General features: G+C 38.6%; 1 protein-coding gene across 1 annotated transcript; it reads right to left on the bottom strand.

The window, feature by feature from the left end:
* Nucleotides 1–811: 811 nt before the first annotated feature.
* On the bottom strand, nucleotides 812–39814 carry SACS (sacsin molecular chaperone; the record flags this gene model as incomplete). Its single annotated transcript, XM_084226965.1, has 9 exons — nucleotides 812–14187; nucleotides 18126–18217; nucleotides 21127–22609; nucleotides 23875–24021; nucleotides 25144–25255; nucleotides 27561–27646; nucleotides 30626–30713; nucleotides 33409–33559; nucleotides 39792–39814. The coding sequence occupies 9 exons, from the start codon at nucleotides 39812–39814 to the stop codon at nucleotides 2630–2632; spliced, it is 13740 nt and encodes a 4579-aa protein (XP_084083091.1). The 3' UTR covers nucleotides 812–2629.
* Between the last annotated feature and the right edge of the window lie 21134 nt (nucleotides 39815–60948).

Raw genomic sequence — 60948 nt, 5'->3', positions numbered from 1 at the left:
TTCTAAGCCTCCATAGCTGACTTAGACACATTGTCAAGTCTCCCAGCTGAGCCAAAAGGAAGAATCAATTAAGCATTTTATTTATTTGTTTTTCTTTTTAATCAGGAATTAAATGGCACTTACAAAATCATGGTCTGTCAGAATATGGTTTCCCGGTCTCACAAAGCCTCTTTATTTGTGTTAGCTGTTACAGTGAGTTAAGCAAATTAGAAACTATGAGACTTCCAACTGAGACACCTCTCTTGCCTGTCCCTCTGCAGCCATCTGTAAATTTTATTGTTAGTTTCAATTCAGGAATAACAGAATTAATTAGTTTTTCTGTGTCATTCCAGTTTTCTTTCTCAACTTGATTCAGAGTTTAAAATTGTTTCAGACCATGAGCTTCTTAAGAACTGGGACCATTTTCTCTGTCAGTGTGAGTGCTCAACAGAATATACAGACTAAACAAAATTAAAGTTAGAATAGTTTAGTGATTCTGCACAGCCATTTTAACAGTTCTTTATAATAATACTGGTAAGGCAACATAAGTTGCTTATAAAACACAATTATACACTTAGAAGATTTTCTTCCTCAAGAGCTCACATAATAGACACAGGAGAGTGTTCATGGTGCTCCTGTTACACTTTTGCATACTTCCATGAGACCTTATGTTTTAGCTCCATTTAAAATGAAAAGCATGAGAACTGTTTCCTTTTCAAGTATTTTGCTTACCCTGAAGACTATTCATCTGACTTAATGCACAAAGCAAGAACCACAAAGGAATCTATTTTAAGAACATAGGGAATTAACTAAACTGATTTATTTCATGGCACACCAAGATTTGTGTTTTACTTACATGCTATTTATTGCAAAAAAACCAGCAAAATGTACAATTTGTTTGAGAAAACTGCAAACATTTGTCATTGAAAAAAAAAAGCAAGTTTCCTTTTCAATAGTATTTTAATATTTGTACAATTATTTAGAATTAATCAAAAAAAGATTGTGTATTTACCTATAGAAAAGCTTCAAATAATAGGTAAGGTTTTAGCTTACATTATAAAACCAAAACACATTGGACTGAAATATGTGTGCATTTTTCTTTATTAAATTTATGGCACTTAATTTAATAGCAGAAATAATAATAATCAGGCTCCACAATCAGAAGCAGTATCATTTTCCAATGGTCACATTTCTTTGAGAACAAGGCCTTTATAATATACTCAAAACTGAGGCAGACCTCATTGAGATTTTTTGTTTTTGTATTACAACACTATCACAGCTATATCAGCTGTATCAGCAAGCTTGCTGTTATTTTCCTTTGTATTCTGTAAGTTAAATTGCAGTTTCACTGTGCTGTCAAGTAGACAAGTGTAACAGCATGCCACTGGAAAATGTTTGAATTTATGTTTAATGTGGCTGATCCAGCAAAAAAAAAACAAAACTTTCATTTAGCCTTATCCTTCCATTTTTTTTTTTTTTTTTTTTTTTTACAAAAAGCTAATGTTGAACATACTGCATGACATTACCAAAAGTATTACAAACTATGAAACAAAGAGTGTGAGCTAATAGTCAGATTTCTCAAGGGCTGTAGTGAATAACAAAATAAAACCAGCATTATATTGCAGCACCTTTAAACAAGTAACAAAAACCAGTGCTCTGTGTACACCAAAAATGAGTTACTGAATTGTACTATTACCAATGTTTGTGGAAAAATATATATATATGTACACACACAAAGGCACACACGCAGGGGAAAAAAAGGAACTCAAGCATTTAGGCATCTGAAAACTGAGTTTCGGTGTTCCAAAAAAAATCATAAAACACCATATAATAATGTTCACAGATTTTATATCATCCACATGCTGTTTCATCAAACAAAAGATGACAGGTTCTAAAAAAAAAAAGTAAATAATTATTTTATAACAAAGTAAATGCAAACAATGCATGACATGAAGTGCCATGTTAAATCAAGTATCATTATTCAGCATTAAAATAACTACCAATTTACATGTACTAAACTATCCTTTAAATGTTTACAGTGTGATGCTGCAGCAAATTTATAATCAGATCCAGCTGATAAGAGTATTACTATGAGTGACATGAATGTCCACAAAATGCAAAAGAATACAGATATGCTTTGGAGCAATATCTCCAAAGTTATTTTAACTTCCCCCCCATTTCCCATTTCATTGTATGTCCAGTCTTAAGATTAGTACATTGAAAACTGACATTATCCTTTCAGAAACATTACATTAAGTGAAATAAATCTAATAAGGAGTTATAATTACAGGCTTTATCTAACAGAAAGCTAAGCTTTGGTTATTTAAAGTGCAGTTCAATAATATGCCAATTAATCACAATGTTGTGCATACATCTAATTTTTGCAGCTCAATTTCCTTGCAAATTCTAAAAAATATTCAGGTTTTACAGTTTGCTTAACAGCAGGCTCAGTTAAGGAAAAAAAAAATCCCATTTAAGTAAATTTCAGTTCTAGGTACCTCGGTACAATCCACCTTTGTGCACAACACTTCTAAACTGCTTGGCACCATGCAACCTCTTGGACGTTCCATAATCTCCACAACTGCATTTGTGTGCCACCATTGAAACACCTAATTCTTGATAAAACAGTCCCCTAACCTCTTCGAATAATTTATACTTTTTGTTGTATGAAGTTTTCAAGTTTTATTATGATGCAAGCAGTACATTCCATCACTCTCATGGCAACTTCTGAAGTAAACCTATCATTGGGAATCTGTGGAAAAGGAAGTAAGTCAGGATACCTAGTTTTTAAGCTATCTACTCCATAAGCCTCCAAGGTCTGAACGTCATTTGAAAGTCCTTCAAGTTGCTGACTGTACTCCTCTATTTTTTGTGCAAGGGCTGCTGGTTTTATGTCTTTGTCTGACTTGCCCTTCACAGCATAGTCAGCTGCAATCAAGGCTAGTTTAGTAGAAAGGTAGCACTTAAAGCACACCCATTCATTGGCATTTTTATGAAGGTCATTTCGTGCGGCGGAAAAGTTGGCTCGGGCCTGCCTAAGCCATCGGCGTGCCTCCACGGGATTGCCAACGGACCTGAATGTAGGTGGGACGAAAAAGCGCTGGGAGTAAGAGGGCCCTGTGGAGGAGGGACACTTTTCTTTGTACTGTTGCCTTTCAGATTTGTGGCTCGTTGCTTCCTGATTCCATGAAGTGTAAAATCTCTGAAATGAAAATTTATCTGACTGAAATCGAGAAGCAGAAGATGAAAATGGTCTCCTTGACGCTCTGTCCATATTTTGATCCATAAAGGCCTGTTTTTCCATCCTGTTAATCTCATTCTGCAAATGTTTGAAAACCTCATTAGCTATATCAAGATTCTCTGCATTTTTATCTGGATGCCATTTAAGATACAGCCTCCTAATAATCTTTTTTCTTTCAGATTCTGGAAGCTTCCAAGCCTGTTCAATCACAGATGTCACTTCTCTTAATATTTCTGGCAACGAGTTTGACTTTATCTTTTTTGGAGAGTGGTGTTTTGAGGACATTGTTTTGTGGCTGTCTCTACCAGTGAAGATAGGTGGAATTGCCCTCGGTCCATGTGCTGGAAATTCTGTAGGACTGGTTGGGGTAGAAGGTGTGCTATCCCTGCCTTGAGAGCTTTCCTCTGGTCTGGAAAATTTGTACAAGTCAAGGGAGCTCACTATTTTATATTCACTATATCCAATATCAATCTGGTAAATCTTCCCTAGAAAACTGGGGCTTTCGTCATCTTCTCTTTCTACTTCTTGCACGATGATTGCATAGGTATAAGTAGGCTGATATGATCCATATATATCACCACCTTCAGAATCAACGAGGTAACCAACATATTCACCAGGATAAAATACATTCATTGGATCCATTAGAAGGGTATAGTGAATTTCAGCTGGTATGGGAGTGCCAGGTGTTGGTAGTTCAAGTTTTGATGGCTCAGAAGAGTCATACTTCACTCCTAAGCTGTCAAGCTTCTCGCTGATCCGATAAATATCGTTACAACCCAGCATGGCAATTAAATATGAGGTATCAGAAATCAGGTTGTCAGTTGCAGATTTTAAGGTCATGGCTAATGCTAAGAGGAAATTTATGTCCTTGCTGTCAGAATGCTGTATGTAAAGCAATATTACTGCATTTCCATATCTCTTCAAGAAAGCAAATGTTTCACTTTTGCTGTGGGGAATAGGAGCGAACCCTTTAACTCTTAATGTTGTTTGCAGCTTCTCAAAACAGGAAACTTTCAAACCTTCTCGCAAAGCTTTGCAAAGTCGTATTGCTTTTTCTTCGTTAGCCAGGAAAGCGTTGTCATTTTCATGCTTCATAATCCTAATGAGTCCTGTGATGAACTGCTCTGAAGACAACAGTAACTGTAACCTTCCCTGCAAAGAACATAACGCTCCAAACTGACAAATTTTGGGTGACTCCTCATCTAACTGTTCTTCAAGTATACTGCTAAGTAAGCGAGGCCTCAGCTTCTGAGGGAATAACATTATCAGTTTAGTGTGAAAGCCATGGTCTTTGCCTAAGTAACACTGGCTGAGATCAACAAGCATCTGCACACCAATGTTACCTTGGATTCTGCTTTTGTAGTGGGGTGCATCATCAAAAACTAAGATACTGGACTTTACCAACCTACCATCTTGACTGGGAAGGTAAAGGGCAAAATCTCTCATGTTCTCAAGGTCATTCCTAACCTTTACAGAATCATTCTGAAGACTTTTGAAGAGGCCTGAAACCACTCTTTTAACTGTGCGCATTTCATTGGGATCCAATTGCTTTCCTTCCGAGCTCTTATATATGCGACCTAGAACTTCAACATACTGCTTTGTTGAAATAATGTCTTCAGTGCCCAAATGTTTAAATAACTGATGGAAAGTACCAAGTTCTAAAGGAAGTTTGTAGAGATAAGGTTTAAAATCAGATTCATACTCAAGGTTTATTACCACCTCCTCAGGCTTAAGGAGCTTCCAACCTTCTTCCACCATTACAAAAGAAACTCCTCGAAGCTGAAAGCGGAATTCCCTCTTCTCTGTACTAAGAAACTCATAAATGCTTCTTAGGACCTTTGCCCTAGTTTTCACCATGTCCTCATCCAAAGTTGTTATGTTGCATATGTTCCTGCAGTTATTGATAACTTTGTCCAGAGGAGGGTCCAAATTAACATTCAGCATGGCTAAAACTTGCTCAAGCTGTTCTTGTGCACCAAGACTACTCCCCTCTTGCTCTTTGATGCTTAAAGGCGTTGCTTTCTCAGGAAGAATAGGACATGATGTCCACAGCAGCTGCAACACATCAGTCTGCTTGAATTTAGGGTTCACCTGTGCCCCATTGAATCGTATCAGAGGAAGAGTTCCATTAACTTCTTGATACTGAGGATGAAATCTCACAAATTCTGCTGGAGCTCGCTCAGGGCACAGAAAAGGAATTAAAGACAATTCTTTCAGAAAATTTCCTGAAAAAAGGTCAGCTCTTTCTTGAAATATATGATGGAGGAGAACGTCAACAGTATTCTGTAGCATTTCTTTAGACCAGTTTTCTGTATTTGCTCGCATGCTGATTTCCTTAGCAAACTGCAGTAACTGCTGCTGTGAAATGATGAATTTCAATCCTATATGTCGCAGAAAAGTTACCCATGATGGAAGGAACGCCGCTTGATTTTTTGGTTTTGTAAGTTGCTCTAGCTTCTTAAAAAAATCTTGAGGTATAAAGAATTTTTCAGGCAGCATAACTTCAAAGACTTTAACAGTCCTGTCATAAAAGTACTTTGCAGGTTTTAACCTATTGCTTGCATCATGAATGATCAAAATGCTTTCAAGCTTTTCAAACAGCTGCTCTTTCATTTCTGAAGCTTCTTCAATGCTAGTTAGCCTATTCTTTAAGTAGATCAAATGTTCTAATTTTGCATCGTAAGACAGGCTTTCAATTTTTGGCAAAAGATGTTTCAAGTACACTTCAAGATCATCCACAGAGACGCAGCCAAGCATAGTATACAAATCTTTCAAATGAACCTTCTCCTCAAGAAAAGCTGATGAAGTTGACTGTGTCCATCTGTCTACTTCTACTGATGGGATGCTTTTTGTGAGGACATAGCATGTCCCATATTTTGCAATGCTGATGTATCGGCCACTGATTGATTTGTAACATGGAAGAGACTTTAAAATTTTAATGTCATCCTGAGATGTCAAATGACATAAATTGCAATTGAAGTACATTAGGAGAGCCTCAAAGTCACTTTCTGCTAACTTTTCAGTCTTAAAAGTTGATGTCTGTACCATATATTGTATGGCTTTCAGAATGCTGGAAGGATTATCTATGTTTGCTGTACGTCCCGACAACAAAGGCACTAAAGCACTGTCTTTGGAGCAGATTTTGTTCAATGCCAGCTGAATGCAGCCCGTTTTCATTAAAGCATGGAAGACTTTATCACTCTGAGCATTTGGAAAGACGGCTATATGCATGATGCTGAGTGGCAGCAAGACATCACACTCTGGCACAACCAGATGATTGGCTGAGACAGTAAACTTTACACCTGGGAGCAAAGTCCAGTCCTTCAAAGTTTCAATAACACCATCAAATTTTGCTTGTGTATCTTCTTGCTCTTCCTTAATATTTAGAGACTCACTGATAAAATGCCAAGCACTCTTAAGCCAAGATTCACTGGCAAAGTTTTCCTTCCATTTCATACAATTTCTAGTTTTATACTCTCTAGGCAGCACAGATGATAACAATTCAGCAAAACTTTTGATATCAAAGACTTTTGCTACTTCACTGCTGAGCAGAATGTTGTTGTATCTCAAATACAATGTGTTCATAAAGAGATCCTTCCGTGACGGAATTAATTCATGGTATGTTGTCAAGAACTTTGGTCGCTTTGAATCAAAAACTTGCAAAACATTGTCAAGAGTAATGAGGAGTGGCAAACCCTCAATTTGGATTTCATTTTCTTCTGCATCTTTGAAACAGTAGTCAACCAGGAGTTTGAGGCTGTGGAACAGTTTCAAATTTGTCTGCTGAAGACGACAGGGTAACTTTCCAATGTGGCAGTTAGAGTCTGGAAAAGAAAATGTCATCAAAAACAATCGGACATCAGCAGGTGTCACATAGGTGACAGGAATATCTGCATCTACCAAACAGTGGTAGAGATTTGCAGTCTCATCACAGTTGTATACCAAATTAAATCCAATTTCTAAGAGTAAATGCTTTAGTCTGTAAACATTTTCGGCCACTGTCTTCCGTGTTGTGATGTTGTATTCTGTGTTTTTGAGGTGCTGCAATTCATCTTGTAGCAAATTGTCAAAAAATGGTCTGCCTTTGTTCACAGTAGACATGTTAACCCATGTGATGATAACAGCAGAATGCAAATCAGAACCATCAACATTTGGAGCTCTCATAACAGGTAAAAGACGCTTCAAATCTTCATAAATGCAACTGTAAACTGCTTTCACTAAGCAATACCAGTCTGGTTGAATATCTAGTCTATTGACTGGAAAAAAGGATAAAAACTTTTTTAAAGTGTCTTTCACAGCATGAATAGGTGTGTTTTGCAGCACTGATACTGTAGGGTCAGTGCCTGGAAAATACCTCTTCTTCAGCTGAATCAGCAGCTCAACATAGGCTGGTGCAATCAGCGCTGTCATTAGACTACTATTCCAGTCACTTCTTACTCCAACACCGTTATCATCACGCCACAGATTTCTTCTTGCAGAGTCCAGAGCAAAGTGTCCATTCACATGGAAAGGTAATCCAGTTTCTAATGATAAGGGTAAGAAACAGAATGCTCGGTGGGGTTTTTTGTAATTGTGAGTAATGCAAGCTGCTACTCCACCACGAGGGAAAAGAGTAATGTCCTCATTCTTGTGGGCTGAGACCACACTTTTGGATACCTTTTCCATGGCAGAAAAGCCTGACCTGTTACAAATTAACCAAGTGGTGAGATTTCCTTCAGAGTCTTCAGTATCCATTGTGTAAGTAATCTGCTGTACAGGTATTTCACTTAGCTGCTTCTTTTTAGTTACACTGTCAATCACAGATGCATGGAATTGTTTTCGTTTCAGTCTGTCTCCATCAGTGATTTTGCCTTGTACAGAATACAGGACATTCAGTGCTCCTGTTGTTTTTTCTATCTCACAAATAGAAATTTTTTCCATATGGTTCAAAAACATTAGGAGTTCTGCTCCATCTGTACGCAGCTTATCCAAAAGATTTTGGACCATTCTATCTGAGCACGGAACTGACGAAATTTCTGATACTTTCGCCATTTCTCCATTTCGAAGAGGAAACCTAAACATTGTGCAATTGTCCAGTTTAAAGTGATTTCCTAAGTAGAGATCCAGTACATCTGAGAACTGTGTTCTGAAATCTGCATCTAAATCTCTAAACATGCGGCCAGGACTTGTTGATGTTGAACCTGGTGCATATCTCGCATGAGGATCGAAGATGCAAAGTATATCATTGCCAGACAGGAAAGAAGGGCAATCCGTAATGTGATAAACAGAATTGAAACCTATACCATATTGTCCAGTTTTACAGGGATTTCCTACTTTTGTACCTTTTCCAAGGTTCTGGATTCCCCGAATATCATCTTCTGTAAAAGGCTGATTGTTGTAAACACACAGTGCTGGTCCTTGAAGTGGTGCCCATTTCTCATCAAATATTCTGTCGGCTGGATGCTGTCTAGGATCAAACACAAAACAGATCTCTGTAGCTTTTGCATCATCTGCATTCTGAAGGAGCTCTTTCAGCATTTCTTTTTCTGAAGGGTAAGCATTCAAAATGCTTTTAATTCTACTAGTCAGTTTTTCTTTCTGGCCAAATTCTGTTCCAAGGGTAGTAAAACAGATATTTGATGCATATCTTTCTAAAGCTTTGTGGCGTTTTGGTATTGCTCCAAGCTTCACTGCAACTTCTCTTGGAATATCGCCATGACAATATTTAACAGTCGTGTCTTTAACTTTTATCCATGGACAGTCATTGTAACACAAAGATTTTGCAGGCAGAAGTGCAAGACGAGTATCTGGCAACAATATCTCACCGTACTTTTTCTCACAAAATTCCTGCTTCTTCTCTCTAATGAGGCCCCATATTCCTTCGCTAATTATTCTCCTGCAGAGCTGAAAGCTGTCTTCTGTTAGTTGTTTGGTCCCTCTCTCCTGATTTATTAATTCCAGAACTACAGCAAAGTCTTCAACTGTGAAAGCCTGTCTTACACCCACACTTTCAAACAGCTCACGGAAACTATTTTTGTATTTGTTAGGCAATTGATAGAGATAGGGTGCTGCCTCAAAATTCAAATGAAAAGACACTTTGGATGGATCAGCATACACATTCTCAACCAAAATAAAACTACAGTTTGTTAGCTGTTCAATTATCATGGCTTTTGTTGATTCATTCTCTAACATTGCTTCATGCAGATATTTGTAACAAGCATTAGTGATGTTTTCTTGATACAACGTGATTCCATCAAATGACTTTGCAACTTCTTCTAACTGATTTATGACTAAATTAACAGCCGGTTTCTTAAGTAAACCCAAAAATTCTTTGACGGCTAATGACAAAGTACCGCAACCTTTAAAAGAGTGGGAATTTTCATTAAGAATTGGTTGTATGAGGCAAACTATATCTTGATGATCAGCAGTGAAAAGATCATTTGCCGAAAACATTGCTTCAGGCTGAAAATCACTGCCTTTCCAGTGCAGTGAGAAGCCTGCTGGTTTGCTAAGGAAAGGAAGGAAAGGAATGTTTTGACATTTTGCAGCAAATTCTTTAGCTCTAGGATCTCTAGATTTTAATTTTTCATCAATAAGACTCAATATAATGCTGCTCCTGAGACAAGCTGCAGCATGATCAGTCTTGTTAATCTCAGCTACTGACTCTGCACGTTCTATCAGATCTTCCCATAAAATATCATCTTTAGCCATTCCCAACTGCACAAGTTTAACCAAAATAACAGGGTTAAGATAATCCTGAGTGGTACCATAAGGAAATCTTCCGTCCTCAGCATCATACAACTTTGCAACTCTTCCTTCAGGATGGATCAGTCTTGATGGTGTAACTAATGAATGTCCGTCCAATGAACAGGGAATACATGGAGTAGCACGAAGAATTCCTGAGAACTCCTCAAGTTTTTCATTGAGAACATAACGCATCAGAGGATCACGTAGCTCTGGATCAATCTCCTGAATATTAGGGAAAAATACCTCAGAAAAGAACTGTTTCTCAGAGAAAGTGTTCTCCAGTAATATGTATTTGCATCCCGCTTCTTCAAATCCTGTCTTTACCCAGGATGGAAGATCTACAGCACACAGATTTTTGGAACCAGTTTTTTTAAGGTACTTCAGAAAGATCTTGAAGGCTGACGGCCCAACGTCTGGCCGTTTCAGTATGGAGTCATCTAAAAATCTTACATTCTTCATGGAAACCCAAGACGAACCATCAGAAAACACTTTGATCCCTTCTTTGCTTTTCATATGAGCTATGTCCTCATAAAACCCTTGACAAATAACAGAAAAATCATCGTGAACTGAATCAGGATCTGGCCACACTGCACAGTAACTGTAGTCAACGAGCTCACCATTGATTGCCATGTCACGTAAAACACAAAGGGCTTCTATGTAGGCTTTTACAATAACATGCCTCATGAATACTGTATTCCATCTTCCTTTTGTGTCTGTTTTCCAGATCTCTTTCCGATTTGAAGTAACTGCAAAGCAGCCATTTATGTGGAGAGGTAAGCCTGTTTTTATTCGCAGAGGTAAATAGCAGAATACTTCACCTATGTTGTTGCAATTAGGTTTCACAATCCATTTTTGATCCTGGGTTTCAGACAGCAACACTCCTACACCACCACAAGGAACTAGGCCTAGTCTTCGTCCACTTTCATGCAAAGAAAATTTCAAAGCATCTCCAACATCCATGCAAGAACATATAAGCCATGTTGTTGAATCTACTGTTTTCTGTGGCAATTCATCACCTGATCTTTTTGTCTGTCCTGATTTAGCCATTTCAAAGAAAGCAGCTGGATCATCTTCGGTACCTCTGAAAAGTGGAGACTGTAAATCAGCAATCCGCCTGAACACATGGTGAAATTCCTCTACCACTATCTGCAGGATACATGATGACTTTGGTGTTTCAGTGGGAAGCTTTTTAGTACTGCTGCTGCACACCTTCATGAGTTTAGCTGCTTCCTTTAAAACACTTACGTTTGGTGCACTCAAGGCTTTGGAAGAACACAGATTTTTTCTGATAGTGACAACATCTTGTGCCACGCCGGGATCCTCTGCTTCAATTTTCAAGTACTTCAAAACCATTGAATTTACACTCTGAGCAAATATTATCAGTCTGTGACCGCAAATGCTAAATTCATCCACAAGAGAGTAAATGTCTGCTGTATTGTAGGATGCACTGCTGACTTCACTCACTTTAGCTTCCTGCTGAGTCCTAAAGGACAGCCTGAAAAGTGTTCCTTTGTAGCTATACGGAGATTCTACTGACAGTGGTAGCTGGCAACCAAAAACTCCTATAAATGGCTTAAACTGATTTGGAAATTTTCGCAGTCTCTTCTGTTGCTTACTCCAGTTGATTTTGATGCCAGGGTTAGATTTATCTCTGATATGCTTACTTATGTGGTTGACATTTGGATCAAACATAATCATGAATTCCCGGCTCAAAATAATAGGAACATCAGTGATATGATAAACAGAATTGAATCCCAGTCCAAATTTTCCTACTTTGTCGACTTCACTCCTTTTTAGAGACTCTCCTAATCGAGTTATATTTAGGAAATCGGAGTCGGAAAACTCAGAATTATTGAATGACCACAAAGCTGGACCATGACATGCTGCCATTCCTGGATCCAGAAGGTTCTCTCTTATATCCATATTTCTTCTCATGTCAATCAGGAAATTACATTCCGTTGCATTAGCATCATCAGCGTTTTGAAGAAGCTCCTTAAAGATATCTGAAATGGAAGGGTATTCTTCCAATATGTTTTTAATTCTCACAGTCAGAGGCTCTCTTTGCCCAGATTGCTCAAACCCCATATTTTCTGGATTAATCAGTCTTGTGCTAAGGCATGGGACATTTAACCACTCAGCGGTTTTCATTGGTATGTCTTCGTGCACCAAAATTATGGGTTCAACAGAATCCTCAAGCAGATCATTTAAGTCATCAACTTTGATGTCACAGTAACAGCACTCATGAATTGGCTTCATTGCAAGTTTATAAGGAAGTTTGCCACTGTAGAGCGGCATGGGCGTATGCAGACTCGCGGGGATCTGATTGCTGTAGAGCCATCTTATGATGCTCAACATAATGTGAAGGCTTTGCTTACTCTCTTGTTCCGAGAGAGACTGCTCACTCTTCAGATAGATTTTCTGAATGACCATAGAAACGTGGTCTGGTGTTAACTCTTCAATTGAACCACAACATTTAAACAACTGGTGAAACTTCGCCATAGTTTTTGGAACATAATGTAGATAAGGCTGGAGATCAAGATCAGGAACTGATTTTATAACTGCTTGTGTGAGGGAACAAAATGTTTTACCTGTCCAAACCCAGGGAAATTTCAGGGCTTTAAAAGCTTCTTTCCCTTCTTCTAGATGATCATGCATAAATCCATAAATCTCAAGCAAGATATGCTGAAATTGATAGTAGTCCTCATCACTGAAGGTTTTAGAACTATGCCAGTCAACGACCACCTTGAAATGTTTCAAGACTGCCTTTATGCTGGGCTTGGTGGGGATGCCAAGTGCTTTCTCTATATCCAACAGTACATTTTCCACAAGAGGAACTGAGGAACCAACTAAAATTGCGTGTGATATATCACACATTTCTGGTGGTGAACACAGATTACAGTGATCTCCTTTCCAGACCAAGGATCCTGGATAATTTGGAGGCCTTTCCTTACTTGCAGGAATCCATTTTATCTTTTTCATTGCAGCTTTTGTTTCAGATGATTGAAGCAGCGTATGGTTTTTGTTCAATATTGTTAAGAGCGTTCTAGCTTTTAACAGCAAATCATGATTGGTGTCAGAGTCAGCATGTAAACTTTCAATTTTTTTTGCCACTCTCAAGATATCATTTTCATCAAGATTGGCTTCATTTTTTAAGCCTATTTGTCTCAGTGAATGAAGAATATCTGAGGATGTAAAAATAACAGGGGGGAAGCAACTTTCCTCCTCAGCATAAAACAAATGTTGCAGAAGTTCTACCTCAGGATCAAAGAGTTCGTTTGCTGACATTATCTTTTCCGGTGAGATCTGAATAAACTTTAGTGGTGTCAGCCAATCTATCACATCTGTATTCTCATTTTTCAGAAAAGTCAGATTTTCAAGAACCCATTGCATTATCTGTGCTGTTTCATCATATGAATAAAAATCACTTCTTATGTCTTCTATAACAAACTTCAAGCAGTCTGTGCTCTTTAGCTGTTCTATTTTCAACAAATTAGCTAAGCGAATAGTTGCTTCATCGCTGCTGTCAATTATTGGAACAGAAAACCTTACACCAGGAGGAATTTTGGCAGTGTGGTGTAAAACCTTACTACCTTTTAGCCCAGTAAAAACAGGGACGCTTTCATCAGATGATTTTTCAATTCTTTTAAATATTAGCAATTCCTGAATAATTCTCTTCTCTTTTTCATTTGCATCTGTTAAACTAGCTAAGAATGCCCTAAGAGCATCTTTATGTGTCGGTGGGAATGATGCAACCTGATTGCATAGTTTCTGTAAGGACATTTTTTCCATTATTTGTAAAACAGCACTTGGCAATGATGGATGCACATATTTTTTTATAAGTGGATGTTGGATAGAAATATCCAGTTTCTTAAGTACAACTCCACCAACTTTCTGAATAATATCAGCTAAATATTCTGGGAGCTGAGTCTCAGATTCGTCTTCCAGAATGATGGGGGATGGATTCCTAAATCTAACCAGTTCCATCGAGGTTTGATTTTCATCCAGCAGCGTCTTGGGGATAAGTGGCATTTCATCAAACACACTCAAATCATCAGAAAAATGTATGTATAGATTCTTCCAGACCATCTTCAGCCAGGAAACTGACGGGTGCTTTTTTTCTTCCAAGCCTGGATACCACTGTACAACCACATCTCTCCCAGGCCACACGCTGTTCATAATTTCTTTAATGAGCCGGGCAAACCTTTCTGGGTTCAGGAGCTGCAGCTGAGTGCATGGCCTCCCTGAAATTACAGCAAAGGGAAAAGCTGTGAAAATCACAGAGCAGAGTTACTTAGCAAATGGCTTCAGGGGACAAAGGAAAAAGAAAAGAAGCGGAAAAAAGTCTAATCTGTGCCCTGTCTTTTTGTAGAAAAAAAATGTTTGTTAACCAGGACTGCATATACCAGCATCCTTTACTTTCAGGAATTAATTAAAAGAAAACACATTCCATATTAGTATGAAAATATAAACAAACTGAAAATTATCAGTATGTTATTATATTTGTTAGTTTAACACGAAAGTTCTCAGGCACACATAGCAACTAGAGATTTAGAATTGAACTTCAAACTTTTTTTTTTGCTTAGTTAATTCTTTACCCAACTTATTTGCCTAGCGGTAAATAAAAATCTAATCCTTTATTTGTCTATAATTGGAAATGTTCAAATAGATTTGAAAGATTATTTATTAGATATAGCAAAGTGGTTCAGGTACAGCTGCTCTTACAACTAAAACTGACAAATAACTAGACTCTGGTAGGAAGTGCTGAAACTAAGTCTATATGGTTTTATTCTTATTATTGAAGTTCTCACTAAAAGAAATATATCTTTACACTCATGTCTTAATTATCATTAGGGAAGTTTATACTTAAAAACTACAGAACTTCTCGGAGTAAAACAGCACAGAATAAAAAAATACCACTACCTCCCAACGCATCAGAAATGATGACAGAAGTGAAATAATGACAGAAGTGAAAGCAAGACATCTCTTTGAATTTCAGATCTTTCATCACACATCTAGATAACATTGCCATTTTCTTGAAGGCAACAGTCCAAATAAAGATTGAGACAGTTAAAGACATCCTTCAGAAAAAAAATCTCTCTTCTTTCACTTCATACCTACAGAGCTACAGACTCTGATAGCTCTACTGAACAGAAAAACAGGTAAACACATCAGCCTTGTAAAAGCGAGGAAAACTTGCAGAAAGGGCCCATGGAAGATAAGAATCTACTTAAAAGCTCAACTTAAACCCCATTTTTTAAATTTGAGAAGTTAAAAATACTGGTTTTAAAACAGTAAGATACAGGAAATCTTAAAGTACTAGAAATCTTCCTGCATGTAAAATTATTAAATATATATAAATAAACCAATGAAAATGTTGATTATTTCCATGTAACATAATTACAAGGTTTTCTTCATCAATATGCATTTTCCCCTCAGCTGTATTTAGAAATCTTTCTATAATTATGTTAGGTTGTTATCTCTTGACAGCACTATTTGGCAAGTTTTTTACAAGAAAGCTGTGGCAATGAGAAAAACTAATCACCAAATTCACACAAATATCAAGCTTCAGTCCAAACCAGTACATCTTCAATTAATAACCATACCTGAAAATCCCCAGAGAAGCTGTTGGGCTAGAATATAATCAAATTATTTTTAGAAAACATCCTGTGAACTACATATTAATACACTAAGTATAGAAACAGTTACTAACTAGACAAATACAGTTCACATTTTAGGAGAGTAAAAGATCTGTTTGTCTTTGAACAGCACAATAAAAACAATTGCATCCCGTCTCAAAGAAATAATATAAAAAATTTCTGTTTCTGCAATTGCAGCAGAAATCTCTCTGATGTAATTTCTACAGATATATAAAAAAAATCTTTGTCAGATTAAGATTTCTAAACCTGTCAAAACCCCCTCTAATACTTATTATTTATAGTAACATACAAATTTTATGATAGTGCAGTTGTACAATTACGCAGAATCATTGAGTGAAGAATAATTTAGGAAGAGGGAGAATGAAAAGTAGGACACCTGAATCTTGAAAAGGATTATCTAATAGTATTTAATAATTCTGAGAACATTTAGAAGAATATTTGCCATATTTATTTACAAAAATAAGTTCTTCTAATGAATGGGAGGTGTACTACCAAGAACAAGTCCCTAGAAAAATATCATCCAAATTGCCAGAATAAAAGAGAGACTTAAATGCAATAAAAAGCAAGACTTAAATGTGACCTAAAATTTCCCCAGTAACTAAAAGGAGTAGAAATACTTCATTGCAGTTCTGAGACTAAGCAAGGGAAGGAATGTCCTAGAACTCAGCAAGGGACTGGTTTAATAACACACAGGGGTTTTTCTGTTTCTGTCATCTCTGTGTTTTCTGTTTAAGATGCATTCAAGCATATCTGTATTTTGTTTTGGCTGTTTTGCTCTGGTTTTTAATTTAAGCCTGCTTTTAGACTGCTTTGTGACATTCACTCAGAGGAAATTGTCTGACAAAGTACATTTCAAAAATCAGCTCAAGGTTTCATCACACAGAAGAGGCATTTTTCAATACTAACATTGCTGTCTTGCATGAAACCTTCATCCCTCTAACCTCACTGTGGTTGTCTTGATACCTTTATATATCCATTTCTTAACAGGTACAATTAAATAGTAGCTCCTTTTGGTTCTATACTAGATCATGAATATTCCCTGTCTGGAAACACAATTTAAAGTAGTCATTACTTTCAACTTTACATCCTGTTTAAAAATAGTACAGAGGGAAATTAACAGTAGAGAAAAAAAAATTAAGTATATTCTAATGCATTCAAAGACACAGCATCCTTCATCTAATAATATGCTGATAGGACTTTGAAAATTCTGCTTTTTTAAATAAGGTTTTTCTTTGTAATAATTTCAGACTTGATGTCCTTCATATTTAATTAAAGTCACAGATTTAATATATTCAATACATTTAATATTAAATATTTACATGTTTTACTCTATGCAAAACGTTACTCAATTATTTTAATTTTTTCATAGGTTGCTATAGTTTAAAAATTTATCATCTTGCCTCAGGATTACCTTATTTTTCTTTTGTGTTTGATAAAGAAGAAATGATCAAAACATGGGAAAAGGAGGAGCTTTAGAACTCAGCAAAGGGATTAATAAAGAGGAAAGATTTAAATTATTGAAGGCGAAAGCATAGAAGAAACAGAGACTAAATGACTGAAGATCATAATAAAGGATATAAAGAAAAGCAAATCAAATCAAGACTGTGAATAACAATATTCTACATCTAGTTCTAACATCTTCAGTCTAAGAAAGAATTCTGATGAATCAAGTAACTAAAAAAAATATTTCCTGAAAAGTACATTTTCTAGACATTGAAGAACCGCTTACTTTTAAATAGTATTAGTATATGGTGAACTAACAAGTGGCTTGATTTGTGAATTGTGTTTACATGAAAATATTTCTGAGATTTAGGCTTCAAATTTATCAATCAAATGGTAAACACAGGGGTGGAAAGGTAAGTGCAGTGCAGACAAACTCTGAGAAGAATAGATACCAGAAAAAAAATTTATTGTGAGGACAGTTAAACATCGACATATCTTGTCTACAGATAAAACAAATTCCTTCACCATGTCTTTTGATCATGATTGGGAGTATTTCAGTAGGTCCACACTGACATAACCATAAACCATGAATTAAGAATCAGGAAACACATGATGAAATTATTTGATCTACAGTATGCTTGAGGCTAGATACTTAAACTGATTTAATCTGGATTAAAACAAATGTACTGATCACCTGCAGTTGTGAGTTAAAAGATGATCCACAGTACTAAAACCATGACACAGCTATTGCATATGCAAATACTATAAATATAAAACAGAATTAAGACTGTCTTAAGTGGAAGAATACTATTTGAATAGAATTCTTCACCCTTGAATACATTTCGCTAAATTTCATCAAAAATTTTCATCCTTCTTCCTTTGCCTTTTTGTTCATTTATTATTTTCATTTGTGTCATTTCAATTCAAAGAAGTCTATCATATCTTAATGGGGTTTTTTTTAGATGACTGTCTTATTTATGGAAACTCAACTTCAAGAGACATTACTTTAAACTTAGGTTTAGAGCTAGTTCTGTTTGAACCATTAAAAGTTCTGTAAGAAAATACAAAAGACACATTACCTCGGCTTTTGGCGGCTTCTTTCAAAGCAGCAAGGACCTCAGGCTTCAAGTCATCAGAGAGTAACCTTCCCTCCAGGCCAGGAAAGAGTGATCTAGCACACCATGATAAAAGAGAAAAATCATTTTAAAAAAGGCTCCACACTTAAGCAAAGCCTCATTTATTTGTGTTACTGTATAGACATCACCGGCATGGTAATCATCATGGTAGAACAGAGTAGCATGCAAAGCAATCATGTGCATATGCAGACTAGGGCTTTCAGTGGGTATCTTCTGACAAATTAAAAAGTTATACATTTAGAATCAGAGAGTAGTAAGAAAGCAATTTTTCCAACTATTTTTTAAAGCAGGTCTAAGGAATTTTTCTTTGATAGAAAAACTGGGACTAAAAAACTACTTTCACCTATTTGTACTCTAACCAAAAAAAGAGTTAAAACAGCAGCTACCATTCTATGTCTCTTAGAACTCTGCTTGAAAAGTTTACATAAAATACAACACATAACTCTGGAATGTTCACACGGACCTGTGGATTTGAAAAGATCTACAGATTTCAAGATCTGCTGTCAATACTTAAAATTATTGTGCCAAGGGTCAGTCTCATTCTCCCCTTTTCTTACTTTAGCATTAAAACTAAATCAGCTTTCACAGCTTTGGTCTTTGTGAAATCAAAAACAAATATCCAGTTTAATTCGAATTGTGGGTGTGTTCATTAGACACAAACAAACACAGAATCTTGTTCTTCCACAGTTAGTAGAAAGAAAATTTCAAAGAATTAATTTACCTTCTTAGCAGGCTCCAAATTTGAATAAGAACCAATCTCCTGAACTGAAAGGGTTCTGAAATATCTAACATACATAATTTATCATACTTTAAACATTAGAATTAGAGATACTTGATGTAGGCAAGAATAGAGGCAAAGAAAGCATTACTATTTGAAATTCCTGTTTCATCACCACTAGCAAGGAGATTTATGCCTGTTATAATATGCTTTTGTGTCAGTTTTACAAGACTAATCAAACCAGGTCTATTACCAATGGAGCATGAACTGAATAAGAAATACTGGTATCCTTAAGTTTCAAAAAAACTATCTTATGACTAGTCTGAAGCAGGGCTCTAATTTGTTATTCTCATCATGGGAATGTTTTCTGTATTAGTATACTGGCTGAACTTCTGGAAGGATTAACAAAATGAAAGAAGAACAAAAGATAAATCATCTCACAGTAGATGCTAAAAAACTTTTTTTTTAGAAAAAGACACTAGAATCATAGGCCCCAAGTAGCTTTAATCCCCTGATAAATAACTTGAATTGTTTAGAACAAGAAAATATTATGGGTCTTCGATTATGGGTTTAAATTTATGGAGCTCCTGGAGTGGGTCCAGCAGTGGGCTACAAAGATGATCAAGGCATTGGAGTATCTCTCCTATGAGGAAAGGCTGAGGGAGCTGGGCCTCATCAGCCTTGAGAGGAGACCTCATCCACATCCACATGTATCTGAAGGGAGGGTGTCATGAGGGTGGACCCAGGCTCTTCTTTGGGGTGCCAAGGATTCAGGCAACAGGACAAGAGGCAATGGGCAGAAACTGATACACAGGAAGTTCCAGCTGAGTATGAGGAAGAACTTCATGGTGCAATGACCTACAACTGGAATGAGTACTGATTGCCCAGAGAGGGTGTGGAGCCTTCCTCACTAGAGATACTCAAGAAAGATCTGGACACAACCCTGTGCCACGTGCTCTGGGATGGCTCTGCTTGAGCAGGGAGGTTGGACCAGATGACCCCCTGTGGTCCCATCCAACCTGACCCATTGTGTGATTCTTTTAGAATACAGCAAAAAAAGAACAGCAGCAGGCTTGAAGATATGCAAATAGTTTTCAAGAAATATGGGAAGAAAAGTTACTTTCATCCATCTGCTTTTCTTTAAGATTGGCTGTCTATATGTATAATCAAAACACAATTTACATAAGGACCTCACTTGAAGCACTTTTTACCTTAATAATACCTATATGGGCACACTCCAACCCACCTCTTCTTCCCTTTTAAACAGACCACAGAGCAGTAAAAGCAAAAAAACATATGCCAAGTGTCACATTCTCTCAAGTTGAGGGTCTGGAAATAAGTGGAATTCTGAGACAAAGGAGAAGGAGGGCTCATTGCAATCATGCATAGGGGGGGCACTTTGTAATAGGAAACACTGAGTGTGTCTGAGTGAACTTCAAGCCTTATGTCTTTAAGCATTGTGCGCAGAATGGTCCAGATTTAACAAGTATTTAATACATGCATAATCTAGTACAGACATAAAAAGCAGTAGTCATGCTCTCTCCCCAGTGACCCCAAGCTCATTCATTCCAGCTAGCCTGCCCTTTGCTATCCCCTCCCCACTGTCAGTGCAAGCTCTGTTGGCTGATGAAATGAGAACCCAACTGGAGCACTGATGCAGCTGGGAAATAAGCAAGGGAAAAAACTAATTGGAGAGGGACTGGAGAGAACAAAGGGAGAGCAGATGCAAAAGACAGCTCATTGTAGTATCTGCTTATTTCCTGAAACCCGTTTTTAGTACTGCCTCATTGAAATTAAGTGCTGTGATTAAAAATAAAAGCCAGACATAATCTCAAGGCTTAAGTTTAATAAATGCCCTTAGCATTACCTAATTTAACGAACTTCCTAGTATACATATTGCTAATTTCCTTGTATTTGTAATTCCAAAAAACATGAACTGGAAGTGTACCCTGAGGTCTTCTCTCAAAGCATAGCTCACACAATTCTTTTATAAAGGGTTAATGACAAATGGGTGTAAAACTTTTCAAATGAGGCATATGCACACAGGCATATACATATATACAGAAAATTGAGTTTTATCTATACCTTATCACAATACAGGCTGCTGCATACCTTGTTTGTTGACAAGCAAAGGAGTCTGAAGCTCCGTTTTAACATATAAATTTAAAAAAAAAAGAAAAAACATGACAAAACCCCTCCCCACATTATTACAAATATTAAGCATACCTGGGATATTCTTCTGAGGTTATGTAAACTACATCCTGTTCTGACACAGATGAGGAAAAAGGAATAAAATTCCCATTCTGTAAAGGCAAAAGCTCCAATCCAATCAGTTCACTGTAGACTCCATCAGAAAGCACAAATTCTAAAAGATGAAGCTTTTCTTCAGCAGGTCCACTGTGCCCAGATTTCCTTAGGACTTGCCGCACTACAGCAGGAGTCACTTTTTTCACAGCTTTAGCAGTAGAAAGAGTAAGATGTACTGCACTAGCAATATTTGCTGGTACCTTAGCAATCTGCTTCCCTGAATTCTGGAGGTAGTTGAGAACAGACTGTGTGTACTCCAAACTCTCATCCATTTCAGAAAAGTGCACCTGTTCCACCTTTATCCACTGATTACTCACTGAGTAAATAACTGTATGCTGGAGCAGGTCTTTAAAGAGAGGTACTACTATTGGTTTCCAGGGTACCCTGATTTTATTCTCATCAGGCCATAACCTATAAATTCTTTCAGGTGACAATGGAAAATCTGAATTCTTCTCAGTCTCCATTCGTTTGATAGCTTCCAAAATAAGGGTGGTATATGCCTTAGGCACTATATTTACCACAAGAAGGTCATTCCACAAAGCTGCTGGATCTCTCCACTGATCCAGCTCTCGCCATTTGATACTCCTCCTGTTGTCTGTGAGACCAAAGAAACCACTAACATGAACTGGAAGTCCAGTTTTGCTTTCTTCGCCGGGAGGCAAAGGCAGAAAACAAAATGCTCTTCCTGAAAAGTCTGCTACAGCTCCGTTTTCCTCCTCGTTAGTTGCTAAAGACATGGCTATTCCAATAGTAGGAACAAATTTCAAGTCATCAGCTAAACAATCCAGTTCTGTGCACATTCCTCGACCACCCACACAATTGCACACTAACCAAGATGTTTTCTGTGCGTCCTTAACACTCTCATCTTCTACAACTATATTTACATGGTATGTCACACATGTTATGCTATTGCTTGGAACTCCCTTACAATACTGATTTATTGCCGTTCCCAGGATTTTGATAGAATTGGGTCTTTCGTGTTTCAAGGCCTTGTTCTCACTGGCAGTTACTCTAAAAACCAGCCTCTCTGTTCCATCAGCTTCCCGTACGTGCAATGAAACATCCTGAACACTCTTCAGGAAAAGCAAAACTGTGTCTGCATCTGCTCTGAAGGATTCAAACAGCTCCAAGACCTTCTGTTTGTCATAAACATTGCTGCTCAGTTGGGAAGGCTGCAGACGAAGTGGGAAACGAAAAAATGTACCAGGAAAGTTTCCATTCTTGAAGGTTTCCTTAGTGCTGCCAAATACACCAATGAAAGGTGCAAATTGGTCTGTAAGTTCATTTATTTCCTTGCTATCTTCTTTTAGATTCCAGCACTGGCCTGATTCATGGGGTCCAAAGAGGGTTTGATGGGGATCAAGCATTCCAATCTGGTCACCACTGAAGATGCTAGGGACATCTGTATCCATAAAAAACAACAATCACTATTAATCCTAAAACAACATACTTTAAAAATACAGTGCTAAGGAACAACTTTTAAAAAGGCAAGAATACAATATTCTAAAACTGTGATAAACTGAGTACAATCCCCAGGGAAATGGCTGAGTCACCATCCCTGCAGGTATTTACAAGACATGAAGACATGACCCTTAGGGACATGGCTTAGTGGACTTGGTACCATTAGGCTTATGGTTGGATTCAATGTTTTAAAGGTCTTTTCCAACCTACATTATTCTGTGATTCTGATAACATAATTCAGTGCTTACTAACAGGGAAGAAACAAGCATACACCTATTCTGCAGCTGAATATATAAATACTCATCCAACCATTTGAATTCTAGCCGACAGGGAGAAACAGGAAGTTGCTTTCAACTTCCTTCAACTAGATACTTTTATATTTCCACTATTTTCAAGAAAAAAAACCCCAATTAATTAATTTACTACATGTGTATTCTACTAGATTCATACTTTGCAGATCTTGAAGACTGACAGACATTAATTCTATACATTTAAAAGCACAAATTCGCAGAATTATCAAACTACAGAATGTATTAATTTTATTCATACTCAGCTAGGTAAAACATTTTTTAAAATATCATGTGCCTTACAAATTCCCTTCAAGAGGTAAAAATTTTTACCTTTTTTTTCCCCTTGCACTGTTATAGCTGTGGAGATTGTGAGCATTATTTATACTTCTTCTGTACCACAATAAAATATTCTGGGAGAATAACAGATTTTGAAGACTGACTATTAAGAGCTTGCAAAACAGTATGTACTATCTCTTTCAAGGGTAAATGTGCATATACCTCGATTACATATCTTTTCTAGCAATAAATAAGAATCACTACTATCCAAAGAACCTGCAGAAGACTTTCAGTCTAGTGAAAAGAACTTTCACACTTCTACTTGGATACCTACCCTATATTATGAGCCTCTATAAAATGAGAAGTAGTGTATAATTGAAACAGCAATACAAAGGAATGTTCATTTCAATGTAAAGGACTAAGAACATAATGACGTTAATAGAAATATCTTCAAAAACCTTCAAAATCAAACAGATACCTATAGGATTAGAGAAAAACAGGAATGCTTCATAAGAAAATCTAGCCATGAAGTAATCTTAAAACACTCTATGGAGAAAATATTAAATGTTTATGAATATCTAAAGTAATTTAACTATTTAAAACTTCAACATTTTCTTTTTAAAATAACTACTAAGGTTACCTGTTATATGATAAACTGAATTAAAGCCAATTCCAAATCTTCCAACTTTCAGGGGATCATCCTTCTTCCTGCTTCTTGCTATTTCCTGTATACCATGCCAGTCCTCAGGGGTGAAAATTGCATCATTATATGCATAAAATGCCGGCCCTATAATAAAGAGGCAAGAGTTAAAAAGATGACAGAAGAAGAAAACTATTTAATGTTGAAAATTTCTAGGAAATTAACTCACAGACCTGAGAAAGCATTTCATTGAAGTATATGCATGTGCAAATTTAATGGGGAAGCTATGACTCTAAGCTGACATCAAATTATGCCTGGTAATAAAAAAAAATGCAAAATGCAAAAGCAAAAGCAATGAGATTAATTTACCTCTGTAAATGGTACTTAGATTTCTATTCTGATGTGTTATTTAATTCTTACATCCTCATTTTAAAAGAATGATTCTGAAAAACCGAACAAAAAGCAGAAAACAACAAAACTTTTGAAAGAAGTGTCATGGGGCACAAGGCTTAAACTCAATCTGTTCAGACTATCAAAAAGATGATTGAAAAATGTACTAGTCACAGTCTGAAGATACCTCCACTGGAAGGGAATATAAGGCAAGATAAAACAATAACCTGTGTCTAGAAAGTAAGACAAATAAATTCATATTAGAAGACATATTAAGGCTTATTAACAACTGAAAAAAAAGCCAGAAGAAAGAAGCAGTGGATCATTCCTCATTGAAACTTCAAATCATAACCGAATGCCTTTCAGGATGACTATGCAAACTAATTTTAAAAGTAATTTTAATAATAATTATTAAATACATAATAGATCTTTATCTCACAAAGCCATAGTAAATGATGTAAAAAACTAAAGTTTCTAGAAGCTGGATTTGCAGTATACATACAACATGGAGCAAAGCTGGTTGTACAGTCAAGGGAAAAATGGGACAGGGAAGAAAACTGAACTGTCTGGAGAATGCTGACATGTAAAGAGCACAGGTAATTTTTACTTTAAAAACTGGTGTGCTGGCTTGGGCTTCATGGTAGCTGGGTGCTGTGTTTTGGATTGGTGCTGGAGACAGTGACAATAACACAGAGCTGTTTTAGTTATCACTGAGCAGGGCTTATGCAGAGCCAAGGCCTTTTCTGCTTCTCATGTGGCCCAAACAGTGAGTGGGCTGGGGCTGCTAAGGAGCTCAGAGGGGACATAGCCAGGACAGCTGACCCCAAACAACATGCATATTGAAAAATAATGGCCAAATTTATTAAAACTTATACTTACCCTGATATTGTGCCATGTCCTTTGACCATAACGTTTCTGTTCCATACTGAGTTTCATCATATAGAAACCTAACCTCTGTGGCACCAGCATCTTCTGCATTCTGTATCAGTTCCTGAGGCAGAAAAAATAAATCAAAACAAAGTCTAATGCAGTAATACATATTCTAGCAATGGCTTTTGAACTTAAACAGTAGAAAATAACAAGCAAATTTCTCAAGTATAACTCTTTTTGTACATTTCAACTAAAACGGTTTTATCCAGTTTACCTGCATGAGAATAAACATCCTTATAAACAAATATACAAATACTATAAACATGACTTGAATTTGGAGCTCAAATACCATAAAAAGGCAGTCACAAAGTTGAGAAATTAGCTACTAAACTATTACTACTATATTATCCTAAGAATCAGAGCTGTAAAAGTCTCAAAACAAGGCAAATGTGAGAAGAGGAAAAAAGAATTTTATATTTATCAAAGTGTATTAGGTAAGTCCTTACAAACAGTTGTCCAACAACAGTGAGGCACAAAGGGGTAATGCACAGCACTCTTCTTTACACCAACAGAATTAGGTTCAAGTTTACATTTCACAGTATGAACCAACCATTCCTGGGCCATGGTGCTGAAGCTTCTAACACCCCTGCAGCAAAGGGCTGCAATACAGTTCTGACCAGTAGCTCCCTAAGTCATGAACCAACAGAGCAGCAAACCTGTTGAATGAAACCCACAGACTGGAAAGAGGCTTATATTAAGACTGAGTATTAGTTAAAAAGTGGTATCAGTGGTGAGAGCTACGGAAAACTCAAATGTCAGTAAAGCAGTTCTGTAAACATGATCATTAATAAAATACGCCTATCCAGTCCTGTTTTCATCAACAGTAGACACGTAAGCGTGATTATAAATACCTAGGGGATTACAGCCTCACACAATGGTCTATTTACACTGAATCATCACAGGGTATCAGGGCTCCAGACACATAAACACGTGTGTATGCTTATGTGGGTGTGTGCAAACTTGGCATAAGCAAGTATTGTAGCCGAATTGAAAAGCAATATAGATACATCACATGCAATGTATTCACATACTTTAATTTCATTCAGTTATACATAAAAGACTTGATAGCAAGATGAACTTTTTCTTTAAAAATGCATCAGCTAGCAGCAAGTATTTCAGATTAGGTTGCATTCAAGTATATTGTCAAGACTAAAATAAGTTCACTGTTACCTAATATCTGGTTCCAAAATTATATCCCTTTTGTTTTGCAGTTTTTGACAGTACGTTCAGTCTATAATGCATATTATATTGTCACTTCTACATAGTTTTAAAGTATTATGAGATAGCAAGAAATACACCTAGAGTTAAGCATAAATAACAAATGTTTAAAGAATCTTTACAAGATATTTATATGCAGTTCTTCTTCTAAAAGAACAATCATGACAGTCTTTCATGAAGACATAGTAAGACAGTATTTAATATTTCTGGAAACTGGGCTAAGTATGGCAATCACCATGAAGTAAACTTGCATTCATGCTGTGGCACAAGAAGGTAACTGCTACATTCAGCTGTAACAACATTGTATCTGAAGAATCAAAACACTGAAATAAATTTTAAGGTATCAGCAAAATGCCTGGTAGTAATCAGTTTCTAACAATCTGTTAACCCTAAATTGTAAACTACAAAAATAGCATAATTTCTACTTTTAGATTTACCTATCTGATTTCTAATGGCATTTCCTTATTTCTTCCTATTAGAATGAAGTTTGGGTTTAAAATATTGAGGAAATTTGAACTCTTCTTAATTCAAATGCATTTTACAGATGCAACTAGTACTGAGAAATAATAAAAATGTAAGCACCCCTACATACAGACACTGCTCAGAACATACCCAGGAGGCAATTTGCCAAAACAGTTGAAGATATGCTTATCTTGGGCATTCCCACTAAGCATAATCAGCTTCTAGTTCTATGGTTGCAAACAAGACAACAGACATAAGGAACTGTCATCATCTGTCAACATTTGTATTTGGGTGTTTTGTATGTATGCATGTATAGATAGATTAGATATATCTGTATCAAATCCCATTAGTTAGAACCTATTATTCCCATACACAAATGAAATTAAGCTCCTACCACCCATGTGATGAAGCATGCTGGATGAGAAGTTCAACATCCAACTAACCACCCCAGATGCCCTAAAAAAAAAAAACCACCAAAATGCCATCTTCAAAGAAAAAAAAAGAACAACTAAAAACCACACAAAGCACACAACTCGTTTTGCCTTGTCCACAGAAAAGGACATTTATATCTTCTGTAATACAGTGAATTTAAGATAAAACAACCACAAGATTTGCTGGGAAGTGTTAAACTTCGGCATTATGTCATGCACATTAAATAACTGTTAAAAATACTATTTATTGTCTACCTTAAGAATCTGTCCTCCCTCTGGATATCTTCTTAATATATCCTTTAGAAAATCAACAAGTGGCGGAGTTGTTTGTCCAAAACGACCTAAAACAAACAAGTAAATAAAAAAAAATAATTCTGCTGTGCACTTAATTTCAGATTTTAAAAAAATACTACACAATTACTGGAAACAATAATTTTTTTAAATTAACTCAGGGCCAGAATTAGCTGTGAAAGTCCTACATTATAAATCTTTTAATAAAAAAAGGTGAAATAGCAGTCTTGATATTGAAGTCAATGAGCTGTTTCATATCTAGATGAAATAAATTTGGGGGCTAAGTCTTTGCAACAGTTATGCCACAATTCCAACTACCTGATGTTCAAAAGTAGCATTTTCTAAAGGACTACTGCATTTTAAGTAGCAGGACAGTATTCCAGGGCAGCAGTGGCTCTAACTCATTTACAGCCAGTGATGATCCCTACTGACAGCTACTCACACAGGCACAGAAGTTTTTGGCTCTAGTGTACACTTCCTGTTCTGACATACTTTGGGCACGGACCTGGTGCCAGCCTTGGTGTTGCCAGGGCCTAATGCTGGAGGGAAAAGAGTCCTTCCAGCATTATGAACATCTGCTCCAAGAGAAAAAGTTTATCACAAAATGAAAGGTTCAATACTCTCCATTTCAAACTCCAGTCTGAGACTAAAGGGCAGCTCCCTAAACCAAACCTCTAAAACACGTGCTACAAACAAATAGCAATGATACAATCCTCACAAGGAAAACAGACCCTAATGATGCTCCATCTAAAGCTTCCTTTTAAAATTGTTAACAAGTAATTATTCTCTCCCTGTCTTCTGCATACACATGTTTATGAAGCACACAGATTCACCGATTCAAACCTGCATATTATGCATATTCTGGAATAAAACACTAGGATAAAAAAGTAAAGTGGAAAAAAGGGGACAAATAAGAGTTCTATTTGCTGAGAAAGCATCAAGTAAAAACATCAAGTATTTTGTCTTTAAAATTTTCTTGAGTCACTTTATTTAAGGTAACTTAATAGCATCAATGAAAAAATAAGCAAGACATTGCAACTGACAGCTGAATGTGTGAAGTATTTCATAACTTCTGTTACATTTGCAGTACACAGAAGTATATGAAAGTCAATATGCCATATGCACTCCTCCAAAATAAGGTGAACTGATCAACAGACATTACTTAAAATGAAGAAACTAATCTTCTCTAAGTTAGACAGGCAGGTGGAAGTGTTTAAACAACACGTTTCATTCACCATGGGAACCACCACAAAAACAGACAAATAACTTTTAAGTGATAGGAATGAAGATAGACTTTGTTCTCTTTAAGAGCTCTGTATGTCACAACAATTACTCTGGCTATAGGGCATTATTTACTGGATCCTGTGAAAGGCTAAACTGATTTTTCTTCAGTATTAAAGCTGGTCATATTTAACACAAAACTGGTACCACAAATTTTAAGGAGAAACTCATTCTGCTATAAGAGCAGTTAAGCACATAGGAGCCCAGAATGTCTGTGCAGTCTCCCTCCTTTCCAAGCTCAACCAGATCAATCCTCAAGTGACCCTGACTGACCTCAGAGCTGCCCACACTCTGAGCAGCAGGCTGGAGTAAAAACCTCCTCATGTCCCTTCCAACATGAATTATTTTGAGATCATATGAAAAGATCATGCCTTATGTGATAGACACTAGCAATGAATGAACACAAAGGATGGGCATATGGATAATCCTCAGAGTACTTCAGCAAACCATGTGCTTGGTCCTACTGACCATGCACTTCCAAGTTAGAAATTCAGGGCATTTCTTGATTCACCTGCCATAAGGAAATATCTCTGAACTGGAAGACTCCAGAATGAACACAAAAGGCTGATCCTGAAGCCTTCAGATGTTTTAAATTGACTTACCTCAGAACTGTGGGCCAGGAAAAGTTAAGCACTTTATCTAGACATAGATTGCTTACAGTGACATCTCTAAGAAAAACTCCAGTCCTAGGCACAAAAATACAGCAACAGTTTCTCTTTCCCATGAAAGATTTCTTAGGGCCACTACACTTTCTCTATATAGCTGCATGGTGGAAAATAAGACTCTCTTTATTTAGTCTACCACAGCCTACACGCAACAAAATATTAGAGCAAGCAGTCAAGAATGACAGAAAGAAAAATGTTTTATGTCAGAACCATGAGGTCATAGAAATGAGGCCCATTTTCATAGGTGTTTTCCAATCACTTCAGGTTCTAGGGAATGTGAACATGAACTCCTGGTTAATATACAAACTTCGCTCTGTCACTAAAAATGCATAATCCATGCCTTGAACAGGCTAAGAAATACAGTATTTTGTGATCAAATAAAATATCTGCATGAAAAGAAGGGTTTTCTTCTTCATCATGTCATCTGATTAGCATTTATTTCCTTGCCTTGCAATAAAGTTATTGTGAGAAAAATATTAATGCTAGCAGCCAAATAAAATAATTATGACAGATTTTAATTAGAGCATTTCTGGAGATATTCACTTATCAAGATACAATATGAAAAGATAGGCCTTCAGGGTTTTTTAATAAAAATGTGAATAACAGACAGAATCAAAAGAAAACCAAGTTATCAAAGAAAAGAAACTAAAAACAACAGAAGAAATCCAGAAATTTTTACCAGTGTTTTACAAATTTACAATTGTAAAAATTTAACAATTTCTTACATGGTGCTTACTGAAAAGATTTCCTTTCAGTATCTGAATTGTTTTCAAGTATCCAGCTTATTTATATGAGATAAGGCAGCTGCAACACTACTGAAAGGCAAGTCTTATTGATTCCAAAGATAGCAATAACCTAAATTCGACATGTTATATCACAGGAAAAAAAAAATAAACACAGAGGCACTTAGAAAGAAAAGTTTAATTTTTCTAGAGCAGAATGAAAAGAACAAGTGACAAACCTAGGATTTACATGAAAAATAATCGCTTCCCATCTAAAGATAAAAATTTCAATTAACTCCATATTGCATCAGAAAATGCTTTGAGCTTCCAGTTTATAAACAGAGACAAATATTTTCCATACCTCCTCCTTTCAACCCTTTTGACTGAAGCTCTAGAAAAACTTGATTTTGAGACTTCTGAAGATCCACAATCTTGATACCATCAGGTAACTGAAGGAAAAAATAAGACAGATCTTGATCAGAAGTTTTAGTTTGATAATAACAGGACAAAACAAATCAGGTGGAAAAAATGCTTATAGAAGCATACTAAGAGCAAGCCACGGCCTCTTGTTTCTACAATTGAAAAAGTTTTGTATTCAGGGAAGTTCTGGAAGCATAAAACTAAAGCAGTTATTGTTCTAAGGTGCATACCCACAAAAAAAAAATTAACACATACAGGAAGTACATAGTCTGTACGCTCCACAAGTACATCTGGGTATGCAATTTCAGGGGGCTTAAACTAAGCAATAGCAGCTCAAAGCAGCTGGCAAGACACTGTGTAGAGACAAAAGTCTGTCAGAGAAACACCCCTGAAGAGTCTGATGGCGTCATCCCCCATCACCTCTACATGCAGATCATCACAGCATGATCAAGATTGAAAGGACCACTGAAAGTCACCTAATCCAACCTCCAGTGCCTCACCAGGAACATCACAGGGAAACTGAGGCAAACAAAGAAACACATTCCTTAACAGCCAATAGGAAAACTATGAGGTATTCATAGCACATAAAGATTTTGTTGCATTTCATGTGATGTGTCTCATCTGTATACTAAGTGCTGCTAGAAGACTCATATATGACCCATGTTATCCTGCACACAACAACAAATGCAGATTTAGAAGGCCACTGTACTTATTAGAAACTAGATTAAAATATTATTACATGAATTAAATTATTATATTAGTCTCACTCGGTATTAGATTCTGGGACTACTTCCTCACTTTGATGGGTAAAAAAAATCACTAGAAAGCAGTTCTGTTTACAGAAAGCAGTTTACACAGACATAGATGCTTGCAATTGAACTACATTTAATAAAAGACAGCCCTAGTCCAGAGTATGTAATCATTATTTAGCACCACCAGTAAGAAAAAAAACTTACATTCTTTTTTACTTTTATCAGTTTTAAATAGTGATTAAAACAACAGTGGGTTTATTGTAAAACTGCAAAAATATTGTACTTGAGTTGAACTTTCTCAAGACATAAAATTGGGTTATAAGTATTCTGAAACCATTAAAATATAAAGAAATCCACAGAATGCTCTAAGCCATCACCAAGCAGTAAAGGGATAGAGTAACCAAATATTCTAAGGTAGGATTTTTGTATCAAGACACCACTAGAAACTTAGACATTGAATACATCCAAATCAATAGTTTAATACAGTAAGGAACTATGAGAGAAAAAGATACTGGACTTTACTTAACATCTATCAATTGCACATAACAGTTCTAATGGAAAAAATTATTCACAGATTATTATTCTACTACTCAAAAAATCTTAAAATAATTTGATCCCAATAAACAGGAGTTCAAAAGTTTATAAAGGATTTTCAAATTTGCTACAGTACAGAATAAATATTCCCATATATATTTTAGTGTATTATATTAAAAAAAAAAACAAACAAACAGAACAGCAGTTATAGTCTAATTACTGACTGTTCCCTGCAAAAGATAAGTTTTCTGTGGCAGTCAGATCTTTGCTTCCAGGCAAATTTTAGAAAGTGATACAGAGTTTGTCCTCCAAAAAGGGAAGGCCTGGAGAGAACAAAATCAAGGACACACAAAAAAAGATAAACTACATAGGCAGTTTGCTTCAAACCTGAGCCCTCAAAGCCAACTTGAGCTGCTGAGGTTCTTAAAAGCTTCCTAAGCAATACAACCAACACATGTGTCTTTCCTTGTCGCATAGAATGGTTTGGGTTGGAATGGGACATTTGAAGACCATGTAGTTCAACTACCCCTCCTACCATCGCCATGAACAGGAACTAGATCAGGTCTCTCAAAGCTCCATCCAACCTGATTATCAACATTTCCAGTCATGGGGAATCCACAGCTTCTCTCAGCAACTTGTTTCAGTATCTTACCCTCATCCTAAAAAATCTCTTCTTTGTGCCCAATCTGAACTTACCTTTTTTCCTTTAAAGCCATTGTCCCTTGTCCAATCACTTCAGGCCTTGGCAGAAAGTATCCTTCCATCTTTCTTATAAGCCCCCATTATATTTAGAAAGGCCACAATAAGGTTTTCCTAGAGCCCTCTTTTCTCTACACCTTTGCAAATCCCCTTGCCCTATTTAAAACTAACTTCCAACCTCCTCTCTCTCCCCTTCCTGCCTCTATTCATCCCATCCCACCAGGTCTCCAGATTCCCATCTCCCAAGAGCACAGCTAGAAGCACAGGAAGCAGTACTGAAAGACTGACATCAGGCTGATGCCTTCAACAGAACAAGGTCATTCATTCATTCATTCATTCATTCGACTCTCTCCTGTGCCCAGACCTCAATTTTCACCTTGTCACTTTCATCTCACTGTGATGTCAACTCTGCTCTTGAAACTGACCAGAAAGGCAGGAGGGGACAACAAACACATCAGCACTCTCCAGTGAATTTCTGCTTTCCCCAACTACTCCCCAAAGAAATTAGGAGAACTTCAGGTAAAGAAAGAAAGAAAAAAAAAAAAGACACAAAAACTCGGATGATAAAAGCTGGCACCATCAAGAGCGGTATGAGGGTCGTCCAAAGGACCTCCGTGCTTCCCGCGGGAGGAGCACCTAAGGACACGCACACACCGCGCTGCCCACGCACGACACCGGAGCATCCGGGAGGGGACTTCCCGCGGCCCCGCCGTGGTTCCACCGCCCCGCCGGCCCTCACCTCTCTGCCGCGGTGCCACAGGCGCTGCTGGGCGGGGGGCGGCCCGGCCTCCGCCTCGATCCGCCTCTTCACGTCCCGCACGGCCGCGGACGGCGGCAGCTCGAAGGTCCTGCAGCCCAGGCAGTCATGGAGGACAGTCACCCGGGCCAGCCTGCGGCAACACGACAAACACCAGATGAGAAAAAGCTCGCAAGGCCGCCGCCCGCCCGCTCGCTTCCCCTTCGGGCACCGCGGAGGCCCGAGCCGGGCGCCGGAGCCCGCCGGGAGCAGCGATGGGCGGGCGGGCGGGCGGGCGCCTGTCCCGCTCTCCAAGGGGAAGCGGCGAAACCGATCCCGCAGCCTCCCTGCTCTGCTCTGCCCGGCCCGGCCCGCACTCACATCCCGCCGCCGGCGCACACAAAGGACCGCTATCGCCCCGCCGGCGGCGCTCCCCGCACGGGGCAGGGGCGGGGCGGAGAGCGCCGCCCGCAGGCCCGCGGAGGAGGAGGAGGAGGAGGCGGGAGCGGTGGAAGTGCCGCCCTGAGAGCGGCGGCCGTGGCTGCGGAGGTGCGGCGGGGCCCGGGCGGTGCCTCTGTCTCGGCGGTTCCCGGCTCCCCGCGGCCCGGTGTCCCTGGGCCCTCGGGAGAGAGAGCCCGGTCTCCTGGGGCGAGGCAGAGGCTGCAGCTTCGCATCTACGGCATGATCCGTGACTGAGGGTGAGATCTAGAGATGGTACCGCAGGCACAGCCCTCCTTCGGCAGGGCGGCACGCTGGTGTTTCACGTAATTCGCAGCATTCAGGCACCACCGGATGGAGCGCACATAGTTACAGCTGATAAACTTCATTCTTTCTCAAGGAAGCAAATCACAGAAGGAGACATACCTTTTCTGCTGTCTGTCGGAGAGCCTGCCAAAGGTCATACATCCTGCCCTGTCTCAAAAGGGTGTATGCTAAGTCCTCATACCATTCAAGACTCAAGGAAAGTGTTCTCGCTCTGAAAGGTAGAGCCTTAGCCTGCCTCTGATCCCAATGAGTTGAGGGGGCACTTGAAGAACCTTATGGAGAGGGCTGGCAGAAAGGCCACTGTTCATTGTGTATGAAGTTCTGTGCCTGGGACCATGAGCTGTGCGTCAATGAGGGGCTGGACAGCAGCACTGCTTCAAAGGAGCTGAGGGATACCAGGGATACCAGGCTTTCCAGATTAAGGAAAGTCTACTCAGGGCAGATGAAGGTACTGTGGCCAGAGCATAGTGGTGGTTTGGGCTTGCTTTGTTCCCCAGCTGAGGATTACTGACATGGTAAAGGCCAGGAGCTGAGCTCTTCTTAGCAGCGCAAGACTAACAAGGGGCAATGGCAACAAACTAGCTTGGGAGGTTAAGATGAAACAGCAGGAAAAATCCTGTCACTAGGAGAGGAGCTGTCTAGAGGTACATGACTGACCTGAACCAATACTGATCCTCCTGCTTTGAGCAAAAATATGGACTACAGACCTCCAGCCAACAGTCCCACTTCATTCCAACAGGTCCCCAATTCCAATCCATGACCAAACTAAAAACATTTAAGACCTTACTCAGTGACAGGGAGCTAAAACTGATGCTTGATAACCAAAGGCAACAGAGTTTCTGTGGAAGGCAGAAAAGACACAATGAACCTTTGCAGAAAGTGTATCAAGCTAAGAAAATATAAAAATAAATAAGCCCGCTAAAATTGATAGAAGGCTAAAAAAACTGCAAAGATCGGGCAGATCAGGATCCAGCCTAGTATCTAAGTAGGTACAACAACTGATTTTATTCATCACTAATATTTGTATATTGAATTCTACAGGATTATAAGAAACTGTTGGAAATAATGTGGATCTGATCATGCTTTCACCAGAAATAATTCAAAACAATAAATAATGACATAAACAAGATGTCTCTGTTGACTTTGGTTTAGGACTTTGTTCATTTTTCTATCATTTTCTATCATTTTGTCCTTTTAAGTTCCCATTTTGTTACATCCCCTTCAGAGTTCTTCATAACAGAATTTTTCCTACTATGTCCAAAAGAATGAGAAGGCTGCTTTCTAATCTCTTAATGTTTATCTTGTTATGTCTTAATACCTGCAGAAGGGACACAAATGAGGGTGACTGGGCAAAATGGAAGGAGTTGATACCCAATGCAGTTCTATCCATGTTAGCTACTAAAATACTTTCCAGACCTTAGTGAACCACCAAGCCACACTGGCAAAATCCAATTCTTCTTCTTTTCGAGGGATCAAAGTAACAGCCATTTCTTCCTGTGAAACTTCTCAAGTGGTGGGACACCTACAGGGCCGTGGACCATCCTGCTATCAGTGGCAGGCTGAAGTTCCCCAACCTACGCCACATCACGTGACAAGACAATACTCACAAATTATGTCCTGTGATGATTTAACATTAATATTAGAGGGAAAACTCTTTGAGTCCCACAGACTCTGTCTAGTATGTCTAGTATGTAACCTCTTAGTAGAAGGGAAGAGTTGGGAAGAACTGTTAGTACAGAAATGGAACCTCTCAAGGTTCTGGACAAAGGAGTTGGACTCTTGAGCTATTGGAAGTTAGCCATGCCTGTTCTCAAAAATCTGATCCCCTTACTTTTACTTCATGTCTAAATAAAAATATTGTGGAAAATGATGAGACAGAAATCACAGTGACTGACTAAAAAAAAAAAAAAGAGTACATGTTCCAACTTGCAGGTTCTTGCAACAACAACAAAAATAAATTTTAAAATCTCATCCATTTGAAAAGAGAACTTGGAACCTGGGTAATCCTAGAAAATGTACAAATTTGTTATGCAGAACTACAAAAAAATATTTATATGACAATGTTAAAAAAAAACATATGACTTTAACAACAAGGAATTTTTTGACTACCCATGGTAATTACAAAAAACAAACAAACAAACAAACTTTTAGATATAAAAGACATGGGTCTGATTTGAGAGTTTTTAAATATTATATATAGAATTTCCTATGCTAACAATTTTATAACCACTTTTCCAAGCAGAACAGCACTTAGATTTAAAAATACATATGGAAAATTCTCCTGCAGCTATAAATAAATTCTATTTGGTTCAGAATGAAGTCATATAAGCCATAGAAGAAGGGACATGCAATAAAAAAACTATTTTAAAAAATTAACCATCTCTGCAACATTAAATTATTTTTATAAAATGAAAGCCATTTTCACAGTAACATTTCCTTGAAGACAGAAAATTCTGCATTGCAGAACCACCTCATATTTCCAATTATTTAAAATAGGATGACTGCAGTAGCAGAAAAAAGATGGATGTAAGTCCCTTCCATCCTGTCAGTGTGATTAGAAAGATGGAATAGAGTCTACAAAGGGGTGTATGGTGTGATAAGAAACAGACATGACTAGGTCACTCCTGCCAGAGGAAAACCGCTGCAGCACAGCAGCTTCCAGCAGAGCAAGTAACATTCTGCAGTGCTGGCAGGCAAGGAGCAGTGACTCAACAACTTCATCTGGGTTTGAGACAGTGCACACCAAACTTACAGCAAAGCTTCCTTTGACACAGCAAGCACTGACCTTCATTCTTAAATCAATGCCTTTAATGTTACCAACAGATGTTTTAAGCATTGCGCTGTGTGTATTTCCCAGCAGTCAGAGCTTACAGATTGCACTGGTCCACAGTCACTGCCAGGAGCTTGCTATACCCTTGCTTACTAATGCCTTTTCAAGAAGTTTGACAATAAGCCTACCATTTGTTGATGACACATGTGCTAGTCATTGGCAAGCCACCCCTTACTGTACAGTTTCTGTTTCATTTGAATAGCTCCACTAACAGAAAACATCTAATTTTTCTCTAGCTAGAGTTCTATCTAGTACAAATGGCCAAAAAAAAACCCCCAACCTATAGCATGAGAAGTGTTTGATTCAAACAAATATCTCATTTTTCCTCAGATCTATTACACAAATTGGATATTTTGATGAAACTATTTATTTTAGATTGGTGCAGTGAGTTTAAAGAAATACTCCCACTTTGCACCCCTCATGTGAAACCATATAGTAGCGGTTTCTAAGCAAAATATCTACATGATCACAGTTTAGTCAAACATTGAAGAACTGAAGTATTATCTTATACCTTTTTCAAGCTGACATGTTTCTAAAAGTCAAATATCAACAGAACAGGATGCTTTTGAATAGTACTAAAAATGAGAAAAACCTTTAAGGGCACAGAGACCAGGAACAGATATTTATTTTCATCTAATGATTTTGTTCTTTCTGTGATTTGCTTTAATGTACAAGTGAGTTCCTTGATGGCACTAAGCAAATTCTAATGGAAAATAGTTTAAAAACCTGTAAAAGTTGTTTCAGTTTATTCTTTGCAAATAAGGAGCAAAGCAAGAAGACAAAAACAAATTACAAGGATTCAAAATCTCAAATGCTGAAGTAAAATTTCCTCTTTGATTCATGTTTAAGAAAATACTACTTTAAGCTAAGTCCTTGAGGAGACAACTCAATTATAGAGCAGTAACCGTTACTCCACAAACTTGAATTGCTGAGAATCACAGTTTTTGATTCCAGATGGTACAAATAACAAAATACCAGTACAAAATGTTTGACCTTTCAAATTATGCAAAAGATTAAACCAAATTATAAAAATAAACTCCTCAATTGCTCTTTAGGGATTGCAATAGGAGGGGCTACAGTATTGCAAGAGCTGCTGTTGGCATACAATTTTTAATAAGCAATATGTTAAATTACTGGTGGTATTTTCTTTTGGCCTTTGGTGCCAATAAAAGGGCCAGATTTGGAACATGCACTTTAACCTTGAAACATCAAAAGACCAGAGCCTAAATTTGCAAATAGATTCCAGGACCTAATACACCTTCATTAATGCAGGCCTAGGGTTTTTTCCTCTGTTTAGGACACAGATTCATCAGGATTTCAAAGCTGGGGTTTTTCCATACTACCTTAAGACATTTTTCCTATTTTAATTTCAGATTTAATGAAGCTACTATTTTTCTGCTAAGGAAAATCAACTCATTAACCAAAATGGTCCAGATTACACATACATTAAACATTTTAAGTAGTATTTACTAATCTCTATTTTTGCTGAATACTACATCTAATAATGCTTCAAAGTTTCATAACATTTTCTAGGCATCAGTGAACAGAGTCCTTTGTATTTAGAGAAAACTAGAATACGAAATAGAAGGAAATACAAGACAAGTAGTTTGAATAATTGTGAAAAACCACAACTTCAAGCATTTCTGCAATTGTTTCTTCATCAGATAGTGGATGATATCCAGCAATATCCTTGCAGATAATCTTATCTCTTTTCCACCTCTGTATAAATTCTGTCTCACTCATAACACAATTCCATAGAGAAATACAAGCTACAATTTATGCTTCAGAAAACAGAAGGACAGGTGGCACAGAAGAAGAAATATGAGTCACATGTAAGGCTAATAAGAGGAAGAGAGGAAAAGGGGAAGAAAGCATACAGGTCATCCTCTTCTGGGTAAACACAGAGAAGTGAAAAAATCCTCAGAGATGCCCAGATGTAGAAGATTTGCATTAAAAGGGCCTAATTAACTAAACTACAAAAAAAGAGAGATTCACCCCCAAATTTTCTATCCCACAGTCACATGGCAATGGAAATATATAACTTCCACGAGTTTTCACAGAATTACCCAGGGCAGGGAGGCAGTGGAACACACCCTGAAAGAGTAGTCAGCTGCTGCTTGCAACCACTGTCTAGCACAATGCAAAGCCCACCTCCTTAGCACACAGGAAAAAAGCAGAGGCTCTACATTAAAGAACTGCACATCAAGGGGGATTCTGCAGATTGCAAGGCTGAGGGTGGAAGCTGTCTTCTTCCTGCAGGTGCGCTGACAGCAAATAAGAACATTTCTAATTACAACTTTATGTTTTGTAACTTACAACAAGTAAACACTTACCTCATTAACTTTGTTTAGACACCGTTAACACAGAGAACTTGCTTTGCCTTTTAGCTGTCAGCAAGATTATACATTCACCCCAGTGAAACAATCTGTTGAATTCAGTGTTAGGCAAGCACAAGAAGGAAACTTTCACTTGTTTATAAAAAGTGCTATAGTGAATGGAGACTGTAAATTGAAAGTTAGACTATGAACCCTTTAATCACAGGAGTTTTTTCAAGCGGTTGTCATTAATTTCATGGAGATAATTCATAAGCAAACGCAGCAGAACCTGGCACCTATGGAATATTTTGTAATTTAAGAAAATAATTTCACCTTTAAAAATAGCAATTTTGTACAAACACCAGCCAAGTTTCAGACTTCTTTAAATTACTGACCATGGATGTTTGAACAAGAACATGCCAGCCTAACAGTAAATATTTTCAGGAGATTTTTTTGCTTGGTTGGTGTTTTATTACCTGTTCTTATCCTTGATCTCCATTGTCTCTTTTTCTTTGATATCTTCTTGAAAGAAACATGAAGCAGATATTGGATTTATAAATTAGAAAGTTATTTTTTAATCCTTTTTGCTTATCGTCTCTTCAGTGGACACCAGAAAGCCCAAGCATATGAAAGTCAATTCAGTATTCACTCCATCCCTTTTCTGCCGAAGATGTATCTGTGCTACTTCTCCAGTTTTCTTTTAAAGCCACTTGCTTAATTGTTCACAGAAGTTCATTCTCTTATAATCAAGAACAGATCTCAGAAAGCAAGGAGGTCTTGTTCAGTTTTTTTAATATAGCCTGAATTCAGGCTATATTCTTGTGCAATTGATTTCTATTTATCTTCTAGAAAAGGCATGGAATTCTGGAAGCTGTTGTTTCTGCTTTGTCTTCCTTTTTTTCTGGAAGCAGGCACAGTTGGAAGAGTATTAGTGAAGCCCAAAGTCTGACATGTCTTCTCTGTCACACCTGTTAGAAGATACTTCTTAACATCAGCTCAGGAGTTCTGGAAGAAGGGACACAAGGGAGAAGGGGAGGGTCATTAATGCAGAAAGAGTTGAGCTGAAGGGTATGAAAAAGCCATTTCCTTTGAGGGCATAGTTGCAGTTATGCAGCTCCAGTATGGAGTGAGTCATGATGCTAATTATAAACTGCCTTGTGCGTTGCTTGTAGGCACACGGAGGGAGAGCTGACACAGAGCAGTGAGGTTTCCTGCTTCTCCTCCAATTTAATACCATACAGTCAGCTCGGTGACAAACATGCAGAGCTGCAAGTATGCTGACTGAATGGGTGTCATGGCTTAATGCCAGCTGGCAACTAAGCACCCAGCAGCTGCTCAGTCTCTCCCTGGTGGGATGGGGAGCAGAACCAGGGGAAAAGGTAAAATCTATGGGTTGAGATAAGAACAGCTTAATAATTGAATATATTATCATTAATACTAATAAGAATGAAGCAATTGCAATGCAAAGAAATACAACAAAAAGAGAGCCAGAAATAATACCCAAGAAAGAAAAGTGATGCACAAAATAATTGCTTACCACCCACTGACCAATGCCCAGCCCATCCCTGAGCAGAGATCCATCCCTCATGGCCAACACATCCCAGTTTATATAGTCAGCCTGACATTCTAAGGTCTGGAACATCCCTTCAGCCCCATTGGGCTTAGCTGTCCTAGCTCTGTTCCCTCCCAGTTTCTTGCGCAGCTCCTTGCTGTCAAAGCAGAGAAAACTAAAAGACCTTGATTTAGAGTAAACACTACTGAGCAGCAATGGCAACATCAGCAAGTTATGTTGAGAATTAATGTTGATTATTCTCATACTGAATTCAAAACCACAGTGCTGTACCAGCTACTAGGAAGAAAATTAACTCTATCCCAGCCAAAACCAGTACAACTGGCAACTGTTCTAGGATATATATTCCTCTACGCTAGATTTTACAGTCTGGATATAAAACTGTGCCATCAAGGAAAATAACAGGGTGAGCAGTCATGGAGAAGGATTTTGCCCTTCTATTCAAATGGCTTGCAGCTAGGGGAAGAGGTTAACTAGCTTGCACTGACTTTCCACTGGGACGATTCAAACTCTTCCCAGCTAATCCCCAGTCCCAAGCTATATAGGTCAACATCTACCCTATGCTACCTTTGGGGACTATTTCCACTGAATTTCTGTAGCACCAGAACAGTGTACAAGTGAGGCAAGGTGTGTGCTGTCAAGCTGCAGAAAACAACACACTTCAATATTAAGGTATTACCCAAGGAAGATGAGTTTTAGACAGCTGGGAGTACTGACAGTGGTGTTCAATTATTGTTCTGCATCTGTGCAAATGTAAACCCTTCTCTGAGCCTCTGACAGTGTTGGCAAGTCTTTTCATAATGTGCAGTTGCATATGTCCCTCTTCAAACAGCAATGCACAGACATTCCTTCCTGACCCAGAAAAAAAAAAACAACTGTGGCTAAATTGCAAAAGATCAATTAGATGTAAGCATGATACTGAAATACAAATGCTGTGGAAAAAAAGGGAAATAGAATCTGCGGCTTGAATACTGTTTTTTTTTTAAATACTTAAGGATTTTACCTACTCAGTAAAAAAAATGTTGAAATGTATGACTCCTGAATGCATATTTACTGTGATAGGCATTATGAAGAATTTAAGTTAGCGTAATATGTTAATAAGTGGCCTCAATATAAATTTTTCTTTCTCTGGATATGGATGCTGAGGTGTATATCTACCTTATAAACAAAAGTCCACCCTTAAGTTATACTTGAAAAATAAAGACCAAAGCAAAGGGCCTTACAAATCCAGCCCCATTTTCCCAGATGTGAATGATTTCAAAGAGAGTAAAACTATTGCAGCCCAGCTGCATAATGGGTTGCAGTTGGAGGGGAGTGCTCAGGGAAGGCTTTTTTGGCTGCAGTGGAAAGCCAAGCTCAAGAGGCCCAGGCACTGTGTGTGCACCCATGGCTGGAAGGTAAGGGTAGCTTATACCAGTTCCTCTAAAATGTCATTAGAAAAATCACACATGGAAAGTATTTCAAGTTATTTGAGCAGCTTCAATGCCTTGAGGAATGATAAAGGAAAAATATGTTATAATAGAAAGTAATAGAAAGCTAATTATGACTTTAGGAGACAGCCTCTCCATAATTAGTGAGTGACACACTTTCTCAGACTCCATTCTATTTCTAGACTTGGTCTCTCCAAGATTGTCCTTTATTATGTTGCCTCCTTGATATGTTACTTTACTTGGTACTGACACACGCTAGGAAAACAAAAATATCTTCTAGGATTTTTGGCAATGACAACTTGTTCAGAAAATTGAGAGGTCCAAATTACCTAAAAACATTGAATTATTGCTACAATAAATAGTTTGCTTAGCAGAAAAGCTCATTCTAGCACATTGTGAAGTGATGTGTCTACACCAGCAAATAATTCCAGTAGTCCTCGAAGGTCCTTGGTCTTGCCAGCATAGATGTGACCAAAAGTTTGGTACCAGATCACATTACAATCCTAGAAAGATTTCAACACAGTCATGTCTATGTTGTCTCTCATGGAAAGAAAAAGAGCCAACTTGGCTGCCAGATACCAGATACAGATTTATCCTGGCACTTAACTTACTGACCTTAGACTTGCCTGGTGCCTGAGCTGGTCATACAGGTTACTCTATACTTTTCTATGATACTGAGCTGCAGCATCTGAGAACATTCTCTAATTGAATTTATTGCTATAGCCAAAAATAAATCTCTCTTGGAGGGGAAAAAAGCCAGTTACAATCAATGCCTAAGCCAATTTTCTGCTCTGAAATTTATTACCTATTAGGATAAAACACCCTTGCTGGAGGATTTTATGTGTGCCTTTAATTGAATTTTGGGGGAGGAGGTTTAGTAGTCAGAGTACAAAATCAATCTTCAACTTTGTGGATGCCTGTGATTAGTTGGTAGGTAGGAACCACAGGTATAGCTACACAAATACCTAATTTTCCCTGCAAACCAGGTAGGAGGATATATATATATATATGTACTGCTACAGAAATTTTAGTTTTAAAAACCATTCATGGTGGTGTGATTATCTATCTGTTCACTCCTCCTCCTTCCTAATTAATATTAGAATCAGTCTAAATGAAATACACTGAGTTTCTTTCCTCAATGATAATGCCTAAATCAAATTGTTAAGTCCATCCAGCAGCATAAGAAAAGTACAGAACCATCAGAATTACTGAACATGATCCAAAGTTTTGAGTAGGAAATCGGTGGACAAAGTACTGCAGCAGCTAATGCCTAATTTATGTTTTAGACAGTCTAAAAGCACAAATTGTTCCTGTCAACACACAACTCACACTAGCTGAGCTCAAAATGAATTTCTATCAAATTAAAGTCAAGACCATCACATAACTGCAGGCACCACACAAATGTAAAGACTTGCTTCTCAGAGATACCTGTTCTGCAGAAATTTGAGACAGACAGACCTGATATAGTGAAATACAATAATGTGACAGCAAGCTGTAAAAGCTGGAAATAAAGTAGATATGTCCTTAGTATGTTAATTGTCTAGACTGTTTTGGTGTATCAACTTCAGCTGCAATGAGTAGTCCACACCATCAGCAGATAGCAATCAGTGCCATCAGCAAAATATATGGCTCTGCATTTATATTTGAATTATGAATTATATATGAATTACAGGAGCTTTCATGCTCTATCACATAGAATTTTAAGATTAAAAATATACTGAAAGCATTCCAAAATGCCAATACTTTAATAATAATTATAGAGTTGATAATATTAATGGTATAAATGCTATGCATAATAAAATCAATAAAAATGCTGTACCCTTGTTGATTTTTATATAGAGAAGAGAGTGCTTGCAGCTGTAACAAAGTGATTCCTTTTCTAGAGTGTGACGAATTCGATGCATTTGCACAGTAGGTATTGTTGCTTTTTGATGAAGCACCACAAACATACATACAAGGAAAAAAATATTTAACAGATAAAAGTCAGGAAAAATGTTGCAGTCAGTTTTTGAAGCAAATATTACTTCTACCTACCCTTTCCAAGGCCAGGAAGAGGAAGCAGTTATTCCTCTTAGGCTGGCCATGAGCTGTCAATGTGCTCTCACAGCCCAGAAAGCCAGTGGTGTCCTGGGCTGCATCCAAAGCAGTGTGGGCAGCAGGGCCAGGAGGGGATTCTGCCCCTCTGCTCTGCTCAGACCCCACCTGCAGGGCTGCATCAACTCTGGGGTCCCAGCACAGGGAGGGCAGGGACCTGCTGGAACGAGTACAGGGGAGACCATCAAGATGGTCAGAGGGATGGTGCACCTCCCTACAAGGAAAGGCTGAAAGAATTGGGATTGTTCAGTCTGGAAGAGGGAAGGCTTCATGGTGTCCTAATCATGGCCTGAAGGAAGCCTGCAAGAAAGGTGGAGAGGGGCTTTTACAAGAGCCTGTAGAGACAGGACAAGAGGGAATAGATTCAAACTGTGGAGTAGCTTTAGATAAGAACTTCTGAAGAGATTTCTTTACTGTGGGGGTGGTGAGGTACAGAAACAGGCTGCCCAGGGAAACTGTGGATGCTCCATCTCTGGATGCCCTCAAGACAAAATTTGATGGGGTTCTGAGCATCCTAGTCTAGTGGAAGGTGTCCCTGACCATGGCAGGAGGCTGGAACTGGATGATCTTTAAGGTCCCTTCCAACCCAGAACATTCAGTGTTTCTATGACCTACAGCAAGGTTTTGTAATTCCCTCAAGATGAGTGAATACCCCGTCCTGCTCTTTGCCTCACAGCATGGCAGTCATCTGACCATCGCTGAAATGTATTCATTGTGAAAACTTCTTTATTATTAAAGGAAAGAAGACAGCCTCCAGCAGCAATCAGGGAAGGCACAAAGGTAAATAGTAGTTCTGATGTGGATGCATTTGCACATACTGAAAAAGATTTCAGAGTTGCCTGAGCAAACAGAGCAGCCACTACCTCCAAAACCAGAAGCAGCCTAGTGCTAGCAATCCAGCACTGCAGGAAGCAGAGCTGACAGCCCTGTTGTTCTCAGGATTAATCCTGTATCTCTTCACACCTCAATGCTGCATGGATACATTAGCTGACCATTATCTTAAGCCTTGGAGTTGAGGAAATTTGTCTCAGACATAAAAGAACAAGTTAACTGAAACAAAAAATAGGTCTCATACCAACTTTATCTGTTTCTTTCTTAGAGGAACAAAACTGACACAATTCTTAAAATGTAATTGTGTTTAACACAAGACCTGCCATACTTCACTTTTGGAAAGGCCCACTTAAGAAGTATGATTACATGCAACATCAGGAAAGTTCTAAAAATTACTTGGAATAGTATGAATAAGTTTGATTCTATGGCATTCAAATGACCTCACATTTGGGACTGTGTGGTTGAATTATGCATAAAGAATGATTTCATCAAATCCTGATGGAGTAAACTCAGATACCATATGACAATATCTCAAAGTGATTTCTCAACAATGCATAGCAGCTGAAGGAAAAGTCTCAAAAAAACCCACAAAACAAGGAGAAAGAGCCATGTGGTTAAGACCTCACTGCTGTTCTCCAGAAATGTGAGGATTTTAAGAACTTTTCCCTGAAATGATTGCCATTAAAAAGGACAAGCAGAAGGAGAACTATTTCTGCTTGTGTTGGTTCTGAATCTTTTAATCGGTTTTCCAATTAAATGGGAAACTGACACTGCCTATTAACCATAATACAGAAGCTTAAGGAGCACTGCAGTCACAAAGATAAACAATGGGCTATTGAGCTGAGGAAAAAATAGTGTATGAATTATGACTTGACTGAAGAAAATGATGCCTTTAGAGATACACAGCTTAATAGATAAGCTTTTCTTGCTCTAAAGGAGGGTACACTGAGTCTGAGCTGAACACTAATTTCTGGTGTCTGAACCAACCACCACAGCAACACTCTGTTCTGTGCAGTCTGGCCAAAGAGTTTATGAATTTTCCAACAGCAGGGTGTCAGTCTCACAAATCCTTGATGAGAAACCAGACGAGATAGGAACTGAGCCCTTATACAGAAAATACTAAAATTTCATAATAACTGCATAGTTTTTGTTGAACTCAGTCTCTGTAAGTGATACAGAGATGCAAGGAAAGGTAGTTGGTCAAGGGCTCTGAAAATACAATTCCACAGGAAGGAAGGGAACTGAGTATTTTTGCCAATTTCCTTCTCTCTCTCTTTTTTTTTTTTTAATTTAGATTTTGTTTGGCTTTAGCTAAAATAAATCTCCTTCAAGCACTTTTCTTCAAGAGTAACCTGGAAAATTCCCACTTTAATTATTGTTTTGCAACATTACTACTGGCTGAAATATCAGGAAAACCAAACACCCTTCTTGGTTGCTTAAGGGCACTGTACTGTGCTGTACACAGAAAACCATTATAACAGATACATGAAGTCTCAAAGTGCATCTGAAGTACACTTCACAGATAAGCACTTAAACTGAAACAATAACTGAACTTATTCCAAAGATGAACTTAGAATAGTTATATACCATAAGATCAGTTATGCCCTAAATGCTGAATACCTATTCTTAGTATCCAAATTCCTTTTCCATTGCCTCCTGCACTGTAAGCTAACAGGCAGGTATACTGAACTATACAAAATAAGAATACTTGATTTACTTGGTTTAGATGTACACAAATAACTCTTTGTTTACATTCAAGGGTTTAAAGCAGAAAAAAATACACTTGAAAAATTTTATTACTTACTAAGTAAATCAAACTCCAAGTAATTATAACAAGTAATACACATATATAGAAAGTTATCCTTTCACACATGTTGAAAATATTTTTGTTTTTACCCTTAAGCGAAGGCTTTAGCTACGTCCAAACATTGTTACTGATCTAACTTCAACATTTCAATGAAAGGTAGATGGGTTCAGATCTTGAAAAAAGTTATCTTCAATGAAGAAAATGAATTGAAGTTTGACTTCGGCATTACTGTTCCCTGAATGCTATCACTATGATAGGTGGCCTCTCTGCTTTCTCTGGCCTAGTATCTTCCCCTTTGGTCAGTTTGCAGCACAGCAGCACAGATGGCCAGGAAGTAAGTATGCCTGATGATAAGAGTAGCTGTGTTTTCTGTCTTCTAAGAGTAGCTGTGTTTTCTGTCTTCTAAGAGTAGTTGTGTTTTCTGTCTTCTAAGGACAGTTCAGTGTCTTTTTTTTTTTTTTTTTTTTTTTTTGCTTTCACCAAATGAGTATCTATTATTATATGGAAGTTATTCCTTTTGTTTACAGTTATTTGAATTCAGGAATTCAGGAAAGATTGATAGCCACAAAGCACTGACCTGGATCTGTTATACATAAATGTGATTGATTGGTTTATTGATAGATTTTATGAATGTGTTTTGCAGTATCTCATTTGTTAAATTTTGAGTGAGGTGGAAATTCTTAGACTACAACTCAGAAATCTGTATTTGTCTGACAAAAGCCTGATGAGAGAATTTCAAGTCTACAGCTACAGTATATTCCCAATACTTTCATGGAGGGGAAAATATTAACAATTCTCAAAGGAGCATTCATGAAGGCAAATCTTCTCCTAAAACTTCTCCTGGCCTCAATTATTCTTGTTAAGAACCTTTCTTCACACTGTGTTACTGGAAAGCTGCTGATGAGGTAATCTTGATGACATCATGAGCCTGCCAAGCCAGCCTGTCCTTTGGGAGGGATGAGATATGCAGACAGCCCCAGTTTGAGGGATCTCCAGGTGAGACAAAAGTGTATTGCTGACAGAAATACATCTGACAAAACTGAGCTCTGATTCATCTCGTCAGGACTGCAGTTTTGGGCTGCAGGCTGTGTGCAGTGCGCTTGTTCACTGAACGATGCATCTCCTACCCTGTGATAGCTTCCAAATGATTTCTGGGTACAATTTGAGATATGGCCTTTTTACTAAGAAAGCCTCATTCCCAAACTACTATAGAACAAGGTAGCAAAGGCAAGTAGCATTCCCTGATATTTTTAGCCTTCAACTTGGGAACCAAGATGATATAGCTAGTAGGAAAAAAAGGTGCAGAAACTGAAATTCCCTAACTGAGATAGGAATTAAAGTTAATTTACTCTAATTGGAAGTAATTAGATCATTTCTGAAATTGCCATTTTTGTAGGAAATATTTTCAATTACTCAGAGATTAGTACTTTATGCTGGGAAAAAGTGTTCTAGGCAGTTACAGGTTCTTTGTGCATCATGAGTGATCACCCATGCATCCCAGATCTGCTAAATGTAGGCTATAAACCAAAAATTAATAGATACATTAAGGACAAAACGCCTTAGCGTGCTCTCCTGAAACAGAAACTTACTGTTGTTCAGTCAGGTGGCAGAGAATTTCAGTGTTGATGTTGGTGATTTTGTTCTGTTTGCTTGCACCCGAGCATACCACAAGACTGTTCAGCTAAAGGTAGAAAAGCAAATCACATCAGTTTTGCCTTGCACCCAGACTTACCACAGGACTTTCTGACTTAGGCCAGGGAGCAAAATATTTTGTAACAGCTGTTTGTTTGATACAGTAGCGCTGTAGTATCAAATCTAGCATAAAGGCCCCCAGTCTGCAACTATTAGAAGGAATCACATAATTTGGAACCTACAGATACATTACAGCACCTGAACAAATAGACCAGACCTGCGCAGAGAGGAGGGAAAACAAAACATTGCTTCAGATCAGGCTGCTCCTGACCTATGGAAAAGTGTATGAATACTCCCTTTTTTGCCTGGCTGGTGATGCTGTTTGATGCAGCCTGGGATGGGTTTTGCCCTTCTGGCTGCCAGGGCTCACTGCTGACTCCCCCTGAGCTGCTGCTCACCATGAACCCCAGATCCCTCTCTGCTGGGCTGTTCTCCAGCCCAGGTTTGTACATGTACCTCTCTCGTGGTTTGTACACGTGCCTGTCATTACCTGGGTGCAGAAACTGGCTCATCATGCCCAAGGTCAGAACCAGGCATGATCTGGGCCATGCATCTGGTGGGTAGCCCTGCTCCTGGGTCTCTGTGCCCCCTCTGACATCCCAGTGACCTCGAGCGACTTGCAGGAATTTGAAGAAACAGGGTTTAGGTCAAAAGGCCTGCAATAATGATGGTTAGATTGTGCAAAAATGGTACTGCTTTAGCACAAAGTTCCTAGCACAGACTTAACCCTGTATGTGTCCGTGACTGGTGTTAAGGAGAGAGGCAGGTCCACGAGTAAGAAGTGGGGAATATTTTGCAGGCTACAGTCTTTCTCCAAAACAATTCCACATGGTAACCAGCCAAATTTCCCTGCAAAGGACAGGGAGCTGTGTCAGAAACAGACACAAGAAAGAGATCAGCTCTGATGAGTTCTGTTCATATAGCTGGCAAAGGATATTCAGATCAACCAACAAATACTTCTGAAGTGTTTGTTGCATGGGTAATTTTTTTTACTTTTTGTTCAGCTACTGATGTTAATAAAAAAACCTTCTTCTCTTCATTTCCTCCATTTTTTAAATAAAAAAATAATGAAGATATTTTTTGATTGCTAGATACTTGTACAAGTATGGATAGAATTTGACAGTCATGACCAGAAATGTTTTTTTCTCTATGTCATTTGTCAGCCACAATTGATAAGAAATGGTATGACATTTTCTGTCTATGACTAGTATGCTTTTAAGCAGGGAATCCATCTGTATTAATTTCTACTTCGTAGGTGGGGGGAGCTTGTCTCTAAACTGGGACACATTATGGTGAAAACCTTCAGCTAGGAATGGCAAATGTTGCAGGAGCAAGGAGATGAACACAGATCTGGCTTAATACAGCATACCAAGACAGTGCAGAGGAAATATTTTAAGAGCTGAGACTACCCAATCATTTACAGATGCTTCCAAGAGTGAAAAGCACTGAAATGTCACCTGTTTATGTAGCAGGTGCCATTCATGACAGCAACTGTTGTTGAAAAACATCTTTAAAACTCTGCCAAGATTTGCTGTGCCTGTGATTTGACACCACATCTTTCTCTTCTATTGCTTCACAACATACACAATTCTACATAGTACTTTCTAGAGGGACATTTTAATGCCCTTTTTTCTTCCCCCCAATCAGAAATGCTAAAAAGGTGGCCTAATACTGAGAGAAAATGACTGAAGGTCTCAACATGGACTTTTCAACACATCAAACAGCCATAACATTATTCATAGAGAGCTATATTAAGCATCAGGTGTTGCATAAATAAATAAAGCTGCATTCATGAGTGTATGCAGAGTGTTTTGAACTACTTGATTAAACTGCACCTTATTAGTGAAAATTATGATTAATGATGAGCTTGTAACAACAAAGCTCTCTCTGCAAGCACTACAATAAAAAGAAAGAAATGAGAAGCACACTTTAGATTGCAGTTGCTACGCTAATAAGTAATAAATGAAGCCCTGCTGATAGGGTATGTGGAAGATTTTTATACTATAGAGTTTAGGTTGACCAAAAAGCCAGTGCAATTTGTTCTATTATTTTTGGCTCTTTTTTTGAAAACTTTAAGACTTTATTGTTACTTGGATTTTACAACATGATGAGAGAGATGCCAAAAATCAAGATAAAGAGTCAAGAAGGAGGCCCTGGAATAAATACACTTAAGGGAGTCTAAGCAATTTCGTTGCTCCATTATGTTCCACAAATTAAGCTGGTGCTTTTCCATCCAGCTATAACAATAATCCATTAGCTGAAGAGGAGACAGGGTCCTTCTCATTTATTATTTATAAGACAGGGCATGCACAACTTATCTGACATCATCCTTGTCACAGCTAATGAGAAACTGCAATAAATCCATCTTTATGGATCTCTCGCAGAAGATACAAAAAATCTCATATCTAATGATCCATTTTTGTGTGGTAGGGAAGGGCTTGCTAACCCACACAATTAAATAGATTATTGTGTATGATTGTGTATGTCCCAAAGGGTGAGCTTTCCACACTACTGCTGCTGTAGGGGAATGTCCCTATGTCCATATATGTACATTGCATAAACATCAAACAACAAGCATGAGTAAAAGAGATGTTTTTACCATTGAGAGGAGTAACCAAAACAAACCAGGAATCAATTTAAACAATTCAAGTTCTTCAGCCCTTAACTCTACTTCACTGTGGTGGGTCAACAGCATTAGGCTGAAATCCTGACTGGCACTGAGTGGGGAAGCACAAGCCAGTGCCAAGATCCAGGGGAACATCTCCAACACCAGCCTAATAAGAGCACGAAGGTACTGAGCTGAAAAATGCTGGCACCTGGAATGAGGCTCTACATTGCTCTATAGTGCAAAAATCATCCTCCAGTGCACATCTTGCTCTCTCTCTCTTACCCATGGACTACGCCAGGCAGAGAGCCTGGCTCAGAGCATGCAGGCAGGAGCTTGGCTGGCCCTCTGAGCACAGAGAGCTAAGGACTTGAGCAGTATTTAGCTCCCTACCTCTTATTTAGCAGTACATCTGTGGCCTGGAGAGTAGGAGAAATGCAAGGTGCTGCCATAGTACTGGGGCAGGCTGGGGACACTGCTGTTACAAAAAAACCTCATGGGAGCTGGTCAGAAGTGGTGGGTTTTCTAGGAATTGTCCTGGTATGAAGAAAAACAATAATATGGAGGGAGAAATTTGATAAGGAAGGGGAAAGGAGGCAATTCATGGGGAAAGTGCAGGTAGCACAAACAAGGATTGAGGACACAATCCTGAAAATCCCCTTCCCCGCCAGCAGGTCTCCAGACATCTGACATTAGCAATTTCTTTCACAGTGTGAATGATTTTATGGGACAGGATTTGGCAACAGCTGGTGTTTTCTTGTAAAGCGCATCAGACCACTCTGAAGCAACTATCACATTCCCCAGGATCTCAGTTTACATCATTTAAAAACTGACGATAATTTTGCTGTTACCTCTGCAGAGCTCCACATTGCATCATATATGGCTAACAAAGAGACAGGGAAATTATCCTCTCCTAAAATGACAAAAAGTACAGGCTGTTCCTTTTGCTTCACTGAAGCTTTAACTAAAACTCTGTTGTGGTTTAATCCCAGCCAGCAACTTAGTACTTCACAGATGCTCTGCTCACCCATCTTCCCCCAGTGGGATGAGGAGGAGAATCAGAAAGAAGGTGAAACGCATTGGTTGAAATGAAAATAGGTTAAAAAACGTAATTAAACAACAATAACAATAGCAATAAAAATAATAGTAATAATTTTCATGCAAAGGAATTCAACAAAAAGAGAGACAGAAACAAAACCCAAGTGAAACAAGGGATGCACAACACAGTTGCTGACCAATGCCCAGCCCATCCCTGGGCAGCAACAACCAGCCCCTACCACCAGTTTATATGCTGCACATGACATTCTGTGGCATGGAATATCCTTTTGGCTAGTTTGGCTCGCCTGTCCTTGCTCTGTGCTGCCTCCCAGCTTCCAGTACACCTCCTTGTTGGCAGAACAAGGGAAACTGAAATGTCCTTGATTTAGAGCAGGCACTACTTAGCAACAACTACATCAGTGTGTTATCAATATTATTCTCATACTAAATCCAAAACACAGCACTGTGCCAGCTACCAGGAAGAAAATTAACTCTATCCCAGACAAAACAGCAATTTAAATACTAGCATTGTTGTTTCCTTCCTCATGGGAGACCAGAGTGCTAAAGCTCTGACCTTTGCTATTTCCCACCAGCTGTCACATCTGAAGTAGGTGGTGATTGGTATATGCAGCCAGCTGTAACATTCTCCTTACATTCTGTAAGGAAAGCGAAACCAAACCTCACCACTGAGAGGGGCCTGGGGCACATTCATGCCCTCCTGTGAGGGCACCAGAGGAGATCATAACACCTGCCCCATCCTCTCATGAGTGTTACCATCACCCATCAGAAACAATGCCTTATTTTGCTTCACCTAGGTGGAGAAAGCTTCTACAGGTAATTTTAGGGAAGGCAACTAAGCCTCATTTATTTATAATCTGACCTTTATGGCTGCACATTTTTTTGCACTTGAACACATGTAGGTCTTCACAGACAATGTGAAACCTTCCTTTCTCACGGCTCTGGTGTACCTCCATCACAACCAACAACTTGCTAAAAGTTTCCAATAATGACCATCTTCTGCTAAGCTGATCAAAAAGAAGACAAAAAATGCTAATGAACTAGATCATCTCATTTAAAGATTTAGATCAAGACTGCTAAGTGCAAATATTTCCATTAAATACACATTTAGAAGAAAAATGCCAACCTACTGTACCAAATAATTGTATGAGTTGTTATATTTCTTAGCTGAAGCAGAAATAATTGCTTAATAATTGTGTGTATGACAAAAAAAATTGCTGACTGAATTAACACTTTTTTCAAAAAAGACTAAGTCTTCCAAAAGGTCAAATATTTAAAAATCTGACATGCATGTGTTCAATTCTGTGTGTTATTCCAACTAGACACTAGCAACTAGACACTATTTCAACTCTTCAATAAAATGCTCCTTTGCCTGATAAAGCCTACACTTTTGTATATTTAAACATAAAACTAACATAGTATTTTAGAAACTCCGCTTTTGAGAGTGCGATCCAAGGGCCCCAAAAATTTGAAGTTCAATGACCATGGGCTAGTTTTGGATATGTGATATATCAGTTATCAGTTTTTTCTGGGAGTCCTGCTGTGCTTCCATTAACAGAAAGAAAATACAGTCCAAACCTGAGCATCTTAGGTCCTCTGTATTATACTTTATAAATCTATGCCTGTTGCCCTGGAGGTCATAAAAAACTCCCATCTAAGAAACAGGAAAACAATCAAGAAAGAAGGACAGAGAAACAAAAGGTTTTTGACTGGGCCCCAGAAAAACCAAATTCACCCCAGTGTAATTCTGCTGAAAACAATGGAAATACACAGGAGCTGAATTTTTCCCACTGTCTTTACACAACAGTAAACAGCCTGTAAAACTATTTTATCCAATAGTCCTGCACATTTTTAGTAGGTGAACAGAACCTTTCTATGTAGGACTGAGGGTTTTTAAAATATTTTTTTACTCTTGCAAATGATTACTTTCTTAATCTTTGGAAATCCTGTTTCCAACCAGAAATTCTGCTTGGTGTTGAGGGGGTGACAATCCTCTCAACAGGGAGGAAGGGACAAGGATGAACACTGACAATACCAGTCCTCAGCATCACAGTCACTGCCAGAGCACTCCCTAGGTAACAGTAATTTCCTATAAGCTCATTAAGGGATCAATTTGGCTACTTATAACTCAGTTTCTGATAGCAAGCAATAAGAAGTTGTTTTGCAAATAGACAGCTGATGGAGCTCTTATACCTCTGGGAATACAAGGTGAGGGCAACTTCCAAAGCAATGATAGTAAAACTTCCCTGTGTGTTCCTTGGTGTGGGGGAAGCTCTTCCTTACATCCCCACCGATGTGATCAGTGTGATGGGGCAGAAGTGCGCTGCCTTGCAGCCCTCAGCATGGGGAGCTGCAGCTCTGCTAGGTCCCACAAGAGATGCACAAAAGAAGGCTCCTCCTTGCCACAACTGCCCACCCTCCTTAGCAGGCCCACCCAGGCTGCTCGTCACCATCACCCTGCTGTCACCTCCCCGACAGGAGCTGCATCAAGCGCCACGGTGCAGCCACAGAGGACATCCAACAGATAGATGATATTCTCTGGCTTAGAGCAAATCACCGCAGTTTTACAAAATAACAAGGAAATTTACTAAATAACAAGGAAATATTCACTACTTGAGGTTTTTTTTCACTCTGCTGATATGCATAGTTTTTGGCACAATAAAAAATTTTGTCTGATTACCAAAAAAAAAAAAAACCACCACTGAGAAATGAATGCAGCGTGGTAAACTTGTCCTAGCTCTGCTTTTTCTCTTGTTTTTAAAGCTAGATCATTACTAGATCATTAGGGCATATGCAGAATAAAAAGCAGCAAATCATTTCCCAAAGAGAAAGACATTGGATTTCTGTAAGAAAAAGGCTTGTATTTAAAAATATATACATCTACTTCAGCTAGAAACAGCCCAAAGATAGGAAAGTGTACGTTCCTTTGAGTAATAAATCATACTTGGCAGTCTCTTTGGGAGAGCTATGTTAAGAACTAGTCTCCTGATAGTAATACACAAAGCCATTGACATTTCATAAGCTTTCTTACAACTGCATACATGAGAAAAAAATTAAAATAAAGCACTTGGCATGAAGTAAGTTTGTATAGGAAATAATTCTAGGGAGTGCGAAAAAATGCATTGTGCATCCCTGTGCTTGGAGGCAGAGCTGAAATTCAGCAAGAGGCCTCTGCACAGGGAGGGTGGTGCTGCAGCAATCTGCCAGGACATCTATAGAGCAGAGCCCACATAAACCATCAGGAAAGGAGAATAAGCTCATGTGCACAGTCCTGCTCTTCACCCACCCTACCAACACACTGCAGCCTGTGAGACACACAAAAATCCTGGAAAGACAGAGACAATACAGTTATTTGCTTAAATACACCATGAAACGCTTAGTTAATGCTTTCTCCAGCTGAAAGTGCTAAAAGCATCAGGATACCCATAACACATCTCCCACAAACAACTGCAGTGACCACGGGATCTACTGTGGAGCTCGTACTTACATCACGGCATCAGCCGGGACAAAGCTCGGCATTTAACTATTCCTTCGTAAGCTGCTTCCACACGCTTGTCTGCTCATTGTGCCATTCCTTCCATTGATTGCTTGTGTTTGGCAGCATCTGGGCTGCAAAATGATCCTTTGCCCCCTCTTTTGCAAAATCAGCAGGCTGCGGAGGGATGCGTGACCACTGCTGCAGCCGATGTATCCAAACAGCCCAATGCAGCAGAGGCTTTAGCTCCCCCTTCCCAGCCTGGGTTTTTTCTTTCTTTGTCTGTGTGGGGTTTTTTTTAAAGAGATATGGTCCTGACTAACCTCAGGTTTCAGGAGCACAATACAAAATCCAGGCAGTCAAACAAATGTGGAAGGATACCAAGACAGAAGACCAAAATAATACAATTTTAAGAGATGTAACTCAAGGTGTAACATGTATTTGAACTGTTTCCTGTAACAGATCAAACTTTGTGATTGGTTCTGTTTAATTCAAATTTTTCTTGACATTTTGTTGCTTTATTTCTTCCTTTTTTTTCATTTTTTTCAGCTTATACAATAGAAATAATAGGTTTTCTGTTTATTTATTTTCCTCTTAGCTCTCCTTCTGTGTCAAAGAATGTTTACATTTAAATGTTCACAATTTGAAAAAGTCCTCTGTTAAACCTTCTGTCTGTATAGCAGTTTTAGCAAATATCTTTACTGTTTTGCCTCTGTTTTGCTAACATGTTAAGCTCACACTCTTGAGGAGTTCCTTAAATTAATTGTGTCAGTGCTGATTACATCAAAAGTCAGAAGTCTGTGGGCTACCAGTAGCATCCCAAGCATGGTTTCATTTTTTAAGCTGGCACAGCTAGCTGTTAGCACTTCCACATTTTTAAGCTCATCTCCTTATTAATTTTGCATTCATATTCCTATTTGTGTGATCAACTACACAAAGCAGATCTCAGCATTTAAGGCGTTTCTAAGATTTTTCATTCTCTCCCCTTGGTCACTCATGTTAACTTGTCAGGTTGTCCTCCAGGAAAACCAAGAAACCTTTCCTTTGAGAGCCCTTCTAATCTCACCAGTTGTATTTCTCTGAATTCCACATGCAAGTGTGGAATGCTGTCCCTCCCCTTGATCCAGTAGCCTACTGCCAGAAACACATCATTCCAACCTGTCAGTCTTCATTTAAAGTGCTGGACTTACACAGAACTTCACAAGAGCTTCAGGACTGGCTGAAAGGATGAGATTAGGGATTTCTCCTGAGTCTGGAGCTCTCTTTTCCCTCCGCAGCCCTGAGCTGCACAGGTGATGGAGTAGAAATAGCTGCTCTGCAGGGTAATGTCAGCAGAGGCAGAAAAAGCAAACACAAAGTGCCAATTCATCTTTGTACAGACAGAGGACTCCTCCTTAGACAGCTCCTGGACTTTACTACACCTCTGCTGCTTTTGGTTAGAAAAAACCTATTTTTCTGCCAAGGAGCTGAGGCTGGCTTCTGTCATGTTGAAGGTTAAAATAACATTGCAAATACTGAGAGGCTACTGCTGGACTGTATAAAAGAAAATATTACTCCTCCAAGGAAAAGAAATCTATTCCATATTACAGTACATCTGATAGCAAGTGAAATTATTTGTGTTATCAGAAGCAATTTACCAGAAGAGGACAACATCCTTATATTAGGAATCCTGATCATGAAAGGTCAAGAGGAACTGAGAAAGTAAGCAACAACACTGTCCTTACAATATTGCTTTTTGTTGCATAGAGATCAAGGAAAACACATTTTTCTGGTCATTGTTGCATAGAGATCAAGGAAAACACATTTTTCTGGTCATCACATCTCAGCTTTAACCACAGAAACAGTAAGAAATCCTGTCTGAGTTCAAGTAAACAAAAGGACATTGTAACCAGGCAGAGCAGACTGTTTAGCCAGGAAAACATGTAGTGCCAGTCTCCAAAACATGGCCCCACTGGATAAGCTCCTGCAGCACAATGATCCCACACAGCTGTCGTGTTGCTCCTAAGTTTCACTGCCAAAAGGATTGGCCCCAAAGCAGCGGCACTCTGAGTACGACCTTTCTGAGCAGGGCACTTGTGTCAGCTGCAACTGCCCGTGGCCATGCTGGCCACATAGGCCAGTAGCATGGCACCAGCACTGTTTATCAATGTCACATTCTGAATGCAGGAAAAAATCCATATGGGGGGTGGGAATGGAGCCACAGATGACACAGGAAGCATCACAAGGGTAGGAGGCAATGGGGGAGAGGACGTCGAAATAAAAGTGCTTTTAAAGCACTCTCTCTCAAAGTGCTCAAATCCTTTTTAAGCAGCAGGCATAAAGAGCCCTCCTTTGAAATTCCATTCCTAGAGTGAAAATAGATTATGAACTACTAGCATTATTAGCAATCTTCTTATAGAAGAATGTCAGCTGAGGGCAGCCCTATGTCTGAAAACTGAGCCTGAAAAAGCAGCTGGGCTTCCCACGTGGGAAGCAGGTGAAGGGCAAATTTCCCCTCCAGGGACATTTTAAAACAAAGGCAAAAATAAGTATTTGATTGATGCATTCAGCATCCCAGCTGTGAAAATCAAGTAAAATTAGAAGGTTCATTTCTGCCGCTGTTGAGTTTGGTATGACTTTTATTGGTGCTGACATGGATGAAATACAGCCAGCCAGCTACTCAAATTGGTGGCCTGCAAAGCTGATACCTTGTAAAGTTCACCTGCCTCCTCTTTCAGTCAGAAACATTTTTCTTATTTCTCTTCCTCTTTAATTTCACTTCCCTCCTCCTCAAATGGGATATACCTCCTTTCACGCAGCACCCTCAGCATCAGCAGCTCCTCTACGTTGTCCATGAAGGGAGAGGCGAGGCACAAAGTCACATCCCCTGATGCCTCCTGGCATTCACCGTGAATGAATGGGGAGAGCTGGGTTCCTACTGGGCAGCACTGGGCTGGAGGCAGCCAAAACCACCTCACTCACCCTGCCACATACAGGGCCACTGTCACATTCCAGTACAAATGGTTTCATCATCCAGATGCATCCCACAGCCACCCCTCTAATGAGAGGAGCTGAAATCTTCCTCAAGGGCCATCTAGGTAACAGCCTCAGTTCAGAAGGTACAAGAGCGCTCTGACTGCTTCAACTGTGGAAAATCTCATAAGAGCTGACCCGACCACTCTGAGAAATAAAAAACAAAATGAAAAATCTTTATCAAATTTTTTTTAAGTGAGCTCTATTTCCTCCACAATGTTATTGAATTTTCCCAGGCATTGCAAGATCATACTCCTCAGCTGTATGAGGAAGACTGGCAATTTTCTGTTTAATTCTTCTCTCTAGCCCCCAGCATAGCCAGCCTCCAATTAAAGGGAATAAAAATGAAATTCAGCCATAAAGCCTTCCCACAAAATCCATGTATGAGAGACCTGCACAATGTAACAGCAAAGATTAAGTGGAGTCTTTGAAGCTGGTGAATGTATAACAAATAACTAATCAGTGACATTTGAAGATAATCTGAATTGTTGACAATCTGAAATATTTTTTTTAAATGTCAACAATAGTGACAGGGTTTGAATCATCTAAGGTTAAAATATACGGAACTGCATTGGCTGGACCTTGTAGTAAGATCACTGCAATATTTGGAACAGCAACTCTTCAGCACAACCTGCTTCTGCAACCTGCTGCTGCAAGGAAAAAGTTTTAAAAAAAGACAAAATATGAGGAAGAGGTGACCTGACTGGAAATTCTCCAGTACTCTAGTGCTGAGACACCTGATTTTCTTCTGTTTTAGGCTGAAATTGTGATTTCTGCATTTTGTAACCGATCTTATCTGTGGTAGACCTCTTGTTAACCTAGATAAAAAGACAAAAATGTTATAAATTAACATTTCCAGGCTGTGATCCAGGATGATTAAAATACCATCTTGCCCAGGCTATTAGTGCCATAACAATTTTAATGCCGGCAAGGCCAGGCAATTAGCGTCTGTGTGATTAAAATACCAGCCTGGTCTTCTAGAGCCAAAGTGATTAGTCTGTTGCCAGTCCTAGCTATTAGGGTTAGCACCACCAATGGTGTGGAATTTCATAGTCCTTGGAGAATTAATTTAGGCTCATATTAGCTTGACATGGTGCTTTTTCTTTACCTAGATTTTACCTCATTCAAATATACATGTGCATATTTCAAATATTTATGTAATCATAAGAAAGAAAGAATTTTTGTTTGTTTGTACCACCGTGATAATGGAACACTTAACATACTGTCTGTGTAGAAGGAGTCACGAAAAGACTGGATTATCAAGCAGGAATTCCAAGCAGGGAAATTAAAACAATGATGAAATTTGTTCACCCTCTGACTGAAACTTAAATGCCAGCTCAGTCAGTCCATGGCACGCAGCCAGAGCCATGCAGCCTGACTGACCCCGCTTGCCCAGGGCAGTGGATGCATTAACCACTGCAGCGCAGTGCAGCCCTCTCTGCATCCCAAGGTGGGTGCAGAACATGTGGATGGGCTCATGGAGGGAGCTGGCTTTGACATCGTGTTCAAATTCAGGAGATGGGCTTTTTCTATGATAAATACTAGGAACACCAGTGAGGGGCAAAATTCAGCATAAGGGGCAAAAATGTCATGGCAGAGACCTTGGCTTAGGCTGTCCAAGAAAAGTGGGACCATGAAGAATCACCTTTGTAGAAGCAGATACCTACAGATGGCTGAAGCCATGTCACAGCAGATTGTTGGGCTGTAGCACTCAGGCCATCAGTGTTCAGCTCAGAATTGCACCTACACTGCATCTTGGGATCTGTGTAGCGTTTGCAGAGATGTATATCTATATACACTCTCTGTACTCTCTGCATAATCATATTGACCATTCACTGCAACTCTGAATTTTCTATTATTTAATCAACTCTCCAGACAGCCATGCAGTCTTATTCTGTGACCACTTTGAATTCCTAAAAAGCCCTCAGCAGTGGACTGAAATGCCTTTGGAACTCTAGGTAGACAGGATTCCCTGTGTCCCTTTATGCTGTTCCTCTCAGTTAAAGTAGGTACGTGAGGTGTGATTTGCGCTCACAAAATTCATGTTGACTTTCTGACAGT

This window comes from Fringilla coelebs (genome assembly GCF_963513975.1).
Source record: "Fringilla coelebs genome assembly, chromosome: 2".
NCBI lineage: Eukaryota > Metazoa > Chordata > Aves > Passeriformes > Fringillidae > Fringilla > Fringilla coelebs.
Note: the sequence above shows the minus strand (reverse complement) of the source record. Positions and strands in the feature narration are given on the sequence as shown.